Here is a 72,089-nt window from a genome sequence, read left to right on the forward strand (position 1 = left end):
AACGGGGAGAAATGTTCCTAGCATCGGGGAAATGTCCCAGCAACGTGGGGCAAGAAGTGGAAGAAATCTCCCAGGAACGGGAAGGAATGGCGGAAATTTCTCTAGCAACAGGGGTAGCAGTGGGTAACTTCCTACAATAAGGGTGAAAAAGTGGGTAAATGTCCCAGCAACGGGGAAGGAGTGGGGAAATGCCATTAGCAACGGGGACAAGCAGTGTTAGAAGCTCTCTCTCGCATCGGGGCAAGCACTGGGGAAAGTCCCCAGCAACGGTGGGCAAGAAGGGGAAATTTCCATAGCAACGAGGGGAAGGAGTGGGTAAAATGTCCCTTGCAATGAGGGCAAGCAGTGGGGGAAATGTCTCTAGCAACGGGTGGCAAGGAGTGGGGGAAATGTCCCTAGCAACGGTGTCAAGCAGTGGAAGAAATTTCCCTAGCAACGGGGAGAAGGAGTGGGGGAAATGTCCCTAACAACGGGGGCTAGCAACTGATTTAATAAACTTTCCATTTGATAGTGTTTGACTTGTATTTGTGTTAAATATATTTTGTATGTAAATACTTTAACACTGATAACGTGATGTGGCATTTTCTATTCTTTTTAAAAATATAAATGTAAAGTTCTATCTTTCATGTTGTCTAAATGCTTTATTTTCTTTTAAAAATCGTAACAAGCTAGCATCTTTTGTGCTGACCAAATATTAAAACTTAATATATACCCTTAATTACTGTTAGATATTAAAACTTTGTTGATGCCCAAAAAGGCAGTTGAATATTAAAACTTAGTAAAAGTTCTCAGTGTGTATTAGATATTAAAACTTAGTAGAAGTTCTCAGTGTGTGTTAGATATTAAAACTTAGTAGAAGTTCTCAGTGTGTGTTAGATATTAAAGCTTAGTAGAAGTTCTCAGTGTGTGTTAGATATTAAAACTTATTAGAAGCTCTCAGTGTGTGTTAGATATTAAAACTTAGTAAAAGTTCTCAGTGTGTGTTAGATATTAAAACTTAGTAGAAGTTCTCAGTGTGTGTTAGATATTAAAACTTAGTAGAAGCTCATGTACTGGTATATGTAGCTGTACAATAAATAACAATTAAAAAATAATATCCACTGGTACATTTAGCTGTATAATAAAAAAACGAAATTGGAAATAATATTTACTGGTACATGTATCGATACAGTAAACATGAAATAGTAAAATACATTTCGCTGATACATTTTGTTATAAAACAAATAAGGAGAAAAGTAACATACACTGGTACATGTAGCTCTATAAGAAATAAAAACAACATACACTGGTACATGTAGCTCTAAGAAATAAAAAACAACATACACTGGTACATGTAGCTCTATAAGAAATAAAAAACAACATACACTGGTACATGTAGCTCTATAAGAAATAAAAAACAACATACACTGGTACATGTAGCTCTATAAGAAATAAAAACAACTTACACTGGTACATGTAACTCTGTAAGAAATAAATAAAAAAACAACATACACTGGTACATGTAGCTCTATAAGAAATAAAAACAACATGCACTGGTACATGTAGCTTTATAAGAAATAAAAAGCAACATACACTGGTACATGTAGTTCTATAAGAAATAAAAAACAACATACACTGGTACATGTAGCTCTATAAAAATAAAAACAACATACACTGGTACATGTAGCTCTACAAGAAATAAAAAACAACATACACTGGTACATGTAGTTCTATAAGAAAAAAAACAACATACACTGGTACATGAAGCTCTATAAGAATTAATAAACAACATACACTGGTACATGTAACTCTGTAAGAAATAAATAAACAACATACACTGGTACATGTAACTCTGTAAGAAATAAATAAACAACATACACTGGTACATGTAGCTCTGTAAGAAATAAAAACAACATACACTGGTACATGTAGCTCTATAAGAAATAAAAACAACATGCACTGGTACATGTAGCTTTATAAGAAATAAAAAGCAACATACACTGGTACATGTAGTTCTATAAGAAATAAAAAACAACATACATTGGTACATGTAGCTCTATAAGAAATAAAAATAACATACACTGGCAAATGTAGCTCTATAAAAAATAAAAACAACATACACTGGTACATGTAGCTCTACAAGAAATAAAAAACAACATACACTGGTACATGTAGCTTTATAAGAAATAAAAAACAACATACACTGGTACATGTAGTTCTATAAGAAATAAAACAACATACACTGGTACATGTAGCTCTATAAGAAATAAAAAACAACATACACTGGTACATGTAGCTCTACAAGAAATAAAAAACAACATACATTGGTACATGTAGTTCTATAAGAATTAATAAACAACATACACTGGTACATGTAGCTCTATAAGAATTAATAAACAACATACACTGGTACATGTAGCTCTATAAGAAATAAAAAACAACATACACTGGTACACGTAACTCTGTAAGAAATAAATAAACAACATACACTGGTACATGTAGCTCTATAAGAAATAAAAACAACATGCACTGGTACATGTAGCTGTATAATAAAAAAACGAAATTGGAAATAATATTTACTGGTACATGTATCGATACAGTAAACATGAAATAGTAAAATACATTTCGCTGATACATTTTGTTATAAAACAAATAAGGAGAAAAGTAACATACACTGGTACATGTAGCTCTATAAGAAATAAAAACAACATACACTGGTACATGTAGCTCTAAGAAATAAAAAACAACATACACTGGTACATGTAGCTCTATAAGAAATAAAAAACAACATACACTGGTACATGTAGCTCTATAAGAAATAAAAACAACATACACTGGTACATGTAGCTCTATAAGAAATAAAAAACAACATACACTGGTACATGTAGCTCTATAAGAAATAAAAAACAACATACACTGGTACATGTAGCTCTATAAGAAATAAAAACAACATACACTGGTACATGTAGCTCTATAAGAAATAAAAAACAACTTACACTGGTACATGTAACTCTGTAAGAAATAAATAAAACAACATACACTGGTACATGTAGCTCTATAAGAAATAAAAACAACATGCACTGGTACATGTAGCTTTATAAGAAATAAAAAGCAACATACACTGGTACATGAAGTTCTATAAGAAATAAAACAACATACACTGGTACATGTAGCTCTATAAAAATAAAAAACAACATACACTGGTACATGTAGCTCTACAAGAAATAAAAAACAACATACACTGGTACATGTAGTTCTATAAGAAATAAAAAACAACATACACTGGTACATGAAGCTCTATAAGAATTAATAAACAACATACACTGGTACATGTAACTCTGTAAGAAATAAATAAACAACATACACTGGTACATGTAACTCTGTAAGAAATAAATAAACAACATACACTGGTACATGTAGCTCTGTAAGAAATAAAAACAACATACACTGGTACATGTAGCTCTATAAGAAATAAAAACAACATGCACTGGTACATGTAGCTTTATAAGAAATAAAAAGCAACATACACTGGTACATGTAGTTCTATAAGAAATAAAAAACAACATACATTGGTACATGTAGCTCTATAAGAAATAAAAATAACATACACTGGCAAATGTAGCTCTATAAAAAATAAAAACAACATACACTGGTACATGTAGCTCTACAAGAAATAAAAAACAACATACACTGGTACATGTAGCTTTATAAGAAATAAAAAAGCAACATACACTGGTACATGTAGTTCTATAAGAAATAAAAACAACATACACTGGTACATGTAGCTCTATAAGAAATAAGAAACAACATACACTGGTACATGTAGCTCTACAAGAAATAAAAACAACATACATTGGTACATGTAGTTCTATAAGAATTAATAAACAACATACACTGGTACATGTAGCTCTATAAGAATTAATAAACAACATACACTGGTACATGTAGCTCTATAAGAAATAAAAAACAACATACACTGGTACACGTAACTCTGTAAGAAATAAATAAACAACATACACTGGTACATGTAGCTCTATAAGAAATAAAAACAACATGCACTGGTACATGTAGCTTTATAAAAAATAAAAAGCAACATACACTGGTACATGTAGCTCTATAAGAAATAAAAAAACAACATACATTGGTACATGTAGTTCTATAAGAATTAATAAAACAACATACACTGGTACATGTAGCTCTATAAGAATTAATAAACAACATACACTGGTACATGTAGCTCTATAAGAAATAAAAAACAACATACACTGGTACATGTAACTCTGTAAGAAATAAATAAACAACATACACTGGTACATGTAGCTCTATAAGAAATAAAAACAACATGCACTGGTACATGTAGCTTTATAAAAAATAAAAAGCAACATACACTGGTACATGTAGCTCTATACGAAATAAAAAACAACATACACTGGTACATGTAGCTCTATAAGAATTAAAAAACAACATACACTGGTACATGTAGTTCTACAAGAAATAAAACAACATACATTGGTACATGTAGCTCTATAAAAAAAAAACATACACTGGTACATGTAACTCTGTAAGAAATAAATAAACAACATACACTGGTACATGTAGCTCTATAAGAAATAAAAAACAACATACACTGGTACATGTAGCTCTATAAGAAATAAAAACAACATACACTGGCAAATGTAGCTCTATAAGAAATAAAAACATTATACACTTGTACATGTAGCTCTATAAGAAATAAAAAACAACATACACTGGTACATGTATAGAAGGAGAAAAGTTTTAAGATGTAAGTATACTTTCCATCTTTTCACTTATTTTTCTCATACACATAAAATAGAATTAATTATTGATAAAAATATATATGTAAAACTGCTGGTTTGAACTTTTTTTTTTCCTCAACCCAAACCAGCCGTTTTACATATATATTTTTCTTTACAAGTGGGTTTTCTCGTCACCACTGATTAATTGTTGATAAATTGAAAAATAATTTGATAATTATTTGTTTGCCTGTTGGAATAATGTAGATTGTACCACACTTAAAATACATTTTTACAGAATAAAAGTGAAATAATCTTACTGCGTTATGTTACATGGTTTTGTGTAACCATACAATTCTCATAACAAAAAAAATATTATGAACATCATGCTCTTTCACCTGGAGTGAAATCCATGTATTTTCTGTTTTAAAACTTGGGTCAGAATCTAAAACCGAATATGAGTGTAATCTCGTTCATTCTTTAATATGATATTTTTGCTTTAAAATAAACTATCTTTTTATTTGTAAGGTTTTAAAACAACATAATTTTAAAATGGTCATTTTTTTTTCCAGCACATTTACTATGAACAATATTATACTTCAAAAAAAAAAAGAGAACCTGCATGACCAGGTGGTTAAGGCACTCAACTCATAATCCGAGGGTCATGCGTTTGAATCCATGTCACACTAAACATGCTTGCCCTTTCAGCCGTGGGGGCGTTATAATGTGATGGCCAATCCCATTATTCATTGGTGAAAGAGTAGCCCAAGAGTTGGCAGTGGGTGGTGAAGACTAGCTACCTTCCCTCTAAATTATTGACAACTAGTAGATAGTCCTCATGTAGCTTTGTGCGAAATTAAAAAACAAACCAAAAACTAATTAGATTAATTGGAAATGAAAAGTTTAACCTTCTTAAAGCTGCTGAGATATAGTTAACAATTTGTAACTTCTGAAGTTGAACTATAAAGGTTCTTAATAGCATTTCAAAAGTTATCAAAGAATGTTAGAAATTAATTATGGGCATTATTTCAATGGTGAATGAGAATTCTTTAATATCTTCAATTAATCTCTTGATTGAAGTCAACTGAACAATGAGAGATGTTATTCAGCAATCTTTTTATTTCTTTTTTCAGTAAATTCTGGTCTTATCTTAATAAATCAGAGATTCTGATGAAATATGGTTTTTAGAAAACCGTATGTATGCTCAAAAGATAAATACATTGCTGACCAAAATCTTAAGGTCAATGAATATAAAGAAAAAACATGGAATTTCCATTGTCAGACTCAACCAATTATTTGAGTAGAGCTTCAAAAGATGAAAATAAGAAAAGGGAAAAAAAACCAAAAAACTATTTTAGCATTTAATAGGGAAAATGCGAATACTGTGAAAATAGTCTAAATACTAGCTGGTCAAAAGTTTGAGACAATACCAAAAAGAAGTCCTAAACAGGGTAGGAAACGCCCAAAGAGAGGTCTCAGAAGTGAGTTGCATGGCCGTCATTGCGAATAACTTCAAACATTCACTTTGGCATGTTCAGTATAAGTGTTTGCAGAAGGCTGGCTGAAATGTTATTTGAAGTGGTAAAGATGGCTTCATGAAGATCATGCACTGTTTGGAATTGACGTCCATTTCTATAGACTTCCCTTGCCATCCACCCCCAAATGTTATCAATGGATGGTCCAAAAGAATCACGTTATTTGCCATGAAAAAGCCCTTTGTCATGCAGGCGTTGTGGATTGCAGTGTTGTCCTGCTGAAATATCCAGTTATTTACAAACAAGCGAGGGCTTTCAGTCAATAAGGATGCTCCCTCCAACATACCAATGTAGCCAGCTGCTGTTTGACACCCCTATATAACCTGAAGCTCCATTGTTCCATGGAAGGAGAAAGCATCCCAAATCATGATGGAACCTCCTCCACTGTGTCGTGTAGAAAATGTCTCTGGTGGGATATCCTAATTGTGCCAGTAACGTTACAAACCATCTGGACCATCTAGGTTAAGTTTTTCTCATCAGAGAACAAAACCTTCATCCACTTTTCTATGTCCCATATTTCGTGCTTCTCAGCAAAATTTAATCGAGCTCTTTCGTAGTGTGGAAGGAGGCGAGGCCTCTGAAAACGTTTACGGTTTTTGAAGCCTTTCTGTCGTAGATGCCGTCTTCTTGTTCTTAAGCTATATTCTGTGACCGTTAGGGCCTTAATCTGGTTCGACGATCGACTGATGTCTTGCCGGACAACCCATCGAACCCTCCTGCTCAATGCCGGTGAAATTTTCTTAGGCTGACCACTTGAAATTCTCGTTCTGTATCCCTCAGGGTCTTTTAAGAAACTTGCAACAGTTTTACTACGCCCAATTTCACCAACGATGGCACGTTGAAAGAGACATGGCTTTCGCAGCTCGACAATTTTACCACGTTCAAACTCTCTCAACTTTTTCGTCTTTGTCATATTTTTACACAATGTAACACAGGAGATGTCAGTGGAAGATATTGACAACGCTAATGCTTGAACACAAATTACTAAATTTCGTTACATGTTTACTGATTAATGCTTCGTTTCATTATAATCTTAAACTTTTGACCAGCTAATGTTTAGGCTAATTTCAAAAGTTTTTATTTTTATTTTCCTTTTTCTTATTTTTATCTTTCGAAGCTCTACTCAAATAAGTGGTTGAGTCTAACAATGCAAAATGCATATTTTTCTTTCTGTTCATTGGCCTTAATATTTTGACTAGCAGTGTATGTTTTAAATATATTCTGTTGTGTGTGCTATAAACCTTAATAATGTATTTACTTTTAAAATAATGTTTATCTTTATTGGCCGACAGGGGACACTGCATTTATTACAGTGATTTTTTATGCCTAAAATGAAAACGTTCCAGCAATTTGCATATTTGCGAAACTGCAACAGAGTAATATACTTACTAAGTACATAAATAAAATAATAATTTAAAATAGTATTGTTTGAACAGAAAGATTATTTCTTAAACATTATGAATGTATTTGTTGGTAGGTACTTTAAGCCTAATTTGTGAACAAGACAATGTCTCTTTGGTACTCTTAGTTTTGCGCATTTCAAAGTTTCAATCCTTTCTTTTCGGACGATAGCAATTAATTTATTTTATTGGGTGTACACTTGTGTCGTCATATTGATGACTTAGTTTACACTGCAAAATTAGGACGACTAACGCAGATGGCCCTCGAGTAGCTTTGCGCGAAATTCAAAAACAAATTCATCGCACTGTTTTCGTAATGAAAACTACAAAAAAGTATTAGTCTTTCCAGCCTACAAATGGAGATTTTTACAGCAATACTGTTGTTGTTAGGCCTAAAAACTAACGAGATATTTATGAATAGTTCACTGATATGTTTATCGGTCTGTTTGTTTGGGAATTTCGCACAAAGCTACTCGAGGGCTATCTGTGCTAGCCGTCCCTAATTTAGCAGTGTAAGACTAAAGGGAAGGTAGCTAGTCATCACCACTCACCGCCAACTCTTGGGCTACTCTTTTACCAACGAATAGTGGGATTGACCGTCACTTTATACACCCCCACGGCTGGGAGGGCGAGTATGTTTAGCGCGACGCGGGCGCGAACCCGCGACCCTCGGATTACAAGTCGCACGCCCTTACGCACTTGGCCATGCCAGGCCGTCTGATATGTTTAAAAACGAAATATTAGCTTTGTTAAGAAAAGAAAGTATTTTGTTTGTTGGAAATGGAATAGTTACTTAAAATAATATTTCTTAGAAAAATAAAAATATTTCGTTTGTTAGGTCTACAAAACGAAAAAACGTCACTGAATAAGAGTAAATCACGGTTATCACCCTAATAACTGTGATAAAAATAATCACTATACTGGTTATTTTCTGGTTTCAGTGTAATCTTCATTATAAATATTACACATTCTGGTTCTGTCAGTTTTCTCCTTTTTAGATATCTTAACACAAAATTGTGGTTATGTGTTGTAGTTTTCTTAACTCAGCTAAATATTACTGTTAGCATAAGCTTAACCGCTCATCCAACATCCTCCATGCATCGGAGTTCATTGACTATTCTTTGAATAATTTGTACTTAAACACGTAATATTCCTTCAGATTTTTCTCTTCCCTTCAAAGAAGCTATAAAAATCTTACTGCATACAAAAGAAATAAACGCAAAAAAAGTACTTTTATTGTCATAATTACTTTAAAAAACACCCTGGCTTTGAACCCATAATTAAATTATTTATAATTTTTTTAAAATGCATAGTTGTTATGTAATATTTTGTTACAAATTCACTTGTACTCACTCACTTCTATTTCTTTATTCAGTAATCAGCATGAACAAATATTTCTGTACAACTATCAATCACATAATTAGCTGTAATAATGCTGTCACACCTAATCGTCTAATAAATACTGACTGAATTAATTTATCTCGGTGTTTCTTAAGTTTATAAAACGTTTAACCTCATTCAGATAAGACATGAATAAATTGTTTATTTGGAAGATTTTACACTCACTTCAATAGCTCTTTGGATTTCATTTCCATGTTGTTCTTTACCGTGTGTGATATCTTTTATGTTTACTAAACACTAGAGTTTTCTTAATATGTTACTCCCATATACTAGTCTACTTGACTGATTACATTACAAAAATTTTGATAATTATCAAACAATTTATATTATCTATATACGATTTTTTTTCTCGTACCAATCATCATAACTACATTACTTGACTTTGGTAGAGACTTGTTAAATTGCTAAATTATGTATCCATAGGAAATGCATGATGGTTATAAGAAATAACTATTCCAGTTCGTATATCAAATATACAGATTATTCATTAAGTTTCCTGTTGTGAAGATCTGTCAATATGACAAATCATCTGGATTGTAAATAATTCGAATTTTTTATGTCCGAAATGAATAGGGTTCGCTGCACATATTACTCCACATATTGTTAACCCATTAGATGTGGTCTTGGCAATATTTCAAGCTGTGGCTGTATCCATTCTTTAGACATTTGGTATCCAGATCGGCCTTGTGTAGCATATTTTTAAATTGCAGTTTACTAACAAGGGATCCAGACTGCAGCTGCACAGATCTTCTTGGAGTAATTACCATACAGCTACATACCAAAAACAAAAGTTTGTTTCAATCATCTCGGAGTAAGAATCTTATAGCTGCAGCCTAAACTTGATAGTCTGTACTAATCATCTCAGAGTAAGTACCATACAGCTGCAGCCTAAAGTTGATAGTCTGTTTTAATCATCTCAGAGTAAGTACTATACAGCTGCAGCCTAAAATTGGTAGTTTGTTTTAATCATTTCAGAGTAAGTACCATACAGCTGCACACCAACACTCCAAAGCTATAGTCTGTTTTAATAATCTCGGAGTAAGTACCTGATAGCTACAGTCCAAAATAGACAGGAGGCCGTCGCTGCTTGTATTGTGGATGAGAGACGGCCTTGTTCACATTATGGGGCAAAGGTGCCTTTGGTTTGGAAGCGATTTTCAGATTATGCTAAACAGCCTGTTCCGATTGGTTGATTTCCACTTGTTTGATGTCTCTGCACATGAATGGAGCATTGTAATGTATTCTTTCACATCTAGTCATGATGCAAGTACAAAATGCACCTTTAAACTCAGTTATTTGCTTCAAGATGAGACAAATCTATACATAAATATTATGTAAAAGGAAGGCTGAAGTAATCTTTAACCGTACAAGTTGGATAACGCCTTAACACAAAGCTACAGAATATGATATCTGCGCTGTGTCCACAGTGGGAAATCGAAACTCAGATTTTAACGCTATACGTTCGTAAATGTACTGTCAACCTACGGAATGTTACGACTTATATAACTATTAAATATATTTTCCTTGTTACGGCCAAAAATATTAGAAATTTATACTTTAAAATGTTTTTTGTTGTTGATTATAACTACGTCCCAGCATTTCTCCACAAATAAAAGTACCTTATGGAGAATAACATATTTGATACAAAAGTAAAATGGGTTCGAGCTGTCAAGTTTTTCCAGAGAGTATAATAATCAGTTGTTAAGTCGTTTTAATTTCGTATAGATTTTAAGTACAATCAATATTTAGAGTTATGCATCCACAACTTTGATTTTGACTATTTTCTTCGGTTTCAAGAAAATCAAATTCCAAATATATGTATGAAAAATAATTACAGAATAAACGATACGTCCGATTAAATAATGACTTACATTAAAAGGAACATAAGTCATCTTTCAATCTACCTCTATATATGTATATAGATACATATATTTTATTTCGCAATATTACACATGTTATACAGCGAACTATGTACCACTACTAGTACAGTGCTAGTGTGCTATAAAACGCAGATATCTAATACATGAAGCAGTGACATTCATCACACGTTAATTGCGATAATAGTTTGATGGATTATTTTCGAGGGGTTTTTGTATGTTTGTAGTTTATAGTGCAGTAAACTCTTATCTTAGTCTGTTTTATCTCATGTCCCTCAGTTACCACCTGAGCAAGCGACAGGTTAAAGTTCAAGAGACGAACTCTCACTATAATGATTATGGTAAAACTTCTAAGTGAATACTGAAGATAAGATAATAATAAAAACCGACTTCTATTCATCTATTTTTTTAATTGGTATAAAACTAAGCCAACTGTTGTGACAAAAAAAAAAGCCAGATGAAAACGTTATATAATACGTTTATGTACAATTACGGTAGTAGGTACAAAACTCTAAAATACTGGATTAAAAAATTTCTTCTTGAGTGAATGAAAGTGAAAATTGGGAGTTTCCTAGTAGCATCATGCTGATTCGAAGGTCCAAGGTTCATGTTGTGATATGTCACTGAACACACTCCGCACTTTCAGCTGTGAGCGCAACATGAAATTGATAGTCAAACTAGTTAATCGGTTAGGGCAGTGGTTCTTAACCTTGTTGGAGGTACTGAACCCCGGAAGTTTCGTACCTGCATTCACTGAACCCTTCGTTATTAGAAAAATAAAATACGATTTTTTTCAAATTCAAAACATAAGTAGATATTTTATTAGTGTACAAAATGAACTATGCATCAGTTGCACACAATATCATTGTGTTCAAAGAACAAAACCAACAAAACATGAATTTCACACAAAAGCAGAAACATAACTAAATGAATATTTGCTGCAAATCAATGTGACTTTTGCTTTTGCCTTTCAGAGACAAGTTCAAAAATGCGCGGCTTCACTTTGACAAATGCCACTCTCATATCATTTTCGCAACAAAGTCTGTTCCATTTCTTCGTTTTTTACGTCTAACATCCTCGAAAAGGATTGTTCGCAAAGATATGTTGAAACAAATGGTATGAGTACCTCAAGGGCTTTCTTAGCAATAAGAGGGTACACAACGATTTGGTGACACCAAAACGTTGAGAGCGTTGTTGTTCTGAAAAGTTGCTGTTGAACCTGGCTCTGCTGAAGTTCAATGATTTCGTCGAGGTATTCATCATTGACATCTGCTGTCGCAACACTAAACGTGAACGGCTGTCTCACCCATGCTGGATGTGACTCTCTGGTGGGGAAGTATCCGCCGAGAGACTTTGCGAACTCATCTAAGTGCATGGCAATTGCTTGCTTCAGTTCCCCGGGTACAGAAATGTCTCCGATTTCAGACACATCTTCGATCTTACTTATACAGTCGTCCAGCAGGGGAAGTTTGCAAAGTTATCATTCTATGCTCGTCGTTTCCATAACGGTAGCTTTTCTTTGAAAAGTCTTCAGGTTTTCTTACGCTTCGATGATGTTGCCTCCACCACCCTGCATCTGTTGATTGAGATGATTGAGAGCATTGAACATATCGGTCATGTACGCCAAAGTAAATGAACTCCGATTTTTCGAAGCAATCTGCATGACAATGTTGGTGTTTTCGCAAAAACAGGGCTAATTCCACACGCATGGTAAAAACACGATTCAGCACCTTTCCCCGGGGATAACCACCGAACGTTAGAATGGTACAGAAGTACCTCGAATTCAAAGCCCATTTCATTACACAGCTCTTTGAAGATGCGGTGCTTCAGGGCACTATTTTGCACAAATTTCACACATTCCACTACAATGTTTAATACTTCTGCCAGTTTTCAAGGTAAGGTTTTTGTTGCCAACGCATGCCTGTGCAGAACACAGTGCGTTACAATGATGTGTGGTGCATCGGCTTTCACCAGCTCACCAAAACCAGAGTTTCGTCCCAGCATGACTGGAGCTCCGTTCGAACAAACTGCAGAAATCATATCCCACGAAAGATCGTTGTCTCTGAAGAAGTTATCCACAAGTTTCTTCACGTCGGCTGCCTTAGTTGTTGTTGTAAGAGGCTTACGAAATAAAAAATCTTCTTTTATCTCGTCATTCTTCACATAGCACACGAATACAACAAGCTGGTTTAGATTGGAAACGTCGGTGGTCTCGTCGAGTTGAAGGCTGAGTCTTGCTGGGCTTGAAATCAGATCTGCAACTACTTGAGCCAAGATGTTATCGCTCATGTCATCTATTCTGCTGCTGATGGTGTCATTTGAAAGAGGAATTTGGGATAACTTATTTTCAGCAGCTTTTCCCAGCATGATAATCGCCATCTTCAACACAGCTGGTTTTACGAGTGCTTCACCAGTGGTGTGTGGTTTGCCCTGCTTTGCGATCAAGTACGTAACTTCGTACGATGCTGTGAGGATCGGTTTGTCGATGAGTACAACAGACAAAGTAGCCTTTTCATCAAAACCTAGCTCTCTTTACCTTGAATTCAGCAAGCGTTGTGTTCTTGTATTTCCCATCTCCATGCAGATTTAGGGAGCGTTCTCTTAGTTTGGCCGGTGCAAGATAGAATTGCTCAACTTGGCATTGCAAATCATGCGTTGAAGACGCTGACTCCATTATGTTCCGTTATACACGTGAATCCATATTGTACGTATTCGTCCGACCACTTTCTGTTTTTGCTCGACATAGTTAGTATGAAGAGATTGAAAGATTAGGAAAAAATCACAAATGACGCACGATTACTACAGTCACAAGTCGACTGCTAAGCGCGCGAAGTTCCCTGCAACACAGATATTAAGGCCAAGTGATGTGACGTGATCAGTCGCAGCCGATGATGGCCACGTGGAGCATGACGTCACGAATCATACGAGTGGAGTGAACGGAACGTACACACACACAGTGTGTGTGTGTCTTGGCCTCCACCGAACTCCTGAGACTGACTCACTAAACCCCTGGGATTTGATTGAACCCATTTTAAGAACCACTGGGTTAGGGGTAGTCGAGTAGGTATGTGTGTGCTCTGTCCTGATTGATCTTCATCTAAGCAGCAATTATAAGTTAGGGATGGCTATATCTGAATCTTCAGTGAGGTGTCTGTTCTGTTCTTTTAGCCTACTTGTCACATAAGGTGTTGCTAATTTCGAAAATAAAATCTACCAAAAAAAAAGAAAGAAATGAAGCAGATACATTTACCTAATATACTGAAGTGGAAACCTATACAACGAGTTTTATATAATTGTTAATCCAATGATAAACAAGGGTTTGTTTTGTTTTGAATTTCTCGAAAAGCTACGAGGACTATCTACGCGCCGTTTCTAATTTTGCAGTGTAAGACCAGATGGAATGCAGCTAGTCATCACCATCCACCACCAACTCTTGGTCTACTCTTTTACCAACGAATAGTGGGATTGACCGTAACATTATAACGCCCCCACGGTTGAAAGGGCGATCATGTTTGCGGCGAGGGGGATTTGAACACGCGACTATCAGATTACGTGTCGAGCGCCTTATCCACTTGGCCGTGCTGGGCCACTTGAGTATATATCTAAGTGTGTGTTTTCTTATAATAAAGTCTCATGGGGCTATCTGCTGAGCCCACCGAGGGGTATCGAACCCCTGATTTTAGCGTTGTAAATCCGGAGACATACAGCTGTACTAGCGGGTGCATATATCTAAGATACCTCCTTCTTATATGTGACCCTTATTAGGGATTTATTTACCACCTTCTACACTTTTGTTGTATAGGACATTCTTTTTTGTTATTTTCTCTTTACACTGTATAAAAATGTGGTATGTTTGTGCTTTGGAAGATCTGGTGGTCAGGACGCTCGACTCGCAATTTGCGAATCGCTTGTTCGAATCCTAGTCATCGATCGTACACGTCCTCTTAATCGTGGATATGTTATAAAATGAAGGCTAAACCCATTATTCTCTGGTAAAAGAGTAGGTCAAGAACTGGCGAGGGTTGATCTTGGTTTGTTTTGTTTTGAAATTCGCCCAAAACTACACGAGGGTTATCTGCGCTAGCCGTCCCTAATTTAGCAGTGTAAGACTAAAAGGAAAGCAGCTAGTCATTACCACCCACCGCCAACTCTTGGGCTACTCTTTTACCAGTGAATAGTGGGATTGATTGTTATATTATTGCGACCCACGGATTATAAGTCGAGTGCCTTAACCACCTGCCTGCCCAACCTTGATATCTTTACATCAAACTTATTTCATCGTTTCAACTCTTACGTTTCAAACGCTTTAATAATACGATACGCACGAAGTGCTTGAATGTATCAAAAGTCAAAACTTTCCCCCAAGGATCTAAGAAGTTACTCAATTTAAAACAAATTTTATAAAAAATCGTTTACGAAATGTTTTTGACGGTGTTCAGATTTAAATGACGACATTAAACGGTCTTCTCATTTTTGAAATGAATGTGAAAAAAATGTCATTTCATCTTTAACTAGAAGTTTATTAAATATGTGAATAGTTTATATGTTATACGAGTATCGATGTTTTTCTTTTCTGCGAAAAAACCTGGTCTGCAATGCAGTCTGGGAAAAAAAAATTCTAATAGAAATGTGAAAACAATCGAAATAGCATCTTGTATATTTAATATGACCCAACATGGTCAGGTGGTTAGGGCGCTCGATTTTGTAATTTGAGAGTCGATGGCTCGATTTCCCGTCACATCCCACATGCTCGCTCTTTCAGCCGTAGGTGTATTATTATGTTATGGTCAGTCCTACTATTTGTTGGTAAAAGAGTAGCCCAAGAGATGACGGTGGGTGGTGATGACTAGCTGCCTGTCTTTTAGTCTTACACTGCTAAATTAGGGGTGGGTAGCACACATAGCCCTCGTGTAGTTTTTCGCAAAATTCAGAAATAGACAAATAATATATTTATTACCGATAGATGTATTCACCTGATCTACTTTAATTGTGACGATGTTCTAGTGACACTAGTATTTTAGACCCAGTTTTCTCTTAATATTTTAACAATGTCAACTTTATCCTCATAAACAAGTTCTTATTCTGATTCTTGTAATTTGGCCCGGCATGGCCAGGTGGGTTAAGGCGTTCGACTCGTAATCTGAGGGTCGCGGGTTTGAACCCCCGTCGCACCAAACATGCTCGTCCTTTCAGCTGTGGAGGCGTTATAATGCGACGGTCAATCCCACTATTCGTTGGTAAAAGAGTAGCTCAATAGTTGGCGGTGGGTGGTGATGACTAGTTGCCTTCCTTCTGGTCTTACACTGCTAAATTAGGGATGGCTACCGCAGATAGCCCTCTAGTAGTTTTGCACGAAATTAAAATAAAATCTTCTAATTCGTGTACGTGGAGACTACTTTTTTATTACAACGGTTTTAATTTTGTAACTCTATAACCATTGACTTTTGATATACAGCAAGAATGTTTCAGAAAATGCCTTTTCGATGAGATGACAGTAATAACAGTAAAAAATACGTATAAAAGAATAGGCGAGTATAACGTCTCTTTGTGGTACTTGCTCAACGAAACATATACAGTATTTCGTCCTCATACACTTAACATCACAACTACACAACTTCCTGAATTTCTCCCTCCTAGTATAACCAGTTCTATTGTACCATCATCCCTTAAACATCAAAGTGAAGACGAACAAATTGAACTGTTGTGTATGGCAATAAAGATGACTCTCAGATAAAAGAAAAGTTTGGCGATGCTAGGCCTACATGGAGCTGATAATAGGTGGGAGCATGTTTGTTTCTCTTCGTGTCGAACTAGCCCACAAGCTAACACAAAGACGTTCACGTTTCCATAACACACAACACACCTGTGCTGCGTTTATTTTTCTCATTTTAATTTTTTTAAAGGCGGAACTTAGCCATCTGATAAAACCAGTTAATAAAGACAAACGTAATGAAACGTGCAAGAGCATTTCATTGTAAGACGTTCAAAGGATCGTTGGGTCAAGCACACTCGCCGCAATTTCTGGATAACCATTCGAAGCGCGGCGTGACTCGCCGACAAAACTAAAGCGTGTATGTATTTCTTATGAACAGAGTTGGTTTTACATTTTAGTCACACCGTCAGATCTCTGAAGCGTTAAATAGAACCTGCATATTAGTGGATTAAGCCGGGGATTGCAGACGATAAACTCGGCCCAACCAGACAGAGATCAATGAATCACGATAGTTCATACGACTCCTAAAGGTGAAAGATATTCAACATAAACTTTAACTTAGTAATAGTTGATGACTATCTTGTATCTTAAAAGCAACACAAATCACCAGATTGTTCACAAATAATATAAATTCGATTCCAAAGCGATGAAAACTATTATAAACAAAAATCATTTGATTATAACACTGTAAATACTTTTGAAAACTAATCGTTATTAGTTTTACACTCATGTTAACTATTTTGCACTGCTCGGTTAATGTATATGGATTTAAATCAAACTTAAATATCCTAAAACGCGGAACTTGGTCAGATGTAAACAGGTTATGAGATATCACTTATAGCAAGTTCCCTATATTATGAGCCAATGTATTATAATCATTAAAAGTTTTCGTTTTTGAACATATTTATTCATGCTATTATGTACTTCTTGTCCGTTTCTTACATAAAATTGGCTTCATTAGTTTATATATTACGTTTTAGTTCTTATATATATAATTAGGCTTCTCAGTGGTAAGTCTGAAGGCTTACAGCGGCAAAATTCGGGTTTCGATATCTGTGATGAGCACAGTACAAATAGCCCATTGTGTAAGGCCTGGCATGGCCTAGCGCGTTAAGGAGTGCGCTTCGTAATCTGAGGGTCGCGGGTTCGCGTCCGAGTCGCGCCAAACATGCTCGCCCTCCCAGCCGTAGGGGTGTTATAATGTGACGGTCAATCCCACTTTTATTAGGAGAACTATATTCGGCGAGCATGTTTGGTGCAACCGGGATTCGAATCCGCAACCCTCAGGTTACGAGTCGAACGCCTTTACCCACCTGGCCATGCAGGGCCTATACATAATGCACCATACTATAACTTGAAACACTTTGAATATTTATTTTATTTTCAAACTTATTTTCGTATATTTCCACACATACATGCGTTCGGATGTATATACATGTTTTACAATAGAGAAATTGGGTAAAACATGCAATTACATTGTTAACTATAATGTCAACAACATCAGTAATAAAAATTTTAGGGATGAATCGAGTAAACATATTATTGAGTAGATGAAATTATGCGTGGAAAATAGCTTATGTAGGATGCTTAAAGCAAACCTCGTTGTCCAACGTTTTATATGATTCGGGTGTAGCGTGTAAACACTGAAAAATTTTACAAGCATGAACATTTCTGAATAATAATTTTTATTTTTATTTTTTCTACAAGTCGCAGTTAGAAAACACGCCAGTGCGAATTGAGAATTTATAATCTAAAGCAGAAAATAACGCCTATACAGCTTTGCATTGTAGTTACTTATATTGTATTAGAACAAAGTTGTACGGAAGCAACAAGTTTGCATTATTGGATTCCTGTGGACAGAAGCTAAAGGCTGGGGGTTGTGCTGTGGTCAGACTGATAAATACTGGTAACCAGTATTTCGGATTTTATTATCATTACCATTACAGTTGAGCTCAGGTCAAACATTTTGACAAATCATGGCTAAAATAGGTTTTTAGAGCACATATCGAACGAATGAAATACTGATAGGTATTTTGGTTTGAAATCTTCCAAGGAAAACCTCGTAAGATAACCGGGGGCGCTCGGAACAGCTGTTCCCCCTTTGTTTCGCTCGAGGTCAAGGGGTAGGAGCAGATCTTGGTTGTGGACGTATAGCTTTGTTTGTTTTTGAAGGAAGGAATTCTGGCTGGGAATAAACATGATCGATGTGAAATCTACGTCATTCCTGGTGGAATGACGACGGAAAAGGAGTAACAGTAAGCGCGGCTCGTCTGTTTGATTGTTCGGCTGAGAAGAAGAGTTGGTGGAAGTGTCGATTAGTAAGGCGTTTAGCAAGTTTGATGAAGAATGTTCGGCAGGTGGGTCTGACTTAAGGGGAGATAATGGTAGTAGACTATTCATATTGCTGGTTTATTGTGATTTCTGGTAGAACATGGTATTTTAGTGGCTGCTGAGTCTTTTTTCCTTTTTTGCTCTTGTTGTTTGGGTTGACTTGTCTGTCCTGTTGCTTGATTTCACTTATGGATCTGCTGGTCCTTTTCTGTTCTTTGTTTGAAACTATAGGCTTGGTATCCTGTTTGGCGGCAGGTGTTATGCGAAAGTGATCTGTAAAGAAACTGGGAGGTATGCTGATTAGGGTTAGGGGCGGGCGAGGCCTTAGGTACAGTTTTTCTACCTTGAAATGATAAAAGTGAAGGGAATAACCTGTGTAAGTATGTACTCTGCTGTCTGTTTAAATGTCGTTACAAGTTTTGTGAAGTGTAAGACTGATCCTGGTTTCCTAGATGTTATTTGGTGAACTACGTGGATATTTGAGTAGGTGGCTATTTAAAGGGCTTTGTAGGTTTCATCGGTCGTGAATGGTTGATCAACCTCACTCAAAAAGACCGTGTGTAAGCTGCCATTTCTTTTTTTGGCGATTGGCAGGTTGCTGGTTGGTTTGAGTACCATGTTCGGCAAAGGTATCTCAGGTCGTCTGAAGACTTTAAATGAAGGAGAATACCCCCCTTCCTTTATGTAATCGCCTAGTTCATTTGGAGATTATTTTAACTTGGGGTATGCACCTTCGGATCAAGTTGCAGCAGATGCCAGTAACGACCAAGTCGCTTTTAACACTAAAGCCTACTCCTGTGGCTTAACTTTGGACCAATCAAAATTTACATCGACGATCATTTTCAATCCAGACTTTTACATCACATCCACTTCTTGACCATATCTTGTTAATTTGGTTGTGTTAACTTGTATTCATCCAGTTGTTTTACTGCGCCCATAATTCTTGAATAATGAAAGATGAAAGTTTTCATTTAAGTGTTTTTAACAATTTTAAAGGTTACCTAGCACCCCCACAATAGTTTGAAGATTACGTAGCATCCCCACAATACTTTGACGATTTACCTAGCACTCCCACAATACTTTGAGGATTTACCTAGGACTCCCACAATATTTTGGGGATTAACCGAATATTCCCATTGACTGAAGGGAAAGCCTAGTTGAAGACGTACTGCCAGACGAGCTGTTTGATATGCAGGCTCTTATGAAACTACTGATAGATTGGACCTGGAGCTTGATAAGCCTTATAAGGTGACTGATAGATTAGACCTGGGGCCTGAGAAACTTTTTTAAGGCTACTGATAGATTTGACCTGGGGCCTGAGAAGCCATTTCGGTTGACATTGACTTCTAAAGCCTCTCCTGAATTAAGTTTCTAATAACTGTTCCACAGGTCATCAAGATGCCAATATCTCTTCTTAACACGCTAACAGAACCAAGTCTTATTGATGTGTCGCAAGCACAGCCAACTCTACTAATAGAAAATCTGTCAACAATTGAAGAGAAGATACTGGAGAATACTGAAGAAAACAGTATACATTATGATCCAAGCAAATATTCTGTCAGAGGTTAGAAGGTAACTTTGCAACTTGTAACTTACAAGTACTAAAACGTTCTTGTGCGTTTTCAGGACTTTCACGAAGTTATGAACAGATACTTAATACAGACATCTAGAAAAGTCCTTTATCTTCCTCAACTCTTTCCACTCATTGGCTAACTGGTGCTGTACCTGTAAGTTTTGAGTCATCCATTTCTTCAGCGATACGAGAAGTTCCACAGCAGACCTCACACATAGAAATCCCGACAACAACAAGTTTCTGAATCATTACACCTTCCAATAACCGACTACCCTTAAGTAGCTGAATTGATACAGAACAGTGAGTTTACCAACGTGACGAAGATAAATAAAGAACTTAGGGCAATTTCAACGAGCCAAAATTATTGAGAGAACTTTGCTAACTATAACAGAATCACTAAGGACCAAAAAATACCATAAAAAAGCTTAAGATGGTATCCATTTGACAGCATTAGCCAACGAACTTTCAATCGTTGCTTTGATTAGCATCTTTTAGGACACGCGTCTTATGCTCACCATTTTTTTGAAATGTCTCGCACGTCCATTGGTGCAGACGTGAGTATGTATTTTACAATAGATAAATTAGTTATTGTATGCAAAAAACCTAGTTACTAACTACCATAATTTAATCTTTTTAGAAGATATTGAATCCTCTTTGATATAATATGTCGCTAGCAATGGAGGTACCAAAGTGGTGAGTTAATGCATTCCAATCATTATAAGTGAAACTGTAACATTAAACTAGCTATACTCATTATGGGTTAATTTTTGTTTTTATTTATATAAGTATCTAGCTTTGATCGGAAGCTATTAATAATTACATAGAATTGCACTAGGGATAACTATCTAAAGATCTGATAAAACATGGGGATGTGTTCTCATTGCTTTTAGTTGTTGAACGGACGTGATGAGGATAGCATAATATATTTAGGAGAGATGACGATGTTATTTTCTATACAGGAGACAGCTGTCTCGGTCTTGAGGAAAACATACAAAGCGATGATCAGAATTTTCTAATGTTAAGTTCTTGTACTATTCGAGAGAAGTAATGTCATTTATATATGTAAAAACGGCTGTTATGGATATAGAAATCACTATGTAGAGGAGCGAACAATGTTTGGACCTTCTTCGGTCATCGTCAGGTTCACAAAGAAAGAAAGGGTTACTGACCGGTAGCTGACTACGTGTTTGAAGGTAGTTATGTAATTGAGTGTAGGAATGTAGAGGCCGTGCTTAGATGTCGGATGTAATTATTAATATAGGTATAAAGGTGTTCCTTTGTATTGGTTTATTTTGGGCTTGAGTTGTTGTATAAATAAGGATTCTTTAATTTTGTGTTTGTTTATGCTTGTTTTTTTACTTAATATCTAGGTGTTTTCTACAGTTATGTTGTGTTTATTTGATTTGCAGCGTTCGGAAACGTGTGAAGGTGACTTTTTATGTTCTTTGAATCTGGTTTCCATTTTTTACTTGTTTCTCCAATATAGAAGTCGTGGCTTTGTTTGTTTGTTTGTTTGTTTTGGAATTTCGCACAAAGCTACTCGAGGGCTATCTGTGCTAGCCGTCCCTAATTTAGCAGTGTAAGACTAGAGGGAAGGCAGCTAGTCATCACCACCCACCGCCAACTCTTGGGCTACTCTTTTACCAACGAATAGTGGGATTGACCGTCACATTATACACCCCCACGGCTGGGAGGGCGAGCATGTTTAGCGCGACGCGGGCGCGAACCCGCGACCCTCGGATTACGAGTCGCACGCCTTACGCGCTCGGCCATGCCGGGCCAGAAGTCGTGGCATTTATAACATTGTATTTTATAAATAATGTTGGTTTGATGTTCGTCAGTGTAGTTTTCACATTGTATAGACCTTAGTTTTGTGCCTGGTGTTTAAATAAATTTGGTATTAACTGGAATGTCATATTTTGTCACTAGTTTTTGCCAAATGTTGGTTATTATTCTGCTGATGCCAGGATTGTATGGTACGCAGCAGTATATAATTTCGTGATTTTTAAATCGTGGGATATATTTACTTTTGTTAGTTGATTCTGTTTTTTGTCTAGGTGTGTGCGTATAATGTTTTCTATGGTTTGTGGAGGAAACTTATTGATGTTGATGAAGTATTGTTTTGTCTAATTCGTCGTTAATTTTATCTGGTGATCATAGTTTTATGGCTGTGATTATTTGGTTTCTTAGTATGTTGAGTTTTTGTTTTGTTTCATGTGCTGAATCCCATTGGTTCGATTGATTGGTTTGAATTTCACATAAAATGACACGAGGACTATCTGCGCTAGCCGCCCCTAATTTAGCAGTGTAAGACTAGAGGGAAGGCAGCTAGTCATTAGCTTTTTATTGTTTTTGGTAGTTGAAAAGTCATCTTTGATTTAATAAAACTAAAAAGCTATGAAATTAATAACTCTAAACTATCCTAACAATACCTCATTGAAACAATTTTAATTTACATAAACAGTAATACCACAGAACTAGTTCTTTGTGGACAAATGTCTAAATCTCCATTCATTATTATAATTTATATAATTGAGTTGCAAGATTTTCTATGGACACAAACAACCAAATTTTAGATTTGAATGTTGATATGCTTTCTACAGTTATGTATATTATATACATTTTTAATATAGTGTAATTTTATGTAGTTTAAAGCATCTATGTACATTACAAATTAAATAATGAGATTTATTTGAGGATGATTTGTATTAGTTAACACCTTATTTTACCAGTAATATCATGAGCTATTGATTAACAATAATCTCCAAAAAGCTGTCAAGTTACATACATTATGTATGTAACTCTGTATGTAATACAAAAATTTCAAAACAGTTGTTAATCATGAATGGAGTGAGTATAAAAATAGTGTAATTTCATCTTGAATGATATTTTAAATACACTTTTAAACAGCAAAGACAAAAATATTTCATATGAAAGCTAGACAAAAGGAACTAAATTATCAACTATATAGAAAGATGCCTTGATAAGAGAAGTATCTGAAGAAGCAGGTTTAACACAATATTATTTACACCATTTATCATAATTAAGAATTGAGAGTAATGTGATTTCACAATTTTTGTACATTATGCAAGGAATTCATATATATTAAAAAGAATTGACTTAGGAATTTTTTGTTTTACTGTTATTCCTACCCCCCAAAAAAATTCAAATTGGGAATATATTGTTTGAATAAGTTGAATTGACATACAAGCATAGTTACAATTTTCAGGAAGATGACAAAACCTTGTTATGCTAGAAAATAACAACAGAGAGTTATATTTGCTTTTGTATTACGTTTGAAAGATGGTATGCTCTGGAAGCAGAATTAAAAGTACCATGAAATGTGCAAAATTATTGATCAGAAATTTTGTTCCACTAGCTTTGAGGAAGATGCAGAGAATAAGTGTCAAACTTTGATACAGAAAGGAATTGTGGCTGATCCAAAGAATCCAGAAGCTCTTTAGTGTATGGCTAATTTCCTCTTAGTCAAGGAGGAAATAGAGGTCCTTTATATGTATATTATTAAGAAATTAAGCCAGTTTCAGGCTTGAAACTCAGCTTTTGTAATAACCAGTTAGTTTACTCAAATTCTAAATGTTATTTGTTCTAGTATATTTCCTATTATCATATAAAAATTATTAAAAGATGTGATATTCTTGCTTCATGTACAATGTTTAAAACAAAAACAACCCAGCCAAAATTATTAAGCTGAAATTTTTTTAATCTACTTTCCATAAATTATATTAAAAATGGAATGTCTTATCCTTCTAGAAGAGTGTTAAAAAATAAGTGAGGAAATGTAAACAAAGTTGTTTAGATTTTTGCTAACAAACATATGAAATTACTAAAGTAGTAACTTATACAAATGTTTGAGGACATTTTCGGAGTTGGAACTTGCAAATCATTTGAAATAAATAACTCATTCTGGTTAAGGTATATTTTTAAAATCATGTAGATAATACAACTTTTTCTTCATTAGTTAAATTTGTAGTGCAGATTTAAAGATTTAAGTCAGATTTGAAAATTGTTGCTGTATTATATGCTACTCTGTAGTATTTTTTCTAGAGTATTATGTAAATTTAAATTATATAAACACATTTAAATTATCTTTTGATTACTAAGTAGTAATTTCTTTGTTAATTGTGAAGATTTTAGAAAACCAACCATTATAGTAACTGAGATTGAATTTTATCTTGATTTGATGTGTCATTGTTAGAACCTGGTGAAGTGTTATGTCCAAAACAATGGAGCAGTTTAAATATGTAAAACTATATATATTTGTTTTATATCTGAAAATCTATAGGAAGCCAAAGCTAAAATGCAAGAGAGTCTCTCTTTATGGTTACCCAAATACCAACTAGTTAGAGAAGGAGGATTGGATCCTTCTGAATTTGACCCAGTTGAGGTGAGAAGTTTTTCTTTGCAGTGATGATACAAACTGTTAAAACAGAACATATGTGTCTCAAGTTAAATTCTGATAGTGTTAGCAGTATAAAGAAGTATTATACATGTAATTTATTTGAGAAAGACAAGTAACATTTTCAAACTGCTTTTATACAAGGAACATTCAGAAAGATATCTTTCCTTCCATATGTCTAAGTTATGCATCTGTTGCTAGTAATATCTTATACTATGTTTCCAACCTAAATGACAAAATTATAAGTGGCCCCTGCAAGTAACATTGGGTTTTAAGAGTGTACTCTAGGAAAATGTTACTTGTATATATTTTTAAATGTTGATATAATATGGATTTTTTTTTAATCGTAAGTGTATTAAGAAGTTTAGGCTCACTAAATATGCTTCAGAAGTGAATTGAAAACAGATTGGCTAAAGAGGCTATTGTTGCCAAGGGTAAGTCTACAAGAGATGACAAGGTGATTTAAAAAAAGACATATTTTTTCATTATTCTCTGTGAGAAAACAATTTTTCAAGCATCTCTGTGCAGTTGGATTCTCAATACCATATTTACATTTTATCAGTTTGATGGAATTCATGAAAGTATTCCAAAACAAATTTACCATCTGCTGACAATATAGTTATTATTCAGCATTGGTTTTGCCTAATTAAGCATTGATCTTGTGAGCTCCAGTCTTTTATACCCTTCTTAAATACCCTTGACAATATCTAATTTGCAAATTTCTCCACCCTTGTCAGTGTGGCCACTATCCTGGTACTATATATAAGCACCTCACTTAGATAATGTAATCACTTTATCAGCAGATGGGCTAATTTGACCTCCAGTACTCCTCCTCTGTTTTCTAGCATCTATTTATAGTAGGGGGCATTACTTTTGGTTGGAGCTGTTCATGGTTTTATCCACTGAAAGATGGAGACAATCATTTGGCCTGGAGTGTTTTCTCAGGGCTTCTGAAGTTGTCTTTTCATTGATCCTGAGAATTCTGAGACTTTACTACTTTGGCTTCTCATGAGTGTGATTTAGATCTCATTCCACTCCTTTTCTTCTATTATTCATTTGGTTTTTGAGATTGTGGGGCTTTTCCTTGTCCTCTTTGAGTTTACCCCTCTCTTGTTAGTGGAGAGGGTACTATTTAGTTTCTTTTTCTTCCCAATTTTCTTGGTTTGGGCTGGGAAATTTACTGTTTTATTATGTGATGCAATTGGTAGATCTTGTACCCTCTATCTTTTTGCTTGCCTTGATATTCTGCCTCCTGGTGGAAGTATATTTGGCTGCTGACATCTTTTTATTATGTCATAAGTTGGAGTTGTTGGCATGTTTGGATGACTTTCTCTCTCCATTAGTTTCTGCTATATCCTGCTAGGTCTTTTTTTTTTTTTTTTCTAAGTATCTGACAACTGGGAAGGGGATACATCTATGTCTGTAATTCCTTTTCCATTTATTTCTCACTTCTTCAATCAGTTGTAATCTGATAATTTGTTTTGGTCTGTCAGGCTGGAAAGTATTATGTGGTCCACTTTACCTCCTTTTTGTCTTGACTGTTTTGATTGGGATTCTTTAATTTCCATTGATTTCCCCATTTCCTAAGAAGTGGAATCGAAAACATCCATATACCAAATTTGCATATTTTAATCTTTACAAGTGAAGTATCTTCTGAGTTACATTTCAGTAGTATCAGCACATTTGTATTTTGCTGGCTATTTCATTTATCCAGTAATGGACTTTTTACAGGCCTATATTCAGAATTCTCCTTCTGCTTTTCTTGCATTTTTTACATGCATGGGAAATTTCCCTAATCCATGGCCATTTCTAACATTTGTTAGATTGTAATGAGGAAGGGGGTACTTTTGTCACAGTCTTGGAGAAGAGGGTGAATTTGGGGACCCTTCTACTCGTGTTTCTAGATATTTTTCCCAGATGTCAGTAGGAATAGCACTAGCCTCTGTGGGAGTTTATTTTTGACATTATGCTTTTCAGTTTAAGTGTTCAGATTTGACACAAAGATATCTGATTTGAGTGGTATGTATGGCCCTTCTCCTTGATCAATGCTAGTTTTTATATTGGTCATGAAAGGATATGCACTATCTCTTCAATTCCAAATGTGAAGTGGTTCCATCCTAGGTCCTTGGTTGAGGACAGGTTCCATATCCTCTTCGTAATTCCAGAAGTAAGTGGAATACTCCTTGTCCAGTTGGCTGGGAAGTGAATTTGAATGTTCATAATTCCATAATCAATCCAAAGCTGGGGTGTTGCCTTTTAGACTTCTTCAGATGGAGAAGAAAGTATCCTCTTTGGTGTTGCATTCTTTTTTCATCATGATTCTGGTGGTATGAAATACATCACTGTGGCTACAGGTTGGGATCTAAATTGCAAGTATATATTTCTGTAACATTGTGGTCCAACAGCCCTAGCCACCAATGTAATATATAGGGACCAATACCCCCTTAATTACAACCCCAAATTGTGGAATCTCTGCTATTCAGCTGGGACTGGGCTTTAATGATATACTCTTCTGCCCTTGATACAGAAAGTCAATTCCAGGTGAGAAGCATATGGATGTAGTGTGATACCCCACTTGTGTACCACTTTTATCATGGCACACCAATGTTTTTTTGCAGATGCTATGGATCATATCCACACCAGTTTTTCCACCTGCTCATTGTGGGATTCTAGCTATGTTGTTGGTGGACAATAAGTATGCCTTGAAAGTTAATATTTTCCTGAACTGAAAATGTATTTCCAATAATATATACCTTTGTTAACACTCTCCCACCCTGCCTCCCTTATTAAGAGCCAGTAAAAGTCACATAAAAGTGATTACATTGTCTAAGTGAGGTGCTTATGTGCAATACCAAGATAGAGGATACATTGACAAGGGTGGAGAAATTTGCAAACTGTATATTGCCAGGGGCATTTATGTGGGTTATAGAAGATTTAAGCATGCAAGACCAATGCTTAGATAAGCAAAGCTGATGTCCAAGAATAGCTATATTGTTAGTGGAGATATGTATTATTGGAAATACACTTTCAGTTTAGGAAAATGTTAACTTTCATCAAGTTTAATTTTGAAAATGAATATTGACAGTAACCTGATAAGTAAAATTTTGTTTCTTTCTGAACAACCTTCATAACAGAATTTGTTGTCAATAAAATAATGACCTTTGATTCAAAAATAAATAATATTAGAATGCTGTTTTAAATTTACGTACAACATATGAAAGAAATAGTGATTTAAAGTATAAAAAGTCCTTCAGTATTATTGTTACCCTTTGAACATTATGAAATGACTATGTAGCAATAATGAACAAAGAAATAAAAACTCTGAGCAATATTTTTGAATAACACACAGGTCAAATAAAATACTAAACTTCTTATTTCAAGATGGGTATAAGTAAGTAAAAACTATTTACACTCACTGTATATAATCAAATGCTCAAATTGTATTAATAATATACAAGATTGAATGTGCAAACTACTCTAGAAGATTCATTTTACTCACAACTTCAAATGTTTATGACAGTGTTTGTAAAGTTATTTCAATAAATGCAACACTTATGATTTTAAAAAATGTGGAATTTAAGGTAATAAAAATGAACAATTAGCATTAGAAATCTTTCTATTTACATTGAGTTTTGCTTATGTGAGAATAGTTTTTTGATATTGTTTTAAAATGCTTAGTGTCTCAATGGTAAATCTAAGATGTACTGTTACTTAAAGTTTAGGTTTGATACTCATAGGCATATCACAGATAGTCCGTTGTTTACTTTTGTGTTTAACAACAAACAAAATTGTTGGGAATTAAACTTCATTATTTTTCTTTTGTTTAGTTTCTCTAGTTAATTTCATTTGCCTTCAACAACATAATGATTAACTTTGTAGAATGGACTTGAAGACAAAAGGCAGAAGACTTTTGAAACGTCTCCAGAACAGGCAGTTGCCATCCATTCTACAAAGTTTCATCATGAATGCTCTGCCTAAACAATCTATCAAAGTATTCAACAACATAGTTTTTCTAATAGAAGAGCTATCCTTGAAAACATAACCAGTATCCTTATAAAAAAAAAGAAAATATTTTATGAGTTGGTTGTCCATTGCAGAACAATAAACACTTTTTTGTTGTTGTTGTAATACTTAATATTTATTTTATTGTAACTTGCAAAGTGAAATTAAGTATTGAATTATATTTCTGTGCAATTTGAGGAGTCTGTTAGCATTTATATATTGTAATTTGAAAGAAATTCATTTATCTATGTATGTTATGTATGTACAAGTTTTGTTCTGTAAATAATAATAAGACATTAGAAACTTCCAGTTATTGAGCGATGAAAGGTGTGAATAAACACGTAACTCAATATTCTTGTGCTTTACAGAGAAAACCAGTATTTTGGTTAACATTTACATACAGTACCATGAAACTATGAAACATTAGACCAAGTAGTTCTGTTTTATAAGTATTAATTTTATTAATTTTTTTTGGTTAAAGTATATCAGGCACTGTTTTTATTTTTCATAGAAATGTTTTTACTTTAAATCTAGTTTTTAACTTTAGGTTGTTCTTTCTTCTCTTAGGTTTGCCCTCTTAGCTATGATGCCAGAATTAACACCAGCAAACTTCTTATTGAGTTAGAGTTATATGATGTAAGTTTCTTCAAATATTCAGTTGTACTACTTTAACCCTATCATAATTTGTGAGCACTTTTGAAGGGTCAAGTGCACACCAACACAATAACTATAATAATAGACTTCAATCCCACCCTTTTATGATGTCACAGTGTGTAGTTACCTGTTACTAAAGAACACCAGCTTTAAAAATACTACAGATTATGTTTAAATGTGATTGGATGGAGCAGGTTATAGTTAGAATGTTAAATTATGGTTTCATGGGAAAGTGTTTAGATGGAGCTCCTGTAGGGATGAACAAATGAATACAATGTTAGAAAACTCAGGAAAAATCTGGGAATTTGTTTGTAATTTGTCATTAAATTAAGCATTTGAAAACTATAACATTATCTGTGATACAATGTTAGTTATGGTTAGCTTTAGTGTATGTCGTAGAAAATAACAAAATATTCTCTCTTTCAAATCCTTATTTATACAATATTTTTATTAAGTTTATCATTTTCAGACAATTAAAAGAAGTAAATGGCTTACTTTTCATTCAAAAGAAACTACTTGTTAGATACAAATTGATCTTGGTCAGTAACATTAGCAATGGCAAATGTAATGATGATTTCATATGTAAGGTTAGTTTGTAGGTCACTGATAACTTTGTCAATTTCCATTGTCTTTAAGATTTATAACTAAAGTGGCAACTACTGATATTGGCAAAAGAAATATCTTCACATGAATTAAGTTTAAAATTACTGGATATATAAAATAGTACTTGCTGATCAACACTGAAAAATTCAAAGACTAAAGGAAGTATCTTTAGCAAATGTTTTTTTCAGATGTCTTATAACAAAATTTTAGAATTACATTATCTAGAAAATTACAAAAGTACTAAGTAAAGGTTTTAAGTCTTAAGTTAGATGCTATTTAATAATTTTATACTAAATTTTACCATCAGGTGCCCAATACTGCAGTTCAAAACTTTGTAATTACTAAAATTAGAATTTACAACAGTAAGAGTTACTGCTATTGTATTGAATTATCTAGTTTAATAGGTTCCATATTGAACATTAATTTTATGAAATTTGGTCCAGAATTTCTTATTCAGAAGAGAAAAATTGGCAGAAATTAGTTTAGCACAATTCACATATACCAGTGCTACAGAATTTGTGTAAAAAGTAATCACTCCTGGAATTCTGCCAGCAGGAATAATTGTAACCTTTTACAAAGTGCAAAACTAACATTTTTGATTTAACTAATTATTATTTCAATAGATGAAAATTGGTGTACAATTAACTTAACAAATTAAATCACCAAATGTAGTCATAGTCTGCAGAGATAATGACAACTTTTCCTTTTATATGTTTACACAAGATTGGATCATTCGTGTTCAACAGTAGAAACTTATCTTTCCAGTTTTGCTATGTAGACTGTATAGTTTTTGTTCAGAACTGCAGTAAACTATAAAAAAAGTGCCCATTAAAACTTTAATCATTAAAATGGAACATTAAAAGAACTCAATGTTTTTTCAAGGCCGTAAATGGCTGAATTATGCTGGTGTTCCACCTATCTGGAGTACTGGCACAAACTCCAGAAAGTAGTAAACATATATTCTTTGTAAACTTAATTTTAATATCAGTTAAAAAGGGTTAAAAATATAAATTGCTTTATAATTTATTTGTACTTTTCAGGGAAAAACAACTACGACCCAACGAGATGATTACAACACAATGGTTATAACAGAAATAGAATTATTTTACATGATTTATGAAATTGTTTCATCAGGTCTGAATCAATTGTTTATCAAGGTTGGTAGAGACAAGAAACCCACATCATTTGAGATGTCTTCCCTTAAAACACCAGTCCTCCATATAGATAAATGCCTCAAGGAATATCATGTGGCTGAGTAATGGACAGATAAACAAGAAAACAATAAGACAGAAAGACATGTATAAATAATTTACTGCATGTGACTTTTTGTATAATTATAATGTGACACATTGAAATAATTTTCAAATTTTATGATTTTATTATTTCAATAATAAATTTGAAATAATTTTCAAATTTTATGATTTTATTATTTCAATAATAAATTTGAAATAATTTTCAAATTTTATGATTTTATTATTTCAATAATAAATTTGAAATAATTTTCAAATTTTATGATTTTATTATTTCAATAATAAATTTGAAATAATTTTCAAATTTTATGATTTTATTATTTCAATGTTTCACATTATAATTATACAAAAAGTCACATGCAGTAAATTATTTATACATGTCTTTCTGTCTTATTGTTTTCTTGTTTATCTGTCCATTACTCAGCCACATGATATTCCTTGAGGCATTTATCTATGTGGAGGACTGGTGTTTTAAGGGAAGACATCTCAAATGATGTGGGTTTCTTGTCTCTTACCAACCTTTGTGCACACAAAACATGGTTTGGTTGGCTTCTTTATCTTTTCTCTGAGTGGTAAAGTGTTAAGTTAGTAACCAAAAATACCATCATCCCACCCCTTATGGGGTATTCGAAGAATGATTAGGCTGCTGCGAAGCAATGCTGCTCAATAATCACTCAAATATCAAAACACACGAACCTGGCCAGTAGGGCAAATCGAATTAACAATAACAATAAGACTTCCTCCATCTAGAAGATAGATAATTTTTAGGAAAATATTTCTTACATAGTCATAATTTTTACAATATAGAATTATATGTTCTTGTGTTCCCATTTCTTTACAGAGACATAAACTGGATTTTCTATGAATTTTCTCGCTTGATAATCTGGGAAAACCCCATGATTTGTTAAGATTTGATTCATATGAAAAATCTCCTTTGCATCTGTTAAAATTTACTTTTAAAATATTTATAAGTAAATCTTCCAACGGAGGTGTTGTCCCACCTCTGCTGCCAATTAATCAGTAATTCATTATTTAATTTTGCTTTAATTTGTTTCTTACTTTTGCCAAATTCAACATCAATGTCCATTTTATCTGTGGCTTTCTGAGCCTTAAGATCTACTATTTCATTATAAATAATCCCAATGTGGGCTTTAGCTCAAACAAAAGTAATATTAAGATTATTGTAAATTATTTATTCCTTAATTATATTAACTAAATAATTATTATCTTTATACAATTTAAGTGCCATTAATGATGACCTTGAATCAGGATAAATCGCTGCTTCATAAATGTTATTTACCATAAAATCAATAGTCTTAAAAATTACGAAAAGTTCAGCCATAAATACTGTAGTATTATCATTCAACCTAAACATGCTTTCATTTTAATTTCATCATTATAAATATATATATATATAATCACACCCAACTTTATTATTAGTTTTTGAACCATCTGTATAAAATTTATTACTGAATTGTTTTAGATCTTCATCATAGTACCAATTAAAACTATGATTAATCCAAAGAGCTAAGTTTAGCTCTGTTAGAAATTCAGTATTTTCTCATCCAATTATCTCATCTTCTATTTTAACATTTTGTTTAAGATATAACATTTCATATAACTTAACATCAATCTCTAGAGTTAGATCTAAAGGGGGGAATCCCCATTAAAGTATTAAGTGTTAAACTAGCTACAGTTTTATAGGTCTTTGCGATCAGTAATATTGCAATTCTTTGAGTTTGCAAAATTCTATTTTTAATTCTTTCTGTATGTTCAAACCAGATCTCATATCCGTATGTTATCATTTTTTCTACACCTAATTTATAAATATCTTTCAAAATTTTGTGATTTCAGGCCCCAAGTGGCTCTTGAAATCTGCTTTAATTTTTGAATAATATTATCTATTTTGCTTTTAACATAATTAAGGTGTGATAACCAATTTAGTTCTTTAATGAATTTAATTCTTTTATTACTAATAGTAATTGTTGGTATATGTGTAATATTCTTGCCTTTATAAATTAAAATGAAATTTGATTTGTCTATATTAAGTTCTAAATTATTGTCTAAAATCCAGTTGTTTACCTTATTTAATATGTCCTCAGACAATGACGTAAATCAGGGGTTCCCAACCGGTGGGTCGCGACCCCCTGGGGGGTCGCATAGCCTTGTTAGAAGTAGCTTGGGATAACATTAATTTTATTTCATCAATTACATTTTCAAGTCGCGAGTACCAAAAGGTTGGGAACCCCCTGACGTAAATAAATATGAAGCTTTTGCTCGCATTAAAATAATGGTATCATCAGGAAACGTTAAGTTAGTAAAACAAATCAACTGTTGGCAAGAAGAATTCAGGGTGCCTGTCACTTTCATGACATTACCTAGCAGATGAATTGTCGTATGATCATGACAAATCAATAGTTTTATTTGTTGCCCTCTATTTTCAGTGTGGGCATTCAGAATAAATATTTCAAAGATATGAAGAGCAGTCTTCTTGTATTATCATATCTTGTGTAAAGCTGAGTAATGCTACAGTGTCTGGTCATATCTGTCTGTCCAAGATGTATTATTATTGTAATTGCAGCCTGTGTTGGGATTATTCTGATTCATAACATCAGCTATCTCCACATGTTGCTTATAGTGAGCACTTCCCATTTATCTTTCAATTTATAAACTACCCTCCTGTGTGTGGATTCCTATACATGGTGAGGGGACCTCCTAGGGAAGGTTCTGTTCTTTCAGGTTACCTCCTTTAGGATCTAAACATCCACCCACGTGTTTGTTGTGTGTGGCGACCCGTGAAGGGGAGGAGAGGATCTTGGTGGTTGAGGGGTCCAACCTTAACACACCACTTTGGCCTTGAATTCCTGTAGACAGGTGGTCTTTGGGTGGCCCCTCTTGGGTCAGTCGTCTGATCCACTTGGGCTAGGGTCAATCAAGTTCCAGTATTCGTAGTTCTCAATGGGTATTGTGGGCGTTGTGTCTGATGCTGGTGTTTGAGTATAGTGCTCACAAAACCCTGGTGTTGCTGCAGTGTCCTTGCTTGACATTGAAGTGTGTCCCCTTGTAGGGCTCCATGGTGGGTGGGATCAGTAGGCACAGAAATTTTCTTTTTTCCTATGGATCCTCCAAATACAAATTTAAATAAAATAGTGAAAAAACAGTCAATAGGTAAATAACCACATCTTGAAACTCTGATCAGCAATCTTCAACATCTGTACCACCAGTTGTACCTCATTTTCTCATCCTAAATTCTCTTTCAGAGAAACCTTTAGGGCAAATGTCCCCCTTTTTTATTCCGAAGGTAATGGAGGGACTTGCTGACTCTCCAAAGTCAGTGAAGAAGCTTTGATGTGGAGACATATTGGTTGAAACATCCACATCCCAAGATAGTGAACTCCTCTTGAATTCAAAGGCAATTTGCGATATACCTATTGAGGTTACACCTCATGCTACTTTGAATTCATCATGAGGAGTTATTGCTGAGAGGGATTTGAAGAACATCCCCGAGTCAGAGATTCTCCCTGGTTTCTCCACTCAAGGAATTTCTGCAGTAAGGCACATCTCCACTCACAAAGATGGAGTTACACTGCTGATAAATATCCTCGTTTGGACATTTACATCACCACGTGTGCCTGCTGCTATCAAGGCAGGTTATCTAAATTGCAGGGTACAGCTGTACATTCCAATTCCTCTCCGATGTTTCCAGTGTCAGAGGTTCGGCCACTCAAAGACGCCATGTCATGGTTCCCTGACATGTGCTCGTTGTGGTGGCAAGGACCACGATGCCTATTATACCTTTTAAGAATCACAATCTCTAGTTCGATTTGAAAAGCAGAAAATGGCTGTAACATTAAATAACTCAACACCAGGACGAGAAAGGCCAACTTCATGTGACTAACGCTGCTGTTTGAACAATTTATTTGAACTACCCTTTAGTCATCCTGGCAAGTTATTATTACAATTTTGCTGGATGTCTTTTAAAACTTTTATTACTTTATTTTTGAAAATGGCCATAATGACACATAACCCAGAACTAGGACTGGAAAAGCCAACAAAAGACTGACAGTGGATTATGTACTTACCTGGCAGGTTGTGATAATTACCATTATGCTACAAAAAGTCCTTTACAACTTCTTTTATTGTAATTTCTTTCTTAACATTGTAGACTGGATGTCAACATTGGTTTTATGCTATTTATGTTTTTACATGCTATTTTGTTTTACCTTCATTTCCTTTTATGAATTTTACTACATTTACTTTACGTTTACCTTTTTACTGAACATTTGACAAGTTCTTATTGCAATTTTGCTACATGTCTTTTAAAACTTTTATTACTTTACTTTGTGAAAATGGCCATAATGACACACAACCTGGAACCAGGACTGGAAAGGCCAACTTCAGGTGACAGACAGTGGTTCTTGTACTTACCTGATAGGCTTCCTGGCAGATTATGATAATTACTATTATGCTACAGAAAGTCTTTTACAACTTCTCTTACTGTGGTTTCTCTCTTAAAGGTGAATTTTACAGAAAAAAGAAAACTTTGCAGTCAAAAGAACTACTCATGCTGATTAACTTTGTACGTTCGCATTTTTTATAAAAAAAATATGTGCTAATAAATGAAACGTAGTACTTGGTGCAAAAAGAGCCCTTTCCAAGTGGCGATCCGAACGTTTTAGTTTTTACGTTTGTCACAAAGAAAAGTACTGTAACATAATAGTTGCCAAACAAACTGCCAACGCCAGCAAGTTGAATGTAAATAAACATGGCCAGTGCATACGAAGAAACAGAACTGGAGTCTGTTTTGACTTTGTGTTCTGAACAATGTCGAGTAGCGCCATATCAATTCGAACCTAGAACAATCACTTTTGACACAGATCTGAGAAGTTCTCGTTATGAGGACAGTTCCACAAGTGAGAGTAGACTTCCGAATGTTTTAGTTTTTACGTTTGTCACAAAGAAAAGTACTGTAACATAATAGTTGCCAAACAAACTGCCAACGCCAGCAAGTTGAATGTAAATAAACATGGCCAGTGCATACGAAGAAACAGAACTGGAGTCTGTTTTGACTTTGTGTTCTGAACAATGTCGAGTAGCGCCATATCAATTCGAACCTAGAACAATCACTTTTGACACAGATCTGAGAAGTTCTCGTTATGAGGACAGTTCCACAAGTGAGAGTAATGGAACTGTGAGTGATCTGATAGCGCCCAGTCCGGTTGCAAGTCAGTCATGCCTCCAGTGGAAGAATGGTAAACCTAAGTCATGACAACAAATATGGTCTGTATTATTTCACATGCAATTTTAAGCATTTCGATACCTGTCTGGTGTTTATAAGTTACTGGTATCACAGACTGGGTTTTATTTGTTTATACTTTGCCGACTATGGTAACTAATACTCGCCCCTTTCACAATCATTGTACTGGGTATTTATGACTCGTAACAAAATGAATTTCAATTATACATCATAATTATGTCTATAAAATCAAACTAGATGTAGCAGTCTGAATAGTTAATTTAATATGTACCATAAATGTATAATTTATATGACATATTCCATATGTTTGTGCAAGGTGTAGGTGTGGTTTATGCGAGCAGATGCCAACCAGGAGAGAGTGCGTTTGTTGTTCCTTCTCCTTGCATGGAAATGAAAAGAAGCTTTTGCTCAATGCCGAACCGTTTTTACAACCAAAAGCAATGCAGTAAAACAACATAAAGTAGCAATATCAAGACAAAATATAGTCTCACAAAGTATGTAATCCGAAAAAAGCACCGATAGATTTACATAAAATACCAGCACTGAAAGGAACACAATGGTCGGCGCACAACGAAGCATGTTTGGAAACTATTACGTCATAGTTGTAAAACGTCACGGAGACAGCTGGATGATTGAGAGGAACTGAATTCGCAGACCCTCATATTTTGTTTCATTTTTTACTCAAAAACTAAAGTATTTAAAAATATGGCAACCACACAGGAATTATACCTAATCAAAGTACAGTTTCTAGGGCAATTATTAAATTTGTTGAAAATTCACCTTTAACATTGTAGACTAGATGTCAACATTGGTTTAATGCTATTTATGTTTTTCAATACTGTTTTACCTTCATTTCCTTTTATGAATTTTACTACATTTACTTTATTTTACCTTTTTACTGGACGTTTGGTGCAGATAGCCTAGCTGCTTTGTGCCATAAAACACTAAATCAACCAACCAACTTATGAACTACCACTGTATCTGACTGCTTCCATTCATATTCTCCCTTCAACTTTTTCTGGATTACATTCTTTGGAATTTATTTATGGTCAAACTAGATTATTCCACATACTTAAGTTGATCACTCAATTGATTTGTTGTTGTTTTTTTCACCAGAGTGAGGGAATTGTGATATTTATCTGTGTAAATGGCATGACTTTTATTCAGGTAATTGGCCAACAAGTCAAGTGCAACAGTTGCAGCCTGTTCCAAGCCAGCATCATAATCAGGATCAGTTCTAGAGTACGTGTGAATTTGCAGCACTAAATCTTGATATGCATAGTTCATAGAGTTTGATTCCATATTTGTGGGATTTATTTTTGATTTCCCTTCAAAACAAGAGCCTGCTACGTTAAAGTACCATGGATGTGCGTAGGAAAAAATCCCCTCATTACTGAAATGATCTTTAAGAGATTGTACCTTATATAAACTACCATTGTGAGGTTGGGAATTGTTTGTAAAATGCCTTGAAAGCATTTGGAAGAGACTGACTTGTAACACCAATATTAAAAAAAAAAAAAAAGCCTTGTACAGAATATCAGTACTTCAATAGTTCTCTGAGGTAGGTATGTTGCTTGTATTCATGTGAATCAACAAGGAAAAAACTTGTTTTTTTCTGTTGCATTTGTATTCTTTCAGTATTTTAGACATGATTCTTTCTCTAGTGGTTACTGTTTATTGATTTGGCTGTCGCATATTGATTTAGAATCTGTGACAATGATATCCATAATTATGGCATCAGGAATAAGTCAAAATAATCACCAGGTGAAGTATTTTGTAACCAAATTCTAAGACCAGAGTTTTCATTGAAAGGAAAATTGGGTAGATCTTGCACAAGATTTGAGCAGTCATGCAATGGGATATCAGAGCTCACACGATTAACTGCAATTCTATCCTGAATAGGAGCTGCTCCACTATACTGAACTGGTGTAGTAGAATCACATCCACCACCTCTTGTCTTACCTCCTTGATCATGTGGTCCTTTGGTGCATATCCCATGAACTTTAGGTCTCCCAAGTACTGCTGGTACTTCATTGTAGTTTTTTTAAAAAATAAATATGACAAAACCATTGGGTTGTCGTCATCACTAGACTGGTTATCACTGTTATCGTTGGTCTGCATTTCAATCTGTACATTGCTGTCATCTGAAGACATTTGCATATAGATAGATGAGATTTGAATATAAAGTATGTGTGCATGCATATTTTGCATGGCAAATGGGTGTGGTACACACTATAAGTCAGCAGTCATCAAACTAAATCATCTGTTTCTCACTTTACATAATATAGATGATGTCAGTCCCTACCCATAACTAGCAGGAAGCTTTGCTTGTTTTTTACATCATATAATAACAATTAAAAAATTAAATTAATTACAGAATGACAAAGCATAAAAATGGCTAATAAAAGGAATAAACTCATGCTTAATCAGTTTTGATAGATGCTAAGATGATGTTACATTGTTAAGGGAGCTTGTACTTGCTAAACCATTTGATTTGTGATTACCCCTTCTATGTGTTTGTGCAACACATTTAATTTACATATTCATAAGAGCCTGATCACAATCTGTGATGTAATTCAGTTCTATAAATTACAGATTTAGGGATATAATCATATAATTATTGGCATATTGTGTAATTTTGAGTGCAAATTTCTAAAGAGTGCTTACTTTAAATAAATGAATCTCCAATTCACAGAACAATAGAATATTGAGATTACTCAGTTTAAACTTTCATTAAAAGAACTGTCATGGTTTATGAATTTTAAATAGCATACAGAATTTGTTCTTAACATTTTGACAGGAAGCAGCTGAAGTTCTGGAGGGGCTTGTTGAAGAGGAGGATGAGGTCGTTGATACCTGGTATCTTCTTGGTTGGATGAATTACCTTCGAGGTCAAGATTACTGGGGAAACTCCAGATTTTACTTAAATAACACAAAAAAGGTTTGTTAACTTGTACATTTTTAGGGTTCCTGTGCATCATTAAGTAAGTCACTACATTTTTAAACAACATATTGCAATAGTGTATCCATGTTTACAATCCTAAACCCTAAGACTACAGTAATGTTCTGTAAAACATTAGTCAGAGATATATAGCATTACTGAAAGAAATACTTTGCAATTAGCAAGTTAGACTTATCAGTTTGTTTGTAACACTGTAAACACATTAATCATTACACTTTCTAGCTGTACACAAGGAATACGTGTATAAACATTCAATGTACTTAGGAAGTCAGTAAGGGTGTTTTAGAACAGTTTGTGAAACAAAATATTACATTGCATTGCATATACTTGCATTATTGTTTATATTAGAGCACATTCACATTTAATATATCAATGTATACAGAAGACATTTATATTAAGATTGGTAAGTTATGTGACAAACACAGATGGTATAAGTTCATGGTGTAGTGGCATTTATCAGAACTACATTTTAATTTTATTTGACAGTTTGAATGTATCATTACCAATGAACATTTTTCCTTTTAAGTGTAAGGAATGAATTAAACGTTTCCAACAGGGCAATTCTAATATTGTAGTTGGTGCCTAAAACAAGTCTTCTACTTGAGGAAGAACACTACCACTGCTGATGTCTGACATGGGTTTTCACAGTTACTGTGGACTGAAAAAAAGAACAATAAGTTGTATAATTTACTTTTGCATTATTTTCAAACTAAGTGCCTATTGACATTTAAAGTTGTACTTGAAATAGTGCAATTTTTAAAATGTGCCCTTCAAGGAAACAAAATGAGAGCAAAGGAGCAAACCTGAGTCTGTATCCCAGTGAGAAGAATAAAGAAAAGAGGTTAGAAATGAGGAATGCTGAATATGAAAGAAAAGCCTTAGTCTTTCATCCAGTCAGAGAAAATGCTGCCACCATGGCAGAATGGAAGAAAATCTCAACGATATTAGCAAAGGCCAGGAAATGTTGAGAGAGAATTCTAAGAAAAGCCATGAGAAGGATAGTCCTGGAGCCCAGTCATTCATGTGACTTCATATCAAAGAGCTATGAGACAAGTGTAAAAATTTTCAATAAAAAGAAAATTATAAAGTAAAAAATGGTAGCATTAAAAAGTAAGGGAAAAAAATAGGAATGGGTGGGATAATATTACATTACTTGGTGGTTTGGGGCACTATTCAACTTTGAAGTGGATGTGACTGTCATTCTGCCCATTTCTTCTCTGTGTTTTACTTTGAACTTTGATCTAATTTTGGACTTGAATTGACTTTTATTGGTAACTAATCCTTTCTAAATACCCAACAAAGTCAAATTTCACAAATCAGCAGTTTAGATACTATTATTTTGCCTTACCAGTTGCATAACTGTCTCCCATAACCACAGTGTGTCTATTAGAATTTTCTATTTCACTTTTGACATCACTGCTCTCTTAATGTCATGCATTTCATTAGGTTCACACGATGTGATCACATACTCATGTTTATACTTGCTTAATGAAACAATTTACAAGAGAGAAAATTAGTTACATTCACCATTTGCTTAGTTCGATTAATTACCAAATTACAAAAAGCACACAAAGTAGGAGTGGACTGAACGATGGCCACAAACACTTTGAGGTTGCACCATGTAAAACAAAAACACTAAATAATTATGATGTTATCCCTCTCATTTCTACCATGTTCCTTATTTTGTGTTGCTACTACTCTTTCTTCCTAATTGTATTTATTTAAAATAGTTTTACGATATATTCCTGCTTGGTCAACTGTTGACCCTTCAAAGTAATTGTAATGGTAAAGGCAGTGAATTTTATTATGAATTTCGAGGTCTTTTCTATGGACTGTGATTTGGTTTAGACTGTATTAGCCTGATAAGCTAAAGAAGCTGTTTTTTTTTAATTTGACATTTTCAAAATTGAAATGTTCTGAAATTACAACAGAAATTCGATTATAAGAAATCTAGAGGTACAAAACAGAGAACAAAACTGTTAATTACAACAAATATATACATAAGAAGTAAACAGTCTGGATATGCAAATGTAAGACAAGAGAATGTGGCACAAATGAAATAGAATTAAAATAAGCTTAAATCTGTTGAAGACTTATTTATGGACTGAAGGAGAGCTTTTATGCATGTGTCTTTTTTTATAAGATGTTCAATATTATGCTTGACTAGATTTAAGCTTAACTGTTTCACCTGTGTCATATTTTTTCATATTGTATATTCAAATTGTTTACTCTTAAATATATATTTCTGTTGTAATTACAAATATTAGTTGTTTTTGTAATGTACTGCTGATGAAACATGCAAGTTATTAAACGAGATATAGCTATGAGTTTCAATTGTACAAGTTTGGTTGTGACGTATCAGAATGTCTCCTAGCTAGCATAATACAGAATTTCAGCCAGTTATTATTCTTTTTGTGCTCCAGCAATACCATGTGTAGGATGCACATATACCCAATTAAGTTTTTATTTCTTATCATGACCTCTATAAACTGACCCTCAAACCTTAAGTGTGTGTGTGTATGGCTGGAAGAATCTTAAAAAGCCAAACTTGCTTGTCAAAGCAGAAAGCAGCATAAATTTCTGCAAGTTGCACATCGATTGGTGTGCATCCGAGATATCAGCATGCCAGATGGATTTTTTTTTTTCTCTCTTTATAATGTATTCTGTTGTAATGGAAACTGTGTTATCGAAGTATTGTTCAAAATTCATGGTCATGAGACGATACATCACCATGTGTGGTAATAATTGACTGTAATAATGTTGTGAATATTCAAAGTTCTTTTTTTTAATAACATTCTCAACATCCGTTTATCCACACATAGGGTACCCTTGGTGTTAGTGGTGTTTACAGGCTTACAGTTACAATTATAAGTGAGGCCTATATACCATCTAAAATATGTAAGGAATTAAAACTTTTATTACAAAATCTATCTTATAGCTGACAGCAAAATTTGGAGCAGATAATCCTCAGATTTTGCAACATGCAGAAGAATTATTAGAAGAAATGGGACCAGGGGAAGATAGTGAAGATGAAAATGAGAATGAATTTAATGAGAATGGTGAAGAAGAAGATCTTGAGTCAAGCTCTGGTGAAGAAATGGAACATTAAAGTGACAGAGCTACTGTAAAAGTGAAAAATGTACAGTGTTTTAAATAAAAATTCTGTTTAAAGTTTTGATTATTTTTTTTGTCCTCTATTAAGTTTTAGAATGCAAGTCTCTTGTTTAACTTGGAAAACTGAAATACAGGATTGTAAGATTGTTCAGAGTAATTTTATTGGATAAAGTATTTTGCCTGTTTTTACTTTCTGAAGATGCACTTTAATCTGAACACCAAACATGTCACCATAATTTTGATGCAGAATTTGGGAGGATTTACAAAAAATGAACAGTCTTTTTGTGGTGTATTAATAACACTATAAACAAATTGTTCTAACCAAGAGATTGAATAGTATAGATGTACTTGGAGGATTCTTACTGTTTCAGGAAGCATTGTTAATGAAATGAGGTTTGAGATAACCATGTGTATATATATACATTTTAATAATTTGTGCACCTAATAAAATTGGTGTTAGCAAGAACTATGTGTTAGTTAAAATAAACCTGGTACCTTTTGTGGTAGCTTTAGATTCATGAACATGAGAGGAGAGGGGGTTTAACTTTAATAAGAGTTTTAATGATGAACTGTCTTCAAATATATCACTTTGTGCTCAAGCTCTCATTTCAATAACACTAAGCATAGGGTAGAACAGTTTTAAAATTGCAAAGTAAAGAAGGATGAAATAATTGAATCTATCCACTCACATATCAGTCTGAACTTAATAAAACAGTCACATTTTTGTAAAATTTTCAATGATAAAAGAAAAAAATTAAATTATAGGTAAGGTATACACTACCCTTATCTGTCTAATCCAATACTGTGGATGTTTGTTAGTTTTAGATTGTTTCCATATCTTTTGCTGCATCTCCATTTGCAAGAAACTAGCAACAGCAGCTACACCATACACTATGAAATTTCTGATGACAGTGCCAACTAGTGTCCCAACACACCCTCATTCTTTGACAGACAACATCCCCTTTTAAAATACTGTTGCTCTATTAAGGTAACAAAGTGATTGGATGATTAGACCCTGTGTAAATGGAAAGAGGATTTGAGGAGAAACTGAGGCAAGTCCAATCCATCCAGGAGGCCTAAGGAGTTTCACTAGATTTGTGCTGAGCTCTCTATTAATGTGTGGTATATAAGCATACCATGCATATTTATATTTTTGTTTTAATATTGTGTGAGTTATAATTTGTCAATTACTCTGTGTTTGTCCAGTTTTCTAATGGCTTTTATTCTAGCTGCCTTTGTTCTTTGCCATTCTCTTCAAATAACACCTGGTCTTTTCATCAATGGTATGAACATACCACTACACATTAAACAATGATGTCAATAGCACTGTCCTCCAGTGATATGTCAAATGATGTCTTGTGGTTACAATTTCCCTTGGGTTTGAATGAAAATGATCAGAATGGGGGGAAGCACTGGTTCTACAGGAGTATGACATCATGTATGATGTAAGTAATATTAGCGTAACAGTTTCGCAGATGAGCTTGGCCTAGTCAGTCACATAGAGCCAAGCAACTACATACAGTATTGATGTTAATGTGAATAATAATGGTTGTTTATTTGTGTTTTACGTATGTCCAGATTCATTTATTTTGTTGTCAAAAACTTGGTTGTTTGGGAAATTCAGAAGTACTCTGTGATAAATATGTTGAGAAATCTTCTGTTAGTTGAAGATCTGCCCCATTATTTTAAGGAAAATCAGTTTATCATGAATGTCATGCAAATGCGAGACCTTGCTTAGGTTAAAGAAATCGTCAGATAAATCACCCCTGCCAGCAAACTCCCCACAAAGACTCAGTATAATATGTTTTTGAGTGTGACTTTCAGTTCTTTTTTTCATTTACATCTTATTTAGTTTAAGTATTTAAAGTGTTAAAATCATAAATGTTAACCATCTTCATATAAATGGAACATCAGTGTGCTACAGTTTCTGCTATTACCATCATTAACTTGTGCTTGGTTTACGGAGACAGGCTGGTTGGTTGGTTTGGCTTAGTTGTTGGAATGTTGACTGACACTGCAAATTACTCTGTTATTTATTTTAACTGAGGAATGCAATGGGCAAGTGGAGCACACAAGTACTAACGTGAGAGTTTACAGTTAAAGTAAAGAATCTGACTCTGAAACCAAAATTCCAAAAATAAGCACTTTTTAATAAACTTTTCAAATATCATAAACTAGCGTTCAATATTGCATAATTTCTTTATACTGATAAGTCATTGTAGTTATCAACAAAACACTCTTTAAAGTAAATTAAGTCAGCTGTATTTTACTGTTAACCGATGTTAGGAATAATGGCAATAAGTTACTTACAAAGAGTTCAGGCAAGAAACATTTACAGATCTCGTCATTGCAATGTTCATATTTGCTTCAACTCGGGAAGAACTTCCAAGAGAACTGGCATGGAGTTTGGAGAACTGCCTTCTGAGTGCGAGAGAACTGATTTTACGCTTGGTATATGAGTTTTTATTCAAACTCTTCCTAGTATTCTTACAATATTTCAAATAGCATACACAACTATCCGCAAGTAGTTATGACACGTAATTGGTTATTTGTAACTCGATCATGTTTAATAATCAGGAACAAAACCCAAACTGCTTATTCTTTGGTTGCTGATTGAATCGACAACCTTTTCTCTTGTATCTGTACACACGTTCTTCTTATCGATATTTCTTCAAAGTGCCGATTCGCTTCCTTTTCTTGTAGTTTTTTGCATGATGATAATAAATTATCCGCAGCTTTAGACCATACTGTGGCGTCTCCAAGCTGTCGGGAAATCTTCTCAATTCCATCTTGCATAACCCTTTTTTGGCTTTGATAGTGTCAGTTTATAGCAATATAAACATACAGTGGAAAGTCTCTCAATATGTTTCTGTTCTTAAGCAAGCGTTGTTATATAACCATTTTTTATACGTCTGTGAATATGCGTCACGCTTATCCTTAATACGCAATATTTTTGATGTTCATGAGTATTATATACATAATATATTGTTGATCATCATAAGTAACTTGTAAGAGTTATTTAATATGTTACTTTAATACTATAATAATTTAATTATTTATTAAAGAGTAAGAAAAAAGTGTGGTACATATAAATTTTAATTATCATTATGAAAGGGCAATTTGATTTCGGGTATTTCTGCTGTTGATGGGTATTTGAAGAAACCCCAGTTTTTTTTGTTTTTTGTAAGGCGTTAATCCGTTTTTTTTTTGTATTATGTATATTTTTTTTCGGTTTCCATTTCCTCGGACTCATCAAGCTACTGATACACAGAAGTATAACACTGACCTAATATTTGAACTTTTGTGAAACAACTGTGATCTGGTAGATCATTATTTGAAATACAAGTTACGTTTTTAAATCTGAACTTTGTTTGTGGTCACATGAGTCATTAAAACATCATCCAAATGAACAAAACTAACAGAAAAGCTAATATTTCCAAATATTGTTAAAGGATATTTTTTGTCATTGAGTTGCAATCATTGTTTTAGATTCTGTATTTTATGTTGCCTTTGGTGTTTATCGTTGTTAAAGGGTTGTGCCTGTCTGTGTTGTGTACGTGTCTTCCTGTGTAAATGTTTCACAGGGGCGAGAGCAATCCGACAAGTACGAATTAATGGTTTGCATTTTTTATTGTGTGTGTGTATATATATGCCTGAAGGTAAAGGGAAGTAGAGATGTAATATTTGAAATGTATCAAGTATTTACTTTCTTTTTATTTTAGAAAAGAAGTGATTTCTAGCTCACCAAAAGGTTTCTAAATGATTCTCGGGCACGGCAGGTATTTGGGAGAGACCAATCAAATACATATTAATGAAAGCATTCGAGTAATTAGTTTCCTAATGTGTTTGAAGATAATGAAATTCTCTTTCTCCCCGCACATGGGATAAAATAATTACAATATGATGGGAAAAAGAAATAATAAAACAATTGAGCCTTGAGAGACAAGGGAGGCGGAAGCAAATACAAGGAGAACAAAAAGTTCATTACACATACATCAGTGATTTCGAGAAACCCACTTGCTGAGAAATTTATATGCAAAAACGGCTCGTTTGGGTTGAGAAAATATTTTACATAGAAGAGTGAACAACGTTTCGACCTTCTTCGGTCATCGTCAGGTTCACAAAGAAAGAGGTAACTGACCGGAAGCTGACCACATGTTTGGAACATGTTGGAAATTTCCCTAGCAACGGGGGGCAAGCAATGGATAAAATTTCCCTTGCAACAGGGGGGAAGGAGTGGGTAAAGTGCCCATAGCAACAGGGGAAAGGAGTGTGAGAAATGCCCTTAGTAACGGAGGGCAAGCAGTGGAAGAAATTTCCCTAGCAACGTAGGGCAAACAACCATAGCAACAAGGGGAATGAAGTGGGGGAACTTCCCTAGAAAAGGGGGCATGGAGTGGGTAAAATTTTCCTAGCAACAGTGTCAAGAAATATTCCTAGCAACAGGGGGAAGGAGTAGAAAAATGTCCCTAGCAATGGGGGGAAGGAGTGGTGAAAATGTCCCTAGCAATGGGGGGAAGGAGTGGTGAAAATGTTCCTAGCAATGGGGGCAAGCAGTGAGGGAAATGTCCCTAGCAACAAGGAGGCAAGCAGTGGAAGAAATGTTTCTAGCAACAGGTGCGGGTGAATATCCTTAGCAATGGGGGGCAAGTAGTGGAAGAAATTTCCCTAGAAACGGGGGCAAGCACTTGAGAAATTTCCCTAGCACCAAGGGTAAAGAAGTGGGGGAAATTTCAGTAATACCGGGGGAAATGTCCCTAGCAACCTAGGAGAAGGAGTGATGGAATTGTTCGTAGCAACGTGGGCAAGCAGTGAAAGAAATTTCCCTAGCAACGGGGGACTAGCAGTGGGGAAATGTCCCTAGCAACGTGGGGTAAGAATTGTAGGAAATTTCCCCAGCAATGGGGGAAGGAGTAAAAGAAATTTCCCTAAAAACGGGCACAAGCTGATGAAGAAATTTACTTAGTAACGGGTGGAATGCAGTGGAAGATATTTCCCTAGCAATGGGGGGGCAAGCAGTGGAAGAAATTTCTTCAGTAATAAGGGGAAGGAGTGTGGGAAATGTCCTTAGCAATGGAGGGCAAGCAGTGAATAAAATTTCCCTAGCAACTGTGTCAAGCAATGGAAGAAATTTCCGTAGCAGCGGGGTAAATGTCCCTAGCAACAAGGGTTAAGCAGTGGAAGAAATTTTCCTAGCAACGGGGGGCAAGGAAGGGAAATTTCCCCAGCAACGGGGGGTAGGAGTGGGGGAAATGTACCTAGCAACGGGAGTCAAGCAGTGGAGGAAGTTTTCCTAGAATCGGGGGGCAAGCAGTGGAAGAAATTTCCCTACCAACGGGGGGGGAGTGGGGGAAATGTACCTAGCAACGTGGGTCAAAGAGTGAGGGAAATTTCCCAGCAACAGGTGTCAAGCAGTGGAAAAAATTTCCCTAGGAACAGGGGCAAGCAGTGGGAGAAATTTCCCTAGCAATGGGGAAGGAGTGAGGGAAATGACCCTAGCAACAGGGGGAAGAAGTGTGGGAAATGTCCCTACAACGGGGGACAAGGAGTGGGGAAAATGTAATTAGCAACGAAGAGCAACGAGTGGGGGAAATATCCCTAGACACGGGGGGAAGAAGTGTGGGAAATGCTCTTAGCAACAGTGGAAAAAATTTCCCTAGCAACGGGGAGCAAGCAGTGGGGGAAATTTCCCTAGCAACGGGGCGAAGGAGTGGGGGAAATCTTCCTAGCATCGGGGGGTCAAGCAGTGGGGGAAATCTGCCCAACAAAGGGGGGAAGGAGTGGGGAAATTTCTCTAGGAATGGGAGGCAAGCAGTGGAAGAAATTTCCCACTTGACAAAAAGCTTGCCAAACTTTGTGAAGATAAAATTTAAACATCTGGAGTTGTAGTCAAAATTATTTCTGTAATACAAAGTTGACACAATGGACTGGCCCTACGTATATTCAGTTAAACTCTTTTTTTTCTTTTTTACTGCAATGTTGATATTCACCATATTACCCAGAATGTAACTCTAAATATAGGTTGTTCACAGTTAAAATAGCAATCAGAAAATAATTGGTAGTTGTTTCTAGTTTCAAGTGAGGAACTTATGACAGTAATAGGAGTATGTAATTCTGTATAACTGATTATTTCATGATGCATTTAAACAGATACCAACCACATTATTTCTCTAATTCTAAAAGCATTTACTTAATATTGCTACACTGTTGTTCCTAAGTCATAGCCATAGTACAAAAAATCACTCTGACAAAAAATAAAACATTTACATGTTTCAAATGTTTTATTCATACAATCAAAGCCAATGTGACATGATTTTTTTTTTTACACAAACATCATATCTGTTTATAAACAGTCATATCAGACAAATATATACACAATAGTGTTATGAGGTATACTCCAAACAGGTTTTAGACACACACAAAATGAAATATGTTAAAATAAATATAAAACCGTGACTTGTTTCTCAATAATGAATCTTTTACACTCACACAATGTGTGAAATTACAGGCTGCCCCTAAAACAGTCAAAACAAATTGGATTATTGAAATTTTAGCTTTTATTTAAGATGTTAACGTATTTCACAAAAATATTAATATGAAACACATCTGTATTTATGTTATTGAGGTAAAAAAAATCAGCATAAACAAGCAAGAGGCAAAGAACTAACAACTATAATACGGGTTGCGTTTTTGATCTTTGTAATGGAATTTACAGTAATGGAAAGGAACCCCTCTCAAACAATATAACACTAATATACTCATATTATATATTATAATTTTTAGTTTTCTCAAAACATTTCTTTTAAGCAGAGCATGACATTTGACTCAAACAACATTGTATTGTTACGTTGCTTGAAACTCAACCATAGCAACCACAGTTTTATGAGTTAACACAGTTAAAGTATATGTAAAAATCAAATACTATGTAATAACTGTAGAAATAATTTCAGATCCTATTATGGTATTATATACTTGTTATCAATACATATGTATAAATTTATATCTTGTTTTTAGTATGAAATGAATCATCTTAAAAGAAAACTGTTGTTTCAGTTGCAATACTAAATAATACTTAAATCTCGTCTACCAATTGCAAAGCTTCTTTTATTTTTTAAATATTTTTTAATATAATGTTAATTAGTATAAAGAATTCACATAAGAGTTTATTAAAAGTTAAAATAATTGTTTCAGTTTTATATGTGTATTTACTTGAAACCTAAATGGAAGTACTGCAAAATAATGCGTTTCAAAAATTACTTAAAACTTTACTTCTTACTACAAATTGATAATGAAAAAAATCTACAGAAACTTAATTATATAGATATATGTACAAGTGCATGCATACATATACATCAGTACTGTTTTTCTTGTCTGAAATAACAGTTAAAGAAGCTCCTCTAATATGGTTTAGATAAAGAATTTTTATTAAGTAGACATTATTATGAATAACCAGCCTTATAGATTGTTCTAATTAATTGTTCTTCACATCTTTGATTATCTAAATATAAACAAACAAAACCAGTCATACAGACTCATATATATATACATATACAGTATTCCTAAGAAAATATGTACATTCTATTTGCAGTTACTTTTATTCAAAATCTTTTCACTGGTCATAGAAAAAAGCAAGGTTCTGCTGTAATTGTGGTTCCAAATATGATAAGCACTGTTATAAAAAAACAGCAATATTGAAGCAACATTTAAGCGAGTCATACAGCAGTATAAGAATACATAATAACCTTTAGGTCCCATTCAAAGCACATTATAACAGAAAACTTTATATCTATAATTGAAAAAAAGATAGTAATGAAGATAAAGTATTAATGTTACCTATTATCAACCAAATTTGTACAGTGACAATTTCCAACAAAAAACAACTGCAAACATAATTGCTGCTTTTTAATTTTGATAAAACCAATTACCTGACAACTGTTATTTAGTACATTTACCAGTATAAAATACAAATAGTTCTATATCTTCATTTATGAAGAGCTTATTAGGATGATCAGTGTTAAGGAAAGAATGTCTTAAATGTGGTACTACATTTCCTTACAACAGTAGAAACAAACTAATTTTTGAACATTCATGTACTGAAATTCAATAAGCATAACATACTGAGTAACAAAATGTTGTAGGTATATGACATGTCCTATACTTTCTCACTACTTCTATGGATTAAGCTGTTCTATGTATGTATACTAATTAACTTATTTCCTTTCTCCCTCTCTCTCTCTCTCTATATATATATATATATAAATATAATGTGTGTTCCTGTATATATTTAACAATTTTTTAAAAACATATTAAATGTAAAGAGATTATTGCCCATGTTATTTCAATTTCCTCCTTTACCCAAAACATTTCATCTGTTTTTAGACATCACCATTTTGTAAGGAAGACGAAGTTATTACTTATATTGCTTCATAACCAAAGTCAAAGCTCAAAGGCCATGATATAATCAAAATGTTTCAAACTTAGACATAATTTGTTTTCCTTCTACCTGACCAACAATGAACATTAGAGTTTAAATTTATAAACCAATGACAAAATTAACACTAATTCATGTGAATATCTTGAGCAAATATCATAATTTTCAAAAATACCAGTTCTAAATTTTCACTTTTTAAGTTATTTTTCTCTTGCACTAAATGCTTGAGATATATTCATACAATTTAGTATTTGAAAAACAAAACACACCTAAAAACACCTACCATCTTATCTTGCAGTATGCAAATAATTCAAAACTCATTTTTTCTCAATGACAACTACGTTATTATGGGTTTAACATCACATATTACATATTAAAGTAAACAACATTTAGAATGAGAATATCCTTAATTATACTTATCCAGTACAGTAAATTTGAATCAACCATGTTATAAATTTTGTTTTTTACCATAAAGTTACAAATTAGGCTATGTGCACTATGACCTTCTGAACTCTGGGTTTAGCAATGTAAACTCTGGAACTTAACCCACCTCTGGGGTCTATAATATTTGAAATATTATAGTTTATTACTAAAAGCCACAAAATTACAAGTGATAAATTTCCATCACCATCCCCAAATTAAGAATAACAAGCAACTTTAGACAAAATAAACATAATTCCAGAGTGCAAGCATTTCTAAATTACTGCTTTTTACTAATTTATTTGTGGTACTATGCTTGTAAAATGGAAAAGCATGCAAATATGATTTTATATTTCTTTTAATGAAAATTGCTGCATGGCAACAATATTTTAAAATAGACAAGTTTCCTCTTTTTTACATATTTTGCCCTACAATAAGTAATTATTTCGGAAAAATTCATCACTATGAAAAACATACAGTAGTATGCAAAAGTACAAACTTCTCCCATCTGCTCAGATATTTAAAACTTTAATGAATAAAAAAATGAGCTTATTTTCAATCATTCTTGAGGTTACTGTGTACTGCTGTACAGTATAAAATGTGAAAATTAGGTGTAACTAAGATGTTCATGATACACACAACTTAATGAGTATGAAAACAAATTTTAATAACACTTTTTTGAGAGTTATTGCACTTTTCTAGTGGCTTCAAATATTATCATTACACTATCCACATAGTAACATGAACTATGTTGGCCCATGAGGAGAATATATATGAAGAATGATGCACATTTTTGGTCTTGCTTTAGAAGAGAAACTAAATTTTTGAAAATCCTTGATCTCTTATTTAATACTTTATTACCTTGAAAGGCTTAAAATGTAAAAGCACAAACAATTTCCATATTAACATGCAAGGCAATCTTCATTATAAATTTATAAAATTGTAGATTTATAGACCATTCAATAAGTATTGTTCAAGAAATCTCGAAGATCTTTCATGTAAATATGATAGTAAAATCACAGTTAAACTTCATTTTTGTGGAAAATGTATGAGCAAGATGTATAATAGACAAGTTTACTGAATATGTCTCTTTCTAACTACCTTTCATGCTATGAAAATAATTTTTGCATCTCAGAAGTTATATTTGCTATTTTTTGAAAGCTAAAATACACAGCACAGTAAAAACTTCAATAAAAATATAAACTTGTATGACTATATGTTTTCCAGTACAAAACAAAAAATTCCTCTTACAGAAATACATGTGTAAACAATGGTCTGACAATGATCTTAAAACTGTCATCTTCTTGATTACACTTGTGAATTTGTCTTGCAATAAACATAATATAGGTTTTAAAGAGTAACAAACGAGTTCCCTTTTTTAAGTTATGATAACGATAACTGTGTAAAGAAACAAACATGATACTTCATTTCATTTACTTTTTCATATTTATTTCAGCCTTAAAATGACCTTTAGTATGAAACTTTGTTGAAGGTTTTGACAGAGAATTTGCAGTATTCAATAATGATAGTAAAAATGAAGTAATTACTACAATATATATATATATACACACTAAATACTGTAAAACTTCAGTGACTTGTGTGTGACAAAAACCACAGAAGAATGAAGAGATGAAAGCAATGTGGTTTTTGTTTTTAGCATGGCAATAAATAATAACTAATCAGGGTAGTGTTACAAGAAATGATGTTCTTAATATTAAAAATGCTGTTTTATTAAAATTCACTTCTTCCACACTTTTAATTCAAATAGAAATAACCTTTCCAATCAACGTTTGGGCTTATAATGACAGGTAAAATACAAATGCGATGTGTCAGTTTTAATATCCTTCCTTTCTTCATTTGAAAAAAAACAAAATAATTATTGTGTATTTGTTTTTATCTCATTTTAATAAATAACAAAATTGCTTTGGAGTGATAACATTAAAAAAAACTACAAAAAATACCATTCTAAATTATTAAAACGAAAATTCTAATAACAGTACATAGGTTAAACTTACCTACATAATAGCAAATAGATGTACAACTTAAAAACTTCAATATTTACTAAATAAACTGGTTACAATGAAACATAAATGAAATTTAATTGATTGTCATCATGAGAGAGAATGAAGTGAAGGGATTTCTTATATGATAAAATAAAACTGTGAACTAAAAATATAAAAGATTAACCAATTATGTGGGTTGCTTTCACTAAGTATTCAACCTCTCATGTAATATCGATACATCAAAACTCCTGTTCCAAATAGTACAACTAAGCCTACTGATATCTGCTTTAATAACAAACTATGTGGTCTCCACCTTTCATAGTCTTGTTGTTTTCTTGGATAGTTACAGCTGTCTTTTCTATATGTTCTTTACATTTTTATTTTCGTAATTCAACATCACTGAGCAAATAATGGAGAAAAATACAAAATTAATTTATTTTCAACACTGTTTCAATAATCAACAATCTATTGAGAAACTAACTTGTCACTTATATCTTACTGTACTAATTTTTTTGTTTTTTCACAATTACCTTTGAACTTTTTTATCTCATCTAAAATCTACTTTATATATATATATATATATATATATATATATACGAAGGCTAGGTACATGTAAAAATAAAATCCATAAAAAACATGTAAACAACAACTATCCTATTTAGCCACCACTTTAAATGTTGATATATTTCGTCCAAGCTTTTGAAAACTATATTTATTTACAGCAATTAAATGTGATTGGATTAGATATCTAACTTTTCCTAGACATAGCAAATTTTTTCTTATTGGCAATAGAAAAAGACACTAGGATTCTACTGTTAAATATTACACCTGTGATAGCGGGTAATGATAAGAACTGGAGATTAAATAATGTGTGGTTGAGGATATGTCAATTTTACTAAATTTTATCACTGTCGATGCACACAGTAATAGTACTGGCTATATATTTTTTTAATTATATAAGCATACACACAAATGGTAAGTCTTAACAATATTCCATGCAAAACAAACATAGGACTGAAGTACTGACTTATGCATTATTAATCTAATAAATTGCTACAGGAATATTAATAATCTATTTCATAAATATTGAAGGATATGGCTTCAATGCCATTGTGATGTGACCTTTACTGATGACCTGTTGCTACATCAAAAAAATCAAACTAAATAAAGGAAAACTTACTTCTGTCATGTATATTGCTAACACTTAATTGTTGAGATGAAATTACAAGTAGGCCATTAAGGCTGAATGATAGGTTGGGGTTAATATATAAGGATGGGCAGATAAGGTGGTTGGATTTGTAGGACTGATACAATATAGTGACATGCAGAGGGTAGCTGGATGGGCTCAAGCTCCTACCCTCCTGTCCATATACTGTAAAAGTGCCTTTTATCTCAGTCATAAAAACTTAAGAATTATTAAAATACATTTAATTCCACACCTTGCTTGCTGAGTTACTAGGAAAAAAAAAGGTTTCAGTTGTAAAATGAATGATACACAAGGGCCTAAGTTTTTATAGAAAAAAATTATTATAAGTTATTAATTGTTAATATCCATAAATTCACTGTTTAGTTTTAGATTTTAAAATTGTTCATAATATTAATTAAATAGGAATAAGAGATTTGATTCCTTCTTATGGCTCTTTACACTAATGTGTACCAGAGACAGCCTACAGTTCACACATTCACAGCTTGTCTTAAGATGCTTTAAAAATATTTTTTTTTTAAACGAGTCTCTTTTCTTTTAATGTCATCTATCCATTACTGGTTCAATGAGAAAAGGGAGCATTTAGGAGAAGGATGGCTTACATTTACATAGGACAGAGGCAGGCTTGTTTGCAAAGGTAGCTTTAAACCAAGTTAAGTGCTGAGGGCCAGAATGAACTAAATGAAATGAAGAAAAAATAATATGTAATGAAGCACATCATAGGAAAAAAAGTAAAGAAATTTCTCAGAGCTGGCTGATCTTTTATTATTGTAATTCTAGAAGTAAAAGAAATAAAATAGAAGACTTCAGAAAACAAGTTTGAAAAGAGGATTTTAATGTAATTGGAATAATTGAAGCTTGAATGAAAGTAGACAAATATTACATGAATTTCTTTTAAATACAGGATGGCACGTTATTTAATAGGAATACAGGGGAAAGGAATGGCTTCATATGTAAACTAAGTTGCAGCCTGTTGAGGGTTTTGGAACTGATAGCAAGGAAATTGAATATATTTGGGATTTTATTAATAGAGAAAGGAGGAACGGCTTTAAGCTGGAATTTTTTACAATCATCAAACAAAATTCATGTTTTGTTAACAACAAACTCTACAGTGAGATAACAAATTCAACTACTAATGAAGGTGGGATGGATTTGCCTAATGGGTAAACAAAAAGGGTTGTTATGAATGGAATTCAGTCAAATTGGATTAATGTCAATGTGAATTACCTCAGGGTTCAGTGTTAGGATTTTTGCCTTTTTGATTTACATCAATGATATAGATGAAGGAATGGTAAAATAAATTAATTAAATCTATTGATAATATTAAGATCTTGTGTGATGCTGGCCATTAGGAGGATATTGCTGCTGCTTAACTAAAGAATTTGGATTATTTCTTGAGTTGGGTGAAGAACAGAATATGTATTTTAACTATAACAAACACCAGGTAATACATGTAGGATATTATAATTTGAATTTTCACTAGAAAACCTTAACAGTTTTATGGAGCAAAATATTTTAGTATTCTGGCTGATCAGTCTCTTAAGCCATCCAAGCAGTGTGCTGTTGCAAGTGGCATAATCTTTATTTCTACTTAATGGTGAAAATGGTAAGAGAGAAGGGAATTCAAGTATAAATTTTGGCAGGGTAGGAATCACCTCCAGCTAAGACAGTTTTCTAAGAAATTATATGCCTTTGAAATGGGTTGCCTTCAGATATGGTGAGCTAACTAAATTTAAGGATGTTTATGGAAAGTTTTGATAATTATTGAAATAATATGGGCTGGCATTGGGTGTTTTACTTTAAGGTTTAATTTAAAGGGTGAGATGGTTTAGTTGACCAGCAGGTTTTCTGATGTCCTTAAATTATATCTTATGTAATATAAAAAGTTAAGCAATTACAAACTTAGTTGAAGTAACAACTGAAAGAAAAACTCTCACTTACCTATTATTTTCAAGGAGTAAAGATGATTCTTTATTGTTCATGGAAATATCTTCTCCAATGGCATTTATATCACTCCACTTTTTATCAACAAAGCCTGAAGGTGGCGAGTCACTATATACAGTTTTCGGGGTATCAGTGAACACCCTTCTGTCTTCTGGAATGAGTCTTTGATTTGATACATCAGTTAGTGGCTTGGTGGTTCGAGGTGGCAATGGTGGTGGTTCTGCCTCACTATCATCTTTTTCAATTATCAGTTGCCTTCCATCACATTCAACTTCTGCATTCTTATTTTCTGGCCCCCTAATGTCTATGTTGTTCATTATTACCTCTCCATCCTTAAAACATTAAAATATATAATTATAAATGAAATATTTTGGGATTATCAAATAAAGTGTGCATAAATCCATTATTTTTACAGTTTTCATATTTAAATATGACAACAGTAAGTGTAACAGTTATTATTTCGTGCACTAATAGAAAGAGACATACCTGTTTTACCCAATTCATTACGTTTTCTGTGATCAAAAGAAATTTGTTTTTAGGTTAACTTTCATTACTAGGTGCATGTCCCAAAAGACATTTTCTTAATTAAAGTATTCACAAAATACTTAAACAAAGGTTACTCATTATGACATTTTTCTCGTTCCTTACAAATATCATCTTTAAATTTGCAGTTAAATAATAATTTATATAATATAGGGTTTATGAAGAAAGATTGACCAAATATATATAGCAAGAGAATGGATGATTCAGACATGTAGTTTCAAGCAGATAAGTGTTAAAATAGATAGGTGGAAAAAATATGTACCTCTGTTTGTTAAATATTAAGAGATATTTTAACAATTGTGTTGTACAGAGAAAAACTGCACTTTATCATTTTCCTCATATCATAAAATCAATGTGGAAAAACATCTTGCTGGTCACACCAAATATTAATCAATCTTTTTTTTTTTTTAACTTGTGTAAGAAGATAGGCAATTATCCATTTTGCTTAAAAACAACACACACCTGGACTAAGAAGTCTAATTCATTTTAAATTCTCAAATCTGGGGTCAATAGAAGTTACTGGCTATTTTGCTTGTTCACACACTAGACACTCTTTAAATAGTAACATAGTAATATAAATTTTTTTGCATGTTCCAATAAGATTTTTTTAAAGACAGTATTACTAATAATTCCAATAAAGAGAGGAGAAAAGGAAACATTAACATTTTCCTACACTGAAAATTTATTCCCAATAGGTACTTATCCTCACTCACACAAATCTATCTTGATCTTCTTTCTGGCCCCAAACATTGCTAATGAATGGATATACACATCTACATTTTAAGAATGGCTCAACGATGTTTGTTTCCCAAGAGACACCTGAAGTTGTGATTGAAATTTTGACTCTTACTCAACTTTTAACTTCTAATTTTATGTAACATATATGTATATTCATATCAAAATTAAATTCTGGACTGAATGCTTAAAAAAACGTTACAACTGCATTGCGGAGAATTGTTTGTTTTGGAATTTCGCACAAAGCTACTCGAGGGCTATCTGTGCTAGCCGTCCCTAATTTTGCAGTGTAAGACTAGAGGGAAGGCAGCTAGTCATCACCACCCACCTTCAATTCTTAGGCTACTCTTTTACCAACGAATAGTGAGACTGACCGTCACATTATAACGCCCCCACGGCTGAAAGAGCGAGCATGTTTGGTGTGAGGGGGATTCGAACCCGCGACCCTCGAATTACGACTCGAGTGCCTCAACCACCTGGCCATGCAGGGTCAGCTTTAAAGTATAGGGAAAAGTGGATTGTATAAAAACACTAATATGAGTGATTGAATTGATTAATTAGTCGAAATAAAATGCATTTTTTATTTAGTTCAGGGCTTCAGACAGGGATTTATATTGTGTATATTCGTTGTAATTCAGTTAGAAAGCCAGTCAGTGAGTTAAGTTTTGTTTTAGATCGATCATCGAGAAAATTTTGCAAATATGTTTACAAGCAAGTAAGGCGATCATTAGTTTCGGTTGAAATTTTACTAATGAAATTAGGCCTGCCAATGGACGTAACCTACAGGAAACGTTATTAAAGAAATAAATTAATTTTTTTTGGTAACGTACAACGGATTCACCGTTATATATTACCACACAATAAACAAAACGGATCGCTCAATGTTCCTTAGTCTTACGAGATTTAAATTTCAAGAGTTTACATCAAGGTCTACCTCTGTACAAAAGGAAGATTCTCTCTAATAAAGGTGCTGTTCCTTGTCTAATAAAGCCACAATTTTTGTGAAAATATTACAGGACTTTGACTAAACTTAAAATGATAACGGAGCACAAAGTGAGATCACATTGTTCAATAGATGATGAAACAAGGAAAAGGAAAACAAGCACAAGAAGCTAGAACCTTAACCAAAGATCAAGAAAAAGAAAATTAAAAGGAGATCAAGAAGAAAGAGAAAAAGTCTGAACTAAAAGAAAGAGACATAAGTTGAAGAGACAAAATGTTTATTGGGCAATTAAAACTTAAACTGAACATGACTGTAGATGAGATATATGAAACTATTAGTTGTATAGAGGGATTATAAATTGAAGAAGTACAAAAAAGCTGTAACAACAATACTGAAGAAATGCAAAAAACTTCAGTGGTGTACAAAACACATTTATGATGTACAGAAAATTTCTAATAGCAAGATCAACCAAGTAGAAAAAGATATCAATGAAAAATTAAAATATTCAGAAGATGAATTAGTAAATAGAGATCAAACCATACAACCATACCTTTTACTGGTAAAGGTGAAGAACTCCAACCTAAAATGTCATTTATTACACAATATGGAATTGGACAGACTATTTGGTCTATACCCGTTACTGCAATCACTGCTATACCATCTGTAACTGCTGGACCTTTCTGGACTACTCTAGCTATGTTACTGCTAAACCTAGTACTATAATTTGTTTGGCAATTTTATCAACATCACTCAAATGAGAGATCAATGAACTATGATTAAAAGATACCATGAGAGACATATCAGGATCAGTTTGAAATACTTTCCAGAGTGAATGGGTGGAATAGTGAAGAACAAGCAGTTAATCTTACTGCTCATTTAAAATTACAGTTTAATTATATTAAGCAATCAAATCAAAGTTTTGGAGCAAACTTGCAAATATACGATGTAAAGGCATACAAAATTATCTTACTGGAAAGCTCCAAGTAAAATAATGATTTTGTTGGCACATGACAAATTTATATATTCCATAACATGCTATGAGAATCAGACTACAGCAAAGTAGGTGTAGGTTTTTAAAAGAAGCTATCCAGTTTGTGATAGAATTTTAATTCATTAAAGTCACAGACAAACAACTAAAGGCACCTTCTAGAAGTTATAGGATCATCATATCTAATAGTATTTAAATATTAATTCCCCCTTACAATAGTATAGAAGAACTGAAGTTATAAGCTGTACAACTAGTTATAGAGTACAAGAATTAATTGTAAGACAATAAGAAATTTCAAAGGTAACTTGAAAGGACATATTGCTAAGAATTGCAGACAAAGGTTTGTATGGAATAAAAACGCATTCCATGAGAGTTCAGAAAAGAGAGGTTGTTATAAATGTGGGAAACAGGACTATTACAGCTGGACTCTGAGGAATCAATAGCTTTTAGAAAATCGGGGAAGTAGCACTATAAGGATGAGGTTCAACCAAACTAGGTCAAAGGAACAATAAAGAATTGACCAGATACAGAAAAAACTGGGATTAACTAAACTACAGGGTAAAGTTCAAATGAGATGATAAATTCATTATAAAACAACGAAAAGAACAGTCCATAAGCTCTTAAGTTTATTGCTAAGAATCTCGGCAGGATGCTGTCCTGACAAGAAAGTTGGAAGCTACCTTTACTGAAAGAAGCTAGAACAAAACACCCCAGTATGTATGAAAGGGATATTCCAAGATGTGAAGGCAGTATACTATTCCACACCAAAGAAAATCAGAAGTTGTCACCTTTAAAACAAGATGTAGAAATAAATCAGATGTTAAATCCCCACAAAACAAAAGCTTACTGCCTCACAAGAGGTGTGGAGGTCTTATAATTGTTTCATACCACATTTTATATGATTTGCTCACAGAATATCAAGATACATTTTGAACTGTACCTTATGACTTAACCTGAACAATGGAAACTTCTTATAAGATTTACACTGGAAATGCAGTTCCAATATGTTAATTAACTACAAGATTTCCACTTGTAAAACAAGTTAAGACATTCAAAGAGACAGAAGATACAAAGAAAGGAGTAATAGAACCAATGATCATTCAATGGATAACAACTATTGTAGTTGTGAAGAAAACTGGTTGATCTACAAGATACTTTGTGAATAATTAAAAGCAAAATAAGTTAGAATGAAGAATGTCTCCTTGCTATGAAGGATTAAATTTACTTTAAGTGCTTTATCTGGATTAAAATGGTTTTGAACATTGGATCTTAAAACTGGATATTGGCAAGTGCAAGTCAGCAAATTAAGTTCAGAGAAGAAAGAGGAAATGAACTGTAACAGTTCATTGTGTTACTATTTGGATTACATAATTCACCTGCTACATTTTAATGATTAATGGATTGTGCTCTCCCTCTGAACCACTTTAACACCGTACTAATCTACTTGAATGATATAATCACACATCGGTCGACTTGATTATTCTTATGATTGGCTGAGGAAAGTTTTTGATCATTTGAAGAAAGGAAACTTTAAACTGAATCTCAATAAGTGTGAATTGTTTTACCATTAGATGAATTATCAACATAACCATCAGAGAAGTAGTATCTACAGACCCATTCCAGACTGAATCTCTTTAGAAACAACCAATATTAGGAACCTACATGATGCAAGACTTTTTTATAGATTATGTATGCTTTTATTAACATCATTCATGTAAAGTTATTCTTTGACACATAGCATCCCCAGTGGCTTAACAGAACGTCTGAAGCCTTATAACTTTAAAAAAACAACAAAAAAAAAACAACCAGTTTTTGATATCTGAGATGAACATAGCTCAGAGAGCTCGTTGTGTACCTTTGTATTTAACAACAACCATACCAAAGTTTGATACAGTATGTTCTCTACACCTATTACTTGAAAATCAAATAATATTTGTTGGGTTGCTGGTTGTAAACAAGCATTTAGCAAACTTAAGAAGACAGCAGACCCAACTCTTGAAACTGATCTCAAAAATACAACATGGAAAATAGCACGTGGTTCTCTATTTTACCAAAATGAATACCGAAGAAAAAAAGTTAAGTACAGAGAACATTACCAAGTATTGTTTGAGCTGTAAGTCGTTTTTATTATTATCTACTTGGACAAACGTTTGCACTACAGACAGATCATGCAACATTGAAGAAGCTGGTAAAGGTTTGTAACCAGAAAGTCAGATAGCAAGATGGCTCCAGATACACAAGGAGTACTCTTTAATTTTGTGCATCACCATGAACAGTACCATAAAAACACTGGTAATTATTCTATAAACTATTTAGTAATGAATAACATAAACACTGTGAAAATGGGGAATCATGAGACAGTAAAGATGATTGATGTAAAGTACAACATAATATAGCCAAATTGGAATATCCAAAATGATAAAAAACGAGTGTGATCTAATGCTTAACTGGAAGGCTTATAGGTAAAAGATACAAGTTTGAAATAAATTATCCAATGAGTCAATAACAGTGCAAAAAAAACCTCTTATGGCAAACAGTCATTCCATACAGCCCAAAAAAAAGATTTACTGACATAGTGGAAATTATTTTACCTAAAAGAGGTGTTGTTATGTCGTGAATGAAAATATCCCACTATAAAATAAGGCCGACTTTAGCTCTCTGCTATTTCCATAACTTTTGATATGCTGGACAATTAAGTGTTGAGAAAACACTAGAGAAAGTAAAAGAACACTTCTACTGGAATGGGTGCTGAGAATCTTTTTGAGAGAGCTTCTGTTGATGGGTTTAGACATTGGCCACAAAGTAAACAGTGGGAATAAATACACTATGGTTTTGATAGACTATTTCACCAAATTATCATAAGCATGCATTATAATTCCTAACTAGGCAGCAAAAAACTAGCAAAGAAACTCATTAGTGAATTTGTTTTGAAGTAACATATAGAATGCTAAATTAGCCTTGCTTATAGGAAACGGTAAACACTTTGAAATCAAAATGGCCAACAGAACAGCCCTTAATCCATCTTCCAATGGAACTGTATAAAGATTGATTAACTAATTGTTTGGAATTAAGCACAAAGCTATACAATGGGCTATCTGCCCACCATGTGTATCAAAACCCAGTTTCTAGTGGTGTGAGTCTGCAGACACACCTCTGTGCCACTGTTGGACCTGTAAAAAGTTACTACCATTAACTTTTAAATCAATAGAGCATGTAGGTGAGTGAATGTCACAAAATGGGATTATTGGGGACGTGGTTGTTTTTCTATGATAATATGCACTGGCTGTAACATAAAGAACATCATCTACTGTTCCAATAATGAGCATTGTATTATTTACCCTTGTTACACTTAAGTGATGTAAACCACAACATCCTCTTAGTCAAATAAGAATTCTGCTATAAAGAACAAAAAAACGGCTAACTTAAAGGTTTTCCGGGTCATGTATTTATGCTAAAACAGCATGGAAATTAAACAGATGAAATGCTTTTAAAATTTCTACATTATTAAAAAGCAGGTAGAAAATATATGATACGCTTACATATCAAGTCTAATCATCTGAAGTTTACTTATAAAATTAGTAAGTGAGTTTGCAACTTTATTACATTTATTATCAGTTGATTAGAGGAAACTCTACAAGTAACATTAATTTAAAAGTTTCTGTTGAAATGCTATTTGTCAAGGTAGGCCTACCAGTGAATGTAGCCTGTTGCAAATGTTACTGAATAAATAAATTAATTCATCATCATTATGTGGATTGAACTGCACATTAGAAAAATATTACTAGTAATGAGAGTGTGTATGCCACAACCTTGTATAGAATGCCATGACACATGGTATTATGAATTTGATGTCAAGTTATTAACTTGCATTACTGTGTATTACTAATTTTGCAATAGTTCGTATTAAAGAAAATACCATACACAATATATAGGGATACTGAAAAATTTATATATGCATTTGGAAAGTTGCAATATACAGATGTATTTTTAAATTCTTCACCTCAAAATCACTTCATTCTCCAACTCCTCATAGATCTGAATCAGACAGATTTCTGCATCTCACAGAAATAATTTTAGTACAAACATTTTAGTAACACAACTGATTTTACTTGTACAAAACTTGTAGGAAGGAGTGTGCAGAAATATTCTAGCAACGGGGACGAGCAGTGGAAGAACTTTCCTTAGCAACGAGGGACAAGCAGTGGGGGAAGTAGCCCCAGGAACGGGGAAAATTTCTCTATCAACGGGGGGCAAGCAGTGGAAGAAATTTTCCTAGCAACGAAGGGCAAGCAGTGGAAGAAATTTCTAAAGCAACGGGGGTAAGGAGTGGGGGAAATGTCCCTAGCAACGGGGGCAAGCAGTGTGGGAAATGTCTTTAGCAACCAGGGGCAAGCACTGGGGAAATTTCCCTAGCAACGTGGGGCAAGAAGTGGAAGAAGTTTCCCCAGCAACAGGGGGAATGACTAGGAGAAATGTCCATAGCAACGAGTGGCAAGGAGTGGGAGAAATTTTCCTATCAACGGGGGGCAAGCAGTAATGGAAATTTCCTTAGCAACGGGGGGGTAAGAAGTGGGGAAAATAACCCTAGCAACAAGGGGGAAAGAAGGGGATAATGTTCATAGCATCGGGGGAATGTCCCTAGCAACGGGGGCAAGCAGTGGGGGAAACTTCCCTTGCAACGTGGGGCAAGGAATGGGGTTAATGTACCTAGCAACGGAGGGCAACGACTGAGGGAAATTACCCTAGCAACAGGGGGAAGTAGTGGGTAAAATGTCTCTAGCAATGGGGGTGAGGAGTGGGGAAAATGTCCATAGCAACGGGGGGCAAGCAATGGAAGGAATTTCCCGAGCAACGAGGGGCAAGCAGTGGAAGAAATTTCCCAAGCAACGGGGGGCAAACAGTGGGGAAATTTTCCAAGCAATGGGGGGAAGGAGTGGGGAAATGACCGTTGCTAGGAACATTTACCCTACTCATTTCCCACGTTTCTCTAGCAACGGGGGAGAAATGTTCCTAGCATCGGGGGGAAATGTCCCCAGCAACGTGGGGCAAGAAGTGGAAGAAATTTCCCCAGGAACGGGGGGAAGGAGTGGCGGAAATTTCTCTAGCAACAGGGGTAGCAGTGGGTAAATTTCCTAAGTAATAAGGGTGAAAAAGTGGGGTAAATGTCCATAGCAACGGGGGGGAGGAGTGGGGGAAATGCCATTAGCAACGGGGGACAAGCAGTTTTAAAGTTCTCTCTCGCATCAGGGGCAAGCACTGGGGAAAGTCCCTAGCAACGGTGGGCAAGAAGTGGGGGAAATTTCCATAGCAACGAGGGGAAGGAGTGGGTAAAATGTCCCTAGCAACGGGTGGCAAGGAGTGGGGGAAATGTCCCTAGCAACGGTGTCAGGCAGTGGAAGAAATTTCCCTAGCAACGGGGAGAAAGGTGGGGAAATGTCCCTAGCAACGGGGGCTAGCAACTGATTTAATAAACCTTCCATTTGATAGTGTTTGACTTGTATTTGTGTTAAATATATTTTGTATGTAAATACTTTAACACTGATAACGTGATGTGGCATTTTCTATTCTTTTTAAAAATATAAATGTAAAGTTCTATCTTTCATGTTGTCTAAATGCTTTATTTTCTTTTAAAAATCGTAACAAGCTAGCATCTTTTGTGCTGACCAAATATTAAAACTTAATATATACCCTTAATTACTGTTAGATATTAAAACTTTGTTGATGCCCAAAAAGGCAGTTAGATATTAAAACTTAGTAAAAGTTCTCAGTGTGTATTAGATATTAAAACTTAGTAGAAGTTCTCAGTGTGTGTTAGATATTAAAACTTAGTAGAAGTTCTCAGTGTGTGTTAGATATTAAAACTTAGTATAAGTTCTCAGTGTGTGTTAGATATTAAAACTTAGTATAAGTTCTCAGTGTGTGTTAGATATTAAAACTTAGTGGAAGCTCATGTACTGGTATATGTAGCTGTACAATAAATAAAAATTAAAAAATAATATCCACTGGTACATTTAGCTGTATAATAAAAAAACGAAATTGGAAATAATATTTACTGGTACATGTATCGATACAGTAAACATGAAATAATAAAATACATTTCTCTGATACATTTTGTTATAAAACAAATAAGGAGAAAAGTAACATACACTGATACATGTAGCTCTATAAGAAATAAAAAACAACATACACTGGTACATGTAGCTCTATAAGAAATAAAAAACAACATACACTGGTACATGTAGCTCTATAAGAAATAAAACAACATACACTGGTACATGTAGCTCTATAAGAAATAAAAAACAACATACACTGGTACATGTAACTCTGTAAGAAATAAATAAACAACATACACTGGTACATGTAGCTCTATAAGAATAAAAACAACATGCACTGGTACATGTAGCTTTATAAGAAATAAAAAGCAACATACACTGGTACATGTAGCTCTGTAAGAAATAAAAAACAACATACACTGGTACATGTAGCTCTATAAAAATAAAAAAACAACATACACTGGTACATGTAGCTCTATAAGAAATAAAAAACAACATACACTGGTAAATGTAGCTCTATAAAAAATAAAAACAACATACACTGGTACATGTAGCTCTATAAGAAATAAAAAACAACATACACTGGTACATGTAGTTCTATAAGAAATAAAAAACAACATACACTGGTACATGTAGCTCTATAAGAAAGAAAACAACATACACTGGTACATGTAACTCTGTAAGAAATAAATAAACAACATACACTGGTACATGTAACTCTGTAAGAAATAAATAAACAACATACACTGGTACATGTAGCTCTATAAGAAATAAAAAACAACATACACTGGTACATGTAGCTCTATAAGAAATAAAAACAACATGCACTGGTACATGTAGCTTTATAAGAAATAAAAAACAACATACACTGGTACATGTAGCTCTGTAAGAAATAAAAAAACAACATACACTGGTACATGTAGCTCTATAAGAATAAAAAAACAACATACACTGGTACATGTAGCTTTATAAGAAATAAAAAACAACATACACTGGTACATGTAGTTCTATAAGAAATAAAAAAACAACATACACTGGTACATGTAGCTCTATAAGAAAGAAAAACAACATACACTGGTACATGTAGCTCTATAAGAAATAAAAAACAACATACACTGGTACATGTAGCTCTATAAGAAATAAAAACAACATACACTGGTAAATGTAGCTCTATAAAAATAAAAAACAACATACACTGGTACATGTAGCTCTATAAGAAATAAAAAACAACATACACTGGTTTTATGTAGTTCGATAAGAAATAAAACAACATACACTGGTACATGTAGCTCTATAAGAAATAAAAACAACATACACTGGTACATGTAACTCTGTAAGAAATAAATAAACAACATACACTGGTACATGTAACTCTGTAAGAAATAAATAAACAACATACACTGGTACATGTAGCTCTATAAGAAATAAAAAAACAACATACACTGGTACATGTAGCTCTATAAGAATAAAAACAACATGCACTGGTACATGTAGGCTTTATAAGAAATAAAACAACATACACTGGTACATGTAGCTCTGTAAGAAATAAAAACAACATACACTGGTACATGTAGCACTATAAGAAATAAAAACAACATGCACTGGTACATGTAGCTTTATAAGAAATAAAAAACAACATACACTGGTTTTTATGTAGTTCTATAAGAAATAAAAAAACAACATACACTGGTACATGTTGCTCTATAAGAAATAAAAAACAACATACACTGGTAAATGTAGCTCTATAAAAAATAAAAACAACATACACTGGTACATGTAGCTCTACAAGAAATAAAAAACAACATACACTTGTCCATGTAGTTCTATAAGAAATAAAAAACAACAAACACTGGTACATGTAGCTCTATAAGAAATAAAACAACATACACTGGTACATGTAGCTCTATAAGAAATAAAACAACATACACTGGTACATGTAGCTCTATAAGAATTAATAAACAACATACACTGGTACATGTAGCTCTATAAGAAATAAAAACAACATACACTGGTACATGTAGCTCTATAAGAAATAAAAACAACATACACTGGTACATGTAGCTCTATAAGAAATAAAAAACAACATACACTGGTACATGTAACTCTGTAAAAAATAAATAAACAACATACACTGGTACATGTAGCTCTATAAGAAATAAAAACAACATGCACTGGTACATGTAGCTTTATAAGAAATAAAAAGCAACATACACTGGTACATGTAGTTCTATAAGAAATAAAAAACAACATACACTGGTACATGTAGCTCTGTAAGAAATAAAAACAACATACACTGGTACATGTAGGTCTATAAGAAATAAAAAAACAACATACACTGGTACATGTAGCTCTATAAGAAATAAAAACAACATACACTGGTACATGTAGCTCTATAAGAATTAATAAACAACATACACTGGTACATGTAGCTCTATAAGAATTAATAAACAACATACACTGGTACATGTAGCTCTATAAGAAATAAAAACAACATACACTGGTACATATAGCTCTATAAGAAATAAAAAACAACATACACTGGTACATGTAACTCTGTAAGAAATAAATAAACAACATACTCTGGTACATGTAGCTCTATAAGAAATAAAAACAACATGCACTGGTACATGTAGCTTTATACGAAATAAAAAGCATAACATACACTGGTACATGTAGTTCTATAAGAAATAAAAAACAACATACACTGGTACATGTAGCTCTATAAGAAATAAAAAACAACATACACTGGTACATGTAACTTTGTAAGAAATAAATAAACAACATACACTGGTACATGTTGCTCTATAAGAAATAAAAACATTATACACTTGTACATGTAGCTCTATAAGAAATAAAAAACAACATACACTGGTACATGTATAGAAGGGGAGAAAAGTTTTAAGATGTAAGTATACTTTCCATCTTTTCACTTATTTTTCTCATACACATAAAATAGAATTAATTATTGATAAAAATATATATGTAAAACTGCTGATTTGAACTTTTTTTTTTTCCTCAACTCAAACCAGCCGTTTTACATATATATTTTTCTTTACAAGTGGGTTTTCTCGTCACCACTGATTAATTGTTGATAAATTGAAGAATAATTTGATAATTATTTGTTTGCCTGTTGGAATAATGTAGATTGTACCACACTTAAAATACATTTTTACAGAATAAAAGTGAAATACTCTTACTGCGTTATGTTACATGGTTTTGTGTAACCATACAATTCTCATAACAAAAAAAATATTATGAACATCATGCTCTTTCACCTGGAGTGAAATCCATGTATTTTCTGTTTTAAAACTTGGGTCAGAATCTAAAACCGAATATGAGTGTAATCTCGTTCATTCTTTAATATAATATTTTTGCTTTAAAATAAACTATCTTTTTATTTGTAAGGTTTTAAAACAACATTATTTTAAAATGGTCATTTTTTTTTCCAGCACATTTACTATGAACAATATTATACTTCAAAAAACAAAAAGAGGCTCTGCATGACCAGGTGGTTAAGGCACTCAACTCATAATCCGAGGGCCATGCGTTTGAATCCATGCCACACCAAACATGCTTGCCCTTTCAGCCGTGGGGGCATTATAATGTGATGGCCAATCCCATTATTCATTGGTGAAAGAGTAGCCTAAGAGTTGGCAGTGGGTGGAGAAGACTAGCTACCTTCCCTCTAAATTATTGACAACTAGCAGATAGTCCTCATGTAGCTTTGTGCGAAATTAAAAAACAAACCAAAAACTAATTAGATTAATTGGAAATGAAAAGTTTAACCTTTTCAAAGCTGCTGAGATATAGTTAACAATTTGTAACTTCTGAAGTTGAACTATAAAGGTTCTTAATAGCATTTCAAAAGTTATCAAAGAATGTTAGAAATTAATTATGGGCATTATTTCAATGGTGAATGAGAATTCTTTAATATCTTCAATTAATCTCTTGATTGAAGTCAACTGAACAATGAGAGATGTTATTCAGCTATCTTTTTTATTTCTTTTTTTCAGTAAATTCTGGGTCTTATCTTAATAAATCAGAGATTCTGATGAAATATGGTTTTTAGAAAACCGTATGTATGCTCAAAAGATAAATACATTGCTGACCAAAATCTTAAGGTCAATGAATATAAAGAAAAAACATGGAATTTCCATTGTCAGACTCAACCAATTATTTGAGTAGAGCTTCAAAAGATAAAAATAAGAAAAGGGAAAAAAAACAAAAAACTATTTTAGCATTTAATAGGGAAAATGCGAATACTGTGAAAATAGTCTAAATACTAGCTGGTCAAAAGTTTGAGACAATACCAAAAAGAAGTTTTAAACAGGGTAGGAAACGCCCAAAGAGAGGTCACAGAAGTGAGTTGCATGGCCGTCATTGCGAATAACTTCAAACATTCACTTTGGCATGTTCAGTATAAGTGTTTGCAGAAGGCTGGCTGGAATGTTATTTGAAGTGGTAAAGATGGCTTCATGAAGATCATGCACTGTTTGGAATTGACGTCCATTTCTATAGACTTCCCTTGCCATCCACCCCCAAATGTTATCAATGGATGGTCCAAAAGAATCACGTTATTTGCCATGAAAAAGCCCTTTGTCATGCAGGCGTTGTGGATTGCAGTGTTGTCCTGCTGAAATATCCAGTTATTTACAAACAAGCGAGGGCTTTCAGTCAATAAGGATGCTCCCTCCAACATACCAATGTAGCCAGCTGCTGTTTGACACCCCTATATAACCTGAAGCTCCATTGTTCCATGGAAGGAGAAAGCATCCCAGATCATGATGGAACCTCCTCCACTGTGTCGTGTAGAAAATGCCTCTGGTGGGATATCCTAATTGTGCCAGTAACGTTACAAACCATCTGGACCATCTAGGTTAAGTTTTTCTCATCAGAGAACAAAACCTTCATCCACTTTTCTATGTCCCATATTTCGTGCTTCTCAGCAAAAGGGGACACTGCATTTATTACAGTGATTTTTTATGCCTAAAATGAAAACGTTCCAGCAATTTGCATATTTGCGAAACTGCAACAGAGTAATATACTTACTAAGTACATAAATAAAATAATAATTTAAAATAGTATTGTTTGAACAGAAAGATTATTTCTTAAACATTATGAATGTATTTGTTGGTAGGTACTTTAAGCCTAATTTGTGAACAAGACAATGTCTCTTTGGTACTCTTAGTTTTGCGCATTTCAAAGTTTCAATCCTTTCTTTTCGGACGATAGCAATTAATTTATTTAATTGGGTGTACACTTGTGTCGTCATATTGATGACTCTAGTTTTACACTGCAAAATTAGGGACGACTAACGCAGATGGCCCTCGAGTAGCTTTGCGCGAAATTCAAAAACAAATTCATCGCACTGTTTTCGTAATGAAAACTACAAAAAAGTATTAGTCTTTCCAGCCCACAAATGGTGATTTTTACAGCAATACTGTTGTTGTTAGGCCTAAAAACTAACGAGATATTTATGAATAGTACACTGATATGTTTATCGGTCTGTCTGTTTGGGAATTTCGCACAGAGCTACTCGAGGGCTATCTGTGCTAGCCGTCCCTAATTTAGCAGTGTAAGACTAAAGGGAAGGCAGCTAGTCATCACCACTCACCGCCAACTCTTGGGCTACTTTTTTATCAACGAATAGTGGGATTGACCGTCACTTTATACACCCCCACGGCTGGGAGGGCGAGCATGTTTAGCGCGACGTGGGCGCGAACCCGCGACCCTCGGATTACAAGTCGCACGCCCTTACGCACTTGGCCATGCCAGGCCGTCTGATATGTTTAAAAACGAAATATTAGCTTTGTTAAGAAAAGAAAGTATTTTGTTTGTTAGAAATGGAATAGTTACTTAAAATAATATTTCATATAAAAATAAAAATATTTCGTTTGTTAAGTCTACAAAACGAAAAAACGTCACTGAATAAGAGTAAATCACGGTTATCACCCTAATAACTGTGATAAAAATAATCACTATACTGGTTATTTTCTGGTTTCA

At 33.8% G+C, this 72,089-nt stretch overlaps 1 protein-coding gene across 1 annotated transcript; it reads left to right on the plus strand.

The window, feature by feature from the left end:
- The first annotated feature begins 23,742 nt into the window (after positions 1 to 23,742).
- Positions 23,743 to 42,886, plus strand: LOC143257448 (uncharacterized). The gene is made up of 5 exons (XM_076516141.1): positions 23,743 to 24,066; positions 24,867 to 24,968; positions 29,550 to 29,618; positions 39,547 to 39,687; positions 42,647 to 42,886. The coding sequence occupies exons 1-5, from the start codon at positions 24,031 to 24,033 to the stop codon at positions 42,815 to 42,817; spliced, it is 519 nt and encodes a 172-aa protein (XP_076372256.1). The 5' UTR covers positions 23,743 to 24,030; the 3' UTR covers positions 42,818 to 42,886.
- Positions 42,887 to 72,089: the final 29,203 nt, after the last annotated feature.

Source organism: Tachypleus tridentatus, chromosome 7, assembly GCF_004210375.1.
Source record: "Tachypleus tridentatus isolate NWPU-2018 chromosome 7, ASM421037v1, whole genome shotgun sequence".
NCBI classification, from domain to species: Eukaryota; Metazoa; Arthropoda; class Merostomata; order Xiphosura; family Limulidae; genus Tachypleus; species Tachypleus tridentatus.

What these genes read in the sequence shown, in the direction of transcription:
- LOC143257448 (XM_076516141.1), top strand. Translation starts at nt 24,031, where the DNA reads ATGGCTAATTTCCTCTTAGTCAAGGAGGAAATAGAG. An exon ending in CTGAATTTGACCCAGTTGAG is followed by an intron (nt 24,969 to 29,549) that starts GTGAGAAGTTTT and finishes TTCTTCTCTTAG; the next exon opens with GTTTGCCCTCTTAGCTATGA. An exon ending in TTGAGTTAGAGTTATATGAT is followed by an intron (nt 29,619 to 39,546) that starts GTAAGTTTCTTC and finishes ACATTTTGACAG; the next exon opens with GAAGCAGCTGAAGTTCTGGA.